Source organism: Thunnus thynnus, chromosome 6 (assembly GCF_963924715.1).
Source record: "Thunnus thynnus chromosome 6, fThuThy2.1, whole genome shotgun sequence".
Taxonomy (NCBI): Eukaryota; Metazoa; Chordata; class Actinopteri; order Scombriformes; family Scombridae; genus Thunnus; species Thunnus thynnus.
Window position 1 is genome coordinate 3,047,332 of NC_089522.1, and position 72,089 is coordinate 3,119,420.

The following is a 72,089-nucleotide window of genomic DNA, read 5'->3' on the forward strand; positions in this document are numbered from 1 at the left end:
CTGAATCTGAGGTTCCGCAATAGAGCGACATCTCCAGCACCCTGGCATGAGTTTTCACAGGAGAAGGCTATATATCACGTAGTGGTTCATCTTAGTTTTAACGTCTTGCAGCATTTTCGTCGGATGAACATTTGATTGAGTTTTGGAATGAAAAACATTCTCTGGAATTTTCTTTTGGATAAACTTTGGCAAACTGTGTGTAACTCTCCAGATTAGAACTCTAGATTAGAAATCGTGTTCATCAGTAGGTTGTTCAGTAACACCCTGTGGCACACATTCTAATTATCAAGTCATATTCCATATGTCCATTCACCCGGAGAAAGACTTCCACTGTTTGTTTTTCTTTTGCTGACCTGGATAATATGTGCTCAATCAGCACTGAGGCTTCTCCTCTTTGTTTTGTCCCACTCACTTTTTCTCTCTCTCCCTCTCATGTCTCCTCTCAGTTCCTCTACTGATAGTAAGTTTCTGAAGTAGAGGTCTGGTGAAGTGTGATAACATTGTATGTTTTTATAGACTTTCGACATGTTTTCACTGGGTAAGATGTCTCACCCCTGGTTTGCAGTTTTGGTATTTTCCTTCATCCAGGAAAGCGTTGTTGAATTCATTTCAGTTTCAGTTTTAGACTTTTTGTTTTGTAGAGGAACATGATGCTATGATTCATGATCCTGTCTTTGTCCCTCAACACCGTCACAGGATTACATTCCCTGTCATAAATATTTCTAATGTAATCCTGTCAGACTCCAGGTTAGTGTATACACAGCCAGGAAATTACAGATTAGTGATGATGGAAGGTATGACTAATGAATAAAATAATTTAAAAAACATTAGCATTCCTTTGAAAGATATTCCCCCATTTGGTGTTTTGATGATGATAGTGGAGAGCTCTGTCTGACAAGAGGCTCTAAAACCTTCCATGGGTTGAGATGTGGTGACTGCGAAGGCTACAGCAAATGATTTACATCTTTTTCATACTCATTAAAACATTCAGTGACCTGGTGCCCTGTATAGAAGCATCTGCATTTCTCATTTATTCAGGATTTTCTTTTAATGTGTCAATAGTAAGTAGTAATTGTATTAACTCTTTTCATCCCTTACCCAGATCAAAGAAACTAAGTTTCTCATTTATATGATGGGGAAAATCCTGAAAATCTTGTTACTATCTGACAATAATTCATTTGATTAAGCACATTGGTTGTGATACTGTTAGTCTAACCACACCCAAGGCAACAAGGAGGCCTCATTTAACCCCGTCCTTACTGTCTCAAAAACTTCAGCTAAAGTAAAAGTGACTTTTACAACTGACATGAATAGGAAACACTTTAAAAACCCATATAAGTTTGCACACTGGTGGAAGATGGAACTGAAGTACCTAGACATCTTAGTTAGACTCCAAACTAGCTGGTTTTCTCTGTTTCTCCTTGCTCTGTTAGTATTCTTGTGGGGTTGTTTTTAGCTCTGTTGTGTTGGTTGGTTACCGTGGCAGCGAAGTGTCGGTTTAGTCAATGCCCTGAAAGCTGTGAGCCTTCCTCCGTCTGTCAGGAAGGCCTCAGTTCCTGTGATGGATCACCTGTAGACACAATACCAGGGTCCCAACCCGTTGGCGTTCCCAGCAACACACTAATTAACTTAATACCAATTTATCTACAAAACTGTGCTCTCCTCTGTCACCTCTGTCTATTTTGTTAAGGGGCCTAAATCGCCCAGGGCCTCTAGCAAACGTGACAGGAATGAATCAGCTCCTATTCTACTTAATTGGTGCTAATGATTTTTCTCCCATAGACAACAGACAAACAGGGGAATGTTGGTTAGTCATTAGCTGTTCCAGATGTGCTCATCAGTTGTAGAGGTAGATGAGGTCAGAGCATCATGGCAACATATTGTGATCAGCCAAAGACTGCATTGATTGAGGTAATATGGCAGTTACCTTAAAGGAATCAACATAACAAATGATGAGAACAATAGCATTTTATCCACTCTTAAATTATAATTTGATATTAAAGAAACAAAGAAGTAAAGAGTACATTTTCTAAGATTTAATCCTGTGTCAGTTGTCAAATATGTTGCATTTTGAGTGTTTATACATCAAAATTCCTCTCTTAACTACTTTTGAGGACTCATCATGGAGTGTATATAAACCCCTGTTCCGAGGGGGCAACAGTTCATAGATGGAACAATATGGTTGATTCAATTACAAACACAACCCTGTGGAGATAGAGGACATGTACGGTTACTGCACACTTTGTCAGCTTGAAGTAAACTCTGCTGCAGGGCAGAACCCCAGGACATGTCAGAGTGTGTGTTTCTGAAGTGAATCCAACTAATCCACAGTTCTCAACACAGCCAGACACATGTTAGCACTCAGCAAACACACACACACACACACACACACACACACACACACACACACACACACACACACACACTCTCAAAACCCACCCTAGGAAAAGAAGCAGAATTTCTCTAAAGGAATGCCTTCATATCCTGGTATCCAATCAGATGACCTGAAGAGAGCCATAAGTGAAGGATGGAGCTGCCTAATGCTGTTGGAGCTCTATGAGACCAGTTAGATTTTACCTCCTTTAACATGTTGCAGTGTTCTTGCTTCATATCAAACCTCCCATGATGAAACACGTCATACTAGAAGATTACAGGAGTATGGACGTCCTCACTGATAGATACAGATTCTAATCTAGATACATATTTTGCTAATGGAGTGCAGTTACTCCAGGTCTCTGTGTATCTCTGTTTTTATAGTTAATAACTGTTTCATAAGACAAAAAAAGTAAATAAATACAATTACATAATTAGATGGGAAAAATAAGATTAGATTAGCCTGTTTATTGATTGAGTATGTGGGGATCCCTACTTCCAAACACTGAAATCAAAGTGTTCAATATTAAATAAACAAAGCCTCTAGTTGATTGATTCAGAATTACTTTGCCTTGTTGTTGCTCTAGCTAAGCTAATTACACAGAGAGGGCATGATTGGCTGCATGCACGATGTACTGTTAACCAACTTAATAGACCTCTGGAGCTCTCTTTATTATTTTAACTTAAAATGTACATTTTTAGGTTAAAATAATTGATTAGGAGTAAAATGAAGGATCTTTACTTAAATCTTTCACTTAACCAAAATTTTACTTGAGCAGTTTGATGAATACAGGCCCTGATCTTTTAGATGTTTTTTGAGTTAACTGAACTACCACTAAAATTGTTTGATTTATTCATTAGTTGAATAACTGTTTGCGCTAGTTAAGCTCGACTTATGTTGAACTTTTCACTAGTAAAACAGTTTCAAGTCTGATCCCTCCCGCACTATGTTTAATAATTACAGCTTCTGCTATAAAAGCTTTAATTATTAACGATCAATTATTGATCTTGGTTTTCAAGTGAAGCAGGGATGAGTTAAGGTGAAAACCGGGAGCAGTGATGTATAAAAAACTTGACAATGTTCCAAACAGACAGAAACTCAGCATGGGGTTTTGCACTTTTAAACATATTTATACCTTTGTTCTGAGAGGTCTCATTGAATTATTTGACACATAGAGATGCTTTGACTCACTTCTTGGATGTTAAATGCGCTATTTCTATTAAAAAATAAGTATTCAGTGTGATTTTCTCCATTGCGGCATAATTAACATTGACAGGCAGGAAAGATTTACTTTTTGACTTGCAAGTCACATCTCAAAGACTTGAGACTTGACTTGGACTTGATCCAAAAGACTTAATATCAGCTCTGCAATTCATCCATGTGATTGTTTTCATAGGGTTAAGGTTTCTATTTAAGCAATACGGAGAACTGTTTGGCTCAACATGGAAGTGATTCTTTTCTGCTTTCTCACAAATAACCTGTTAAACTTTCTTTGACCTCTGGTGATTTACTTGCCATGATGTCAACTTTACCAATTCTGCAAGTATTTTGTTAATTTTCGTTCGTGCTACTTCCTCCTGTCTCCTACATTCTTTTATCTTACTTCACACTCCCATTTTTTCCTATGGTGCAGACAACCTCGAAAATAACTTGCTCTATTTATATTGTACTCACCATGGCAAGATAAGAGGTAAGTTCAGTATCAGTATTCAGTAGTTTGTTCTGTGCAAAACATCTATAACACTTTTTAAATTGATATTGAGATCATTTTGATTTGACAATGATGACAGTGTATCATATCCCCATAACAGCATCTGATTCATCATCAGTAGACAGGGCTTCAAACATGGGACATTACAGTAAAGACTATCAAACCACAGATATTCAAATTATTTTACTTTTTTGCTGATAATGCTGAAGTGGGATTGTTGGGAAACACACTGAGATCACAATCGTGTCAAATCTAATGACGGCCTTGTTGGGATAATTCATGTCTTGCTCCTTTTTCTTGGTTGCACAATTTCCAGCACCAGCTAGCTTTATTATCTTCCTTTCATTATTCATTTCCATACGATCCATAATTCATATTTTGCTGAAGTACTTCTATATGCTTACAGCTGAGAGTCCGCAGGGGGTTGCATGCTGCTGCAGTCTGACTGGTGCCACACTCTGCATCATCTGTCCCAGATTATCAGGAATGAGGAGTTGGGGGGGTTAACATGAAGGAAAGAAGAGAAAGATGGGGTTGGGGGTGATGAGTGAGTGATGAGTGTGCTGATTTAGTGGTGGGAGGGGGTGATTTTGCAGAGCTGTGATACATAAAGAGACAGAACATTATTGATGAGGCAGAGACCAGCGGAAATTAGGCTGACAATGTCAACAGCAATGATTAGGAGCAACCGAGTAGTTGAATGGTTACTGCACATGTCACGTAACTGCCACGTCCCTGGTTTGAAGATAGATACCACTCTCATATGTGTTTGTTGAAAATTAAGCTACAGCCAGGAGCTGGTTAGCTTAAAGCCTGGAAGCATGGGGAAACACCTAGTTTGGCTCTGTCTAAAGGTAAAAATTCCTCTACCAGCACCTCTAAAGCTCACTAAGTAACACCTTATATGACTTATGTTTAATTCATACAAAAACCAAAGTGTAAAAATGACAAGTTGTAGTGTTACAGGGGTTATGTGCTGGATTGTTCAGATGAAGTCAAACCAGAAGTTCTGGGTTCTGCTCCCCAAGTAAGAAAACCTCATTCAAAATCCCACTGACATTTGTAATGATTCAAATAACTAAAAGTGCAGGCTTGGAACAGAGCCTTTCTCAATAATATGTTGCGTTGTTCAGTCCATTTGTTTAGATGTAGACGTTTTTAGACAGCGGAAATAAAAAGTTGGAAAGAATACATTAGAGGAAAGTGTCGGTTAACATTATGGATATCAATGACATAAGTATAGTTTTTTGTATGCTCATGAAGTAGAAGAAGTAGAAGTAGAATGTCTTTCCTTTACTGTCCCAAATGTCACAATTTTGATTCCTGCAATGTCTCCATCAACAGCCTCTCAAGTTCCCTTGAGCGTGACACCTCCCCTGCCCTCTTCTTTATAAACGATGCGTTGACAGTACTATGCTTTTATCAAACTATTAAATCCTCTTTCACTCCCACTATACAGCAATTTAATTTGTTATCTTTCTCCCAGAAGTATACATTTATGAGGCCATTTCTTTTTAATGTGCCAAACAGTAGCGTTATCCTAGTGCGGTGTTCTGGAAATTTCTGTAAGTGTTTTTACATTATTACCATTTGCTAATGGCAGCAGCGTGGCCCCATGTAGAAACAAAGTGAAGTTGTGTGACCTGCTTTTCTGTAATTGCATAAAATGTGTTTGAGGCAGCACTTTTCTAAAAAAAAAAAAAAAAAGCATACAACCTTAAAAGGGATAACGGAGAGGAGAGAGAAAGAGGAATATTTCAGGTGTATTTGGAGTGGGGGTATTTGGAGAAAGAAGGGCTGATGGTGTAGAGTGATTATGACTTATCTCCTGACATGGGCCTGTGTGTGTCAAGGGTGGAGAGGTTGGGGTCGGGAGTTTTTCTCTCCCCTGGGCTCTGACCCCAACTCTGCTGTTTAAACCCAAACCTTATATCATACATCTGTGGTTAAACCTCGTAATGAGTGTATGGGTGGGGGTCTGTTGGACTGGGACCCCCAAAGGCAGTTAGAGGGGGGTGGGTGTGTGACAGAGACCCCCAGAGCCCATTAGAAAACGTGTGTGCGTTCACGCCAAACGATGAGTGTGTGTTATAACAACAGCGGTGGTGGTGACGGAGGGGGATTCAACACAAAAGATCCCGGCACATGCAGGCCTGACCTACGACCCAAAGCGTCTAGTCGCGCCCATCCGCTCCCTCCCTCTATCCTGCCAGCCCTTCTTCCTCCACCTCTCATCTACCTCCATCCCCTCTTTTCCTCTCTGGGGATCATCCCCCGCTCAGATGGAGGTGTGGAGCAGCAGCTGGTTGTCTGCAAAGAAAGGAAGTGGAGTTGGTAAAGGCGTGGATGTAGGGAAGAGGGAGAGAAGCGTACAAAATGGAAAATTGATCTTATTTATGAGTTTTCTGTAACCTTTGGCACAGATTTCTATTGTCAGATGTCTTTGACTTCAGCGGTCTTTTTGGCAAATTAGTTGTAGATTTATTACCACTCTGTACACTCAACTGCTGGTGTGTGTTTTTAATATCATAGTGACAAATAGGCATTACAAAAGAAACATCAATTTGTTGTCATTTTCTTTTACTTTAAGGAATAATTTGACATTTTGAGAAATATTATTCGCTATTCGCTTTCTTTCAGAGAGTTAGGTGAGAAGATCACTACCACTCTCATGTCTGTCCGTTAAATATGAAGCTACAGCCAGTTAGCTAGCCAGTTAGCCAGTTAGCACAAAGACTAGAAAGAGGTGAAACTGCTAGCATGGCTCTGTATAAAATCCAAATCCAAAAGGCAACATATTCTTCCTACCTAGCACTTCTAAAGCTCAGTAATTAACATGTTATGTCTTGTTTGTCTATAGTAGAACTATTAAAAAGACTAAAGTAAGGAACTGGCTCAACTAAGACATGGTTCCAGTTCAACACTTCTGTTGTTTATATGGATTGGACAAACAAAATACTGGGTAACCTGGTACCTGGTACTGAGCTTTAGAGGTGCTAGTATCTGCATTTTTTTTAACCTTTGTACAGAGCCAGGCTAGCTGTTTCTGTCCAGTCTTTGTGCTAAGCTAAGCTAACCAGCTACTGGTTGTAGCTTCATATATAATGGACAGGCGTGAGTGTGGTATCGACCTACTCATCAATTGCGACACATACTTTCCTAAACATGACACGGTCAAATGCGACCATCACAAGCAGCCAATAGTAAAGAGTGCAATGATCAAAGTCTATCAATATCCCTGTCAACTCAAATGGGTCATATAAATGAGACATGCCAGCAAAAGAAAAAGAAGAGGAAAACCCTCCTCCTCCTCTTATTTAAAAAACAATTATCGACCCATCTTCTTAAATTGGTTTTTGTGTCATCTTGAGTTGTGTGTGATGTGTAATGTTCGTTTGTGTCTTCTTGAGGTACCCTGCTGCCTGTGTTTTGTTTTTGTTAACTTCAACTTATGGCATATGTTTTTATTGTATGTATGTTTTTATGATCTTAATTCTAACTTTTATTCCTGTGAAGCACTTTGTGAATTTTATTTCTGTGAAAGGTGCTATACTAGATAAACTCAGTATTTGCCACTCATTTTTTGGCTCCTATCTCTTCCTTATCTTCACAATTTTGCTCTTTTTCCCTCATGTCTTTATGCCCATTGACTTGCACCCGCCCCCCACCCAAGAGTGTCTGTGAAGTCCCTGAGGGAACCTGCTGCCAAACGGTGGTAAATCACCATCTGTCTCAACTGTGTGATCACCTGACCTGAAATTGTCAAACTTGACCTTTAGCCCTCCACCCCCACACGTGCCCGCTGGCCTGTTACCCTACACACACATACACAAACACACACACAGACAAATGCACAACATATTGAACACATAAGCCTATACATGAAGACTAATTGTATATATAATCATATGAACTTCAAAGCCCGTCTCTCTACCTCTCTACTGAGTGCTCTTGAGGACACAGGGTTTGTTTGTTTTTTTCATTAACAGCTTTGGCAGCTTGACATCTGCCACCAGTTACATTTCACTGCCTTTATATATCCTCCATATATATCCTTCCACTTTTCCACTAAGTTAAAATGTTTGGTTCACTCAAATTTCTTTAAGAAAAAAAAAAAACTGAAGAAAAGAAAAGAACTTAAGAAATGCTCTCCCTCACCACTAATGATATCTAGCCATGCAGAGGTTCAGAGATATTCACCACGAGACTTCTTCCAAAATCCTAATACAATGGAAGAAAATGGAGCTTATATCAGCAAATATATTTGCATTTGAAAATCTCAACAGCTATATTTCTCTCCATAAACAATGTGCTGGTCACTAGTTAGTCCTCAGAGCTTGCGTTCAACACCTTCCACTGAATATTGAAAATAGTGATAAATAATACATAAACAATAAAAAAGATTCATTTTATGTATTAACTGTAAGTATGTAAGGATTACTATTGAAACAAGAATTGAATTTGAAGTTAAGATAAAAAGGTTCTGCATGAGTTATGCAAAATTAGAGCACACTATTCCAAGACAACTCTCTTGCCAGTTATTACATTGTTTTCATTTACAAAGCCTCATAGAGCAGCCATTGTGGCTGTACACCCTTGGTCTTCAAATGTAAAATTTCAGGCTGTGCTGCTCAGTAGCATAACCATTCTGTTTGCCTCCATGGCACTGTACTGTATTTCAGAAGTGGTATCTCAAAACTAACTGCTATCTCTAGAGGAGTAAGAGAGAACATGTTTTTGGTGTGATTTGTGTGAAATGACCCTTTACAGGGCTTTTCCAAAAGAAACATTTTGGGAAGATGGGAAGTCAAAAGGGGCATAAACGCGTTGTGGGTTTCTGTCAATACTTTATATTTAATATGCAGTATATTCCATTGTAATCATGTCTTCAAATAAAATGTGTTTTATACCCAGTAAATAATAGGCACCATGTGAGCATGTCCAGAATGACCTTGGTGGTTGTTGCCACATGTGAGTAGAAACTTGTCGACTTTATCACGGGCTCACGGAGGAGCTGAATGTAGTTATTTAGCAACTGCCTTTTTATACGTGTGTGTCAGTTTTTCCGTTTTTCTCACATTCCAGGGAGTGGAGGTAACACAGCTGTACACTACCATTATAAAACCCAGAGGAACGCTGTGGTTGGCTTAGCTGGAAGTCACGTCTGCTGCCCGGGCAATTGCTCTGTCCGCAGCTCACGTTTTAACTGGAGTGCCAAGGCAAACCAGACTTATCCTGCTGCTGGAGACTTCACCCGATCCTGTTTCTGTGACTATTGCTCCCCTTTTGCTGTCATTATTTTGCAACAGGGGTTCATCACTTTCTCACTTTTCTTTTGGATCACTGGTTTGGTTTTGCCTTACAGTGTTTCCATTTTTAGTTTTGTGTGTAAATAATATAGTTGTAGTTGATTTATTATGTGTCAAATGAACAACAACAACAGACCAATATCCAGGAAAAATGGGGAATCTGTTTGAATAACATGATTACATGAATTCCAATAAGAAGTCAACAAAAGCAATGTGGTACTATTTTTGAACTTAGAACTTCCTAACAAGTTCCGTAAATAGGTCTGTGAAGGAAACTGCAGTGTTGATGAGGAGTGAGATGAGGACTTGGATGAATTAAGTGGAAGAGTGGAGCTGTCAGCTATGACAGACTACCTGTATCCATGCCAGGCTTTCTCCAACAACAGCTCCACTGCTTCTGAATAGCAGGAAACCAGCCATATAAACAGCTCTATGGTCTTATTCCTGATGGAGAGAGCTGATAAAAACAACACAAATCAACATATATGGTCAAGCCACAAAGAAAATGTTATATGTTGCCATAAAAGAAGCTGATTGGACATTTCCAACACATCAGCGGAACTTACTTTTTATTGTCTGAAGTGTACTGATATAAAAACAAATCAGCATCTGAGCAGCTTTATTTAGACTGCTGTGACACGGTGAGATATCATCTCTCACCTGACAAATACAAATGAAAGTGCTGTTCCTGCTTGTTAGGGCATCAATTGGCTGTCGGGAATCTCCTTAAGTGCTTCCAAGGAATTACCAGGGCAAGTTGTGTGTCATATGTAGTGATGGCGTTTTCCTCCCTCACAGTTCTAAGAATTGAACTCTCAGAGGGAAAAGCTTGTTTACTTCCTTGAGTTTCCACAAACCTTTGTCAATTTTTCCATTTGTATTCTAGAGAAGACCTCGATTTAAAGACTAAAAACAAGTTTGAACTGAAACTGGGATGAAGATGTGAAGATAAGAACTAATATGAATCAATATATATATATATAATATATATATAAATATCGTAATGCTCTACTTAAAGTCTTAGGTCATTTTGAGCTTTTAGCATGCTATTTTAAAGCTGCCCTAATCAATATTTTTATATTAACAATGGATCAAATGACTATGCATACTGTGAAAGGTGTTACTTGTAATGATAAACGCTAAGAGAATTATCAGCCAACTTTGCAGTTCCTCTCAGCTCTACAAAGTGTTTTAGTGTCTTTCAGCTCATTGTTTTGGTTTTCGGTTCACTCTCATAGCTCTTATCAGCTGTTAATATTGAAAAAGCTCTAAAAACCCACTGTCTACTACCTGCCCAGCACCGAACCGAACACAGACATGGTTAGTGACTAGCTGGTGAACATAGTGACACATTTAGCACTTAAAAAGTCAGATATTTTTCTCAGGAGTTGGTGGAAAGTAAACCAGAGCTAAAAAGAGAGAGAATATTGGATTTACAATCGTCAGGTGGCAAGAAACACAACTCCAAATGAATGATAATGTTGCTCCTTGTCTGCTTGAGATGTAAAAAAGGCAATTGTTGGCTAGTAAGTTTATACTGTATATAGCATATTTGGAAAGTGATAATATGTGATATATATGATAATATGTTGGTGTTGATAGATTAGAAAAATTAATTAAAGAATAAACTGTAAAAGCTTTCTCATCTGCTCTACTTCCTGCTTTACTGTGTGTTATACCCTGCGTAACCAAAACAACCTTAGCAAATAATGCCATTGTGTCTTCTAGGGGCTCCTTGAATGATTTCCTCTTCTCTGAAGTCCAGTGGTTAGAATGAAAGTCAGAGTCTGAACCATCATGAGCTTCCTCCTCCTTAACTGGAAGTCATTGAAAGGACAATCAAGTGGCACAGGTGCTGTAAACAAAGTCAGCCTTCTGTTTAACAGACTCTTTATTGAATGTGACGTTATGGAAAATATGTGACTCCAAAAAATTTTGTTGCGTTACATAAGAAGAGAAACAGCAATGTTTATGAAAGTAATTACTAGCCTTCTGGCAAATGCTCAAGCTGAACATTCATAGATAAGCCAAGTGCTCAGAGCTGTTTCACTTTCTAAATACATGCACTTTGAGAGTCTGTGTTTTTAAGGTGTGGTGTATGGGGGTGTATTTTGATGCCCAGGGCTCAGGTAGCAGATAAAAGAGATAAGGCAATTATGCAACCAGAGAAATGAGGACCTACCAGCCCCCACAGTGCACAAGTTAGAAGGAAGTACACAACCCTCCTCCGGACTTACTGAAAAAAGAATCCTGCAGTTAGACACCAGAGCTTTTGTTTTGTGAAAGAATTCATTTCTGAGGCTTTGTTTTTAGCACCATAGACTGTGTGTAAAGCAGAAATATAAAAGACTGCTTTATCTACCTTGTATTCATTTCACTTCTTTTTATGTCTGATATTTGGATTGAATGCTGGTTTTGTGTTTCCAGGCATCTGATAATAACTTTGGACTTTAGTGCTGAAAGTTTTTTTTTTCAAAATAACACAGCCAGCTATATGCAGAAAAGAAAGACAAAGCAGTATTGTTTTCAAATCATCTTTGTGTATGAGTGTCTAAGTCATTTATGGATAATACATCAGTCACAAGGCTTGGTCACACCAGCATTTAACATTGTGAATATGCAGCAAAGTAAATTGTCATGTAACCTTTGATGAACTTTGACCTGCAGATATGGGTTGTTGACCTATAGCAAGCCATCTTGACAGTGCTGACTTTTAAGTGGATGGAGAACAAAATGGAGGAAGCTATTGTAGCTTAGCCATGAATGTATTATAAGATAGGGCGCCATCGCTCAGCCTTGCAGCCAATATTTCCCAGTGGCCACTCGCAGTATTGCAACGAAAAATCCCCCTGCGGCCCAAAAAGCATTTTCCCCATAGACCACCATTGTAAAAGAGACATCTGTAAAACTGTTGACAGGACACCTCGAACTGTAAACAACATCAATTATGACTCTTTCCATTATGATTTTTTTATCCATGGAGGTTTTATATTTGTAAAACTTTCCTCAAGCTGAAAAAAGTCTGTGACGTCATCACAATGTAAAGCCTATGGGCCAAGCGGGAACTTGAGGGCGGGGCCAGTGGGGGAAACACTACTGTGCATATTCAGTGGGCTGCACAACGCGGAAGCAAACCCAGAAGCTAGAAACTTTTTTTGGTGTATGCGCCAGCTGAGCAACTCTTATAGGACTGAATGGGTGCCATTTTGAATCTGGTATCCAGCTTTTACAATATATCCATGAGCTTAGCTGTGTCGCACCATTCTTAACTTCCTCTGTCAGAGTAAAAACTGTTCCACAAAAGTGCAGGGAGTTTGCAATAGAGTAATATTGTACTAAACAGTCTGATGATGTATGCTAGAATAATGACTTCTCCATTTATAAAAAAGGTATATCAGTGTTTTATTGTTCGACTTTGCACATCCGCATGCTCAAAGTTGAACAAATGTGAACTCTGAACTGTGAGTCTGCCAGAGCCTCACACCAAAACAGGAAAAACATCGTCATTCTGCAGATTTCATTTGAAGTGAGTAGATGAAGCAAATATTCTCAGGTGTAATGTGACTGTACCTCAGACTGCGTTCAGAAACACAACAGCACTGCGAAAAACACTGAAAAAACATTGGCCCCTCATTAATTTCAAATGGACCATTGCGTTGGCTCAGTAGAGGTACTGACACAAAAAAAACACGGAACCAACTGGCAAAAATTGTAGAACTTGGCTCAGCTTTTGTTGATCAGTCATTTAAATATGTTGACAGTATGAACATCCACTCAATTAAACATTGTTGGCTGCATGTTGTTTCAGGTGCCATCCAAGAGGATGAAATCTGATCCAGAAAGTTTTTACTTCTCTGATAACAATAGAATTACACTGTTGTTGAAGAATGGTTATTTAAGTAGCGATACTACAATGTAAAAATGCTCCTCTACAAGTAGAAGCCCAAAGTGTTACTATTATTAGCTAAAAGTACTCATATCAAAAGTAAAATAACTTGTTATGAAGGCAGAATGGCCTCTGTGTTTGAGCTTTATAGGGAGCGCAGGTTGAGGGTGGGCAGGTGCTTTGAACTTTGCACCTTATTGTTCTACCTGCCTGTTCTTTACCATACACACAGTGGTGAGCAGAGTAAAGCAACTCTGAAAGTTGATTGAAATAAGTGATATTGATGTGTGCTAAATCCACTAGTACAAAAATGGATTCACAAAAAGATTTGTGTGTAAGAAGGACACATTTTTAATGGATCTGGTTTAATGTTCTTTCAATCTTAACAAGGAAAAGTGATACTGTACTACTGATACTACTTATCAACTGAGTCTGTCTCTCTCCTCTCATATATCTTTCCACCACTGTACATGCTTGTTTTCTCAAGATAATAACACAGGATAAAGGATAACAATTCACAGGTCAGAGGTTTTGTTTTCTTTTTACATATAGTGAACAAAATCCTTGTCACACTTGAACATATTTCCGTTCAATCCATGGAAACTAAACAACACTCGCAGTTATAATGTGATGGTGCTGTGACCGCCTCACACGCAGCTCTTGGCTGCTCTTTGATGTGTGGTAACTTTACTCATTTCATCACTCTCACTCTTATCGACAGTTATCCAGACGTTTAGGTTCTCTTCTTTGACTCAAAGGAGGATGTGCGGAGGGTTTTCTGAGAAGAAAACAATTATTGTCCTCCTGGGAACAGTGCATTAAGTGTTGCATCCTCCTCTGCACACACGTGGAGAAAGAGAGAAAAACACTCCTCTCTTCTTAGAGCTGAGGTCATCCTGAATTAGTTAATTAAAGCAGGTTGTTGCCAAAACATTAGATCATCCCCCAGCTTGTTTTGTCATTAGCTGAATCCAAGCCCCTCCACTGGCCCCCTCTTTTAGAGAAGGAGAACATGAAGGAGACAGATCATGCCTTCACTTAGGAATAACTGCAGGAGATCAGTAACCTTTCCTGCCCATCATTCAGCTCTAGATTTTTTGTTTTGATTTGTTTTATTATAGGTTGAAACATGTTTTATTCCTGCATACCCTAATGAGTTTTCACTCATCAAGGCTTACAGTAATATTATAATAAGTCAGTGTGCTTCCCTATTGGTATATTATGGGTATTAAACATATTATCCCTACAGGTATAACAATATTATGGTAGAAATTATGTAAGAGTACATTAGTAGCATTGAAGATTACAAAGGACTAATAGGATGAACAGACTTTACACTTACCAGATTCAGTTGATTGACTATTTCAGACTACATCCATGTATTCATCATGTCTATATTGTGGTAAGATGTGTGTGTGGTGTGATAAGACTCACTTCATTTTCAACATTCAGATTACAAAAGCAGTTTTGTTGTCGTACAAAATTTCTAACAAGCCATTTCTAACAAAGTGATTCTAAGCATCAAATCTCAGCATGAAATATCATGTTCATAAAAAACAGATAAAGTAACAATTGTAAATAAAAACTACATTTCATTTACCACAATGTTGTATCAATTTAGTATAATATAAATGTAAATAATAAATACATAAATACAAATAAAATAAATGAATAATTAAATAAATAAACAATATAAAGGGCTGTTTTGGGTTGTATTTAGTCAGTAAAGCACCCAGGTTTGAACTTGCGTTTAATGTTATTGGTCATATATTGATTATTTAGATATGAAATACTTAACCAATATAATTATATTAGTAACAATGCATTAATCATTTCTTAGTCCTTCACAATAATCCCAATTGAATATTTTGAAATGTAAAATATTCCACAATTATAAATATATATTGCCACAGTTATTTACATATGTTAAATCTGTGTCTTAATATATTCCAATGAGGGATAGAATATATTTCATACACATTTTTTGTAGGAAGTATATTTCTTTGCATTTAGTCATAATGGGAAATTATAAATATTTGGTCTCTATATGATCTGTTATTGTATAAAGCCCATTAAATTAAAGACTCTTCCTCTTGGGCCTGGAATACAATCATTTCTTACCAATTTTGGTCCAAAAAATGAATTCCCCCAATGTCCATGTGCTGTAATGTGGGTGACTGAGTTTTACTAATCCAATGACCTCTTGATAAATCATTTAGTGCTTTTGAATGTTTTTATTACAATATTAGATTTTGTAAATTATCAATTCAGATTTATCTGTCAATAAAATCCTTATACCTTAATATATTTCCATCATTGCCTAATAAATTAACTAATGAAATACCCTTTTTTTAGCAATTAATATGGATGTTATTTTCTTCCAAACTACTATAATACTATTAATATATTTTTTAAAAGGCCTAAAAACTTTCATCTTTTTTTGAGTCCAGATTTTATTGAACAATCTGCACATATGATGCAATATTACAGATTTGTATTTTTCTTTTAATATTCCTCCATCATATCCCCTTAGTCTCCCAACATTCCCCTCCCTGCTCATAAAAACAAAATACTAATAAGTAAATAAAATAGATAATAATAATAATACAAATCATCATCATCATCATCATCATCATCATAATAGTTAAGTGAGTTATATGATATAAAAAAAAGGAAATGTAAGGAATACACAACTGATGGTACATAAAGGCACATAACTTTATGCATATGCACACACACACAGACCCCCAAACAACACACAGTCATCTATGTCCAATCATATGATATGATTGGACATAGATGACTTTTTCATCTTAACATTTATTATTTTCTTTATGTTGTGTGTTCTATGTTATTAATACTGTAGCACTATGAATGAAAAGTGTGGTACAAGTGAAATGTATCACTATTATTATTATTATTATTATTATTATTATTATTATTATTATTATTATTATTATTATTGTTCAATAAAGAAAGATTAGGGGGACTGAGATTGTATTGGTACAACTCCACACTTCCTTTTAGAACATTACAAGCCCTGCTACAGAGGTAAAGGTCAGGGCTTCAATCTGCAGCATAAGTGAAGGTCTGACAAAAGAAAGTCCTGAGACTATTCACGTTGAACTTTATGTATTGTCATTTTGTTCAACGTACCCTGCCTTTATTCTCGCGAGAAGTAGTGGTTGCCAAGGAGCCGGGCACGCAGCGTCCTCCAAAAGTGTAAATGGGCCACACTGACCAATGAGGCCAACCGCGACCGTACCAAAGTAGGGGATAATTTTAGGGGTGCGCCAAATTTCTTTCTTAAAGAAACTACGTAACGTAAACGGATTCATCATTCCACAACCACTGAATCGACATTTACTCGAGAGTATTAATCTATTAACCATGCACGAGATTGTAACGCTTTTCATAAGTGTATGTTATAAAACCCTAATTGTTGCAGTGTTCTTGTAGTTCATTTATGGTATCAACCGCGCCAACATTGAACGTTTATGTGAAAGTGAATCCTGCTCATGTCTTAACGTTTGCTTGTATTCAGAAATACTGGCTTCAACACATCTTATACGACATTTAAACACACCTTCTTCGTTTGGCCGTGATAAACAGCTGTGGTTACAGGTAAGTAGTTTTTTTTAAACGAAATTGGTATCCTAAAACAATAAATGAACTAAACTTTTATCACGACGTTAGCATAATAAAAATGTAACGTTAGCTGAACAAAAAAATGAAAAGAAACGGGTCTGAACTCGCCAAGTGATCGTTTGCAGTTGGTTAGCTAACTGTTAAATGTTTCTTTGAAAGTAACAGTTCAGAGAAACTAGCAAGAATATTTTGTTTCTTTTGACACATGGCACATGACAAACATGGCTTCTTAATATTCTTCCCATTCAGCAGCAAATAATTTGGTTTTTGCGTTATTGCTCCAAGGTGTGCAACATGGCTACTGTTTTGTAGGTTAGTGACTCATAATTTAGGTGCTCTGTTCATTCATGTCCCATTCAGCCTGCAGTGAATCTATAATCTCTCTGAGATCATCTCAGTTCCTCTGTAATTCGCTGCAGATGATCCTACTGGGGAGGTGAGGTTGGGAAATCAGGCCTGGCTTAGCTGGACTCACAGAGGAGTGTAAAAAGGTGTGAGGTAACATTGTTATGCGTGTTGCATAAAATGAGGCAGACCACTTGAGTATCAGAGGATGTAAATCTAGTCTGGCTTAAAGGTCACATAAGGCTTCACCCTCTGTGGTTGTTGATATATTTACACTCAAGTTCTCGCCAGGGGGAGAGGAGAGCAGTTCCTTTCTCTCCATCGGAGGAGGAAGTTCAGGCCTGAAATGTACTGCTGTTGAACTGGAAGTCCCTTCCTGTATTGTTCAGGCTGCCTTGTCTTTGAATAAGCAGGTTGAGTCCATAGTCTGCTTAAAAATCAAGATCTTTGAGCATTTGACTGCACAGGTTGATGTATTTTTTTTAAATAACAGAATTCTGTAGTAAAGGTCTATAGTTTTTTTTTTTTTTTTATACAACTTAGGCATTGATGCATCAGTATTATAAAATCTAATAATTGCACGAGTATTTCTTTTAGTGATTGTTCTGGGTATCTCAGCAGAATGAGTATTTTTACTTAAATACTTTTTGGAAATAACACTTTCTTACTCTTACTTTAGTTGGATTTAAAATGTCTGGCTTTTACATGTTATGTACTTGTGTTCTTACTTCTCTCACCGCTGAGTAAAGCATGACAAAAAAGCAAACCAGCCACAATATATGGGTTTGATAATTGGCTCATTCTCACTAAAGAGTGAACTTGATGTGTAAAAGCTGTTCACCTTGGGCAACAGCAACAAAAACACCACCTTGTAATTTCCATTCTTAATCATTCCCAGTCCAGGAATGTGCATCCTCCAGCTTAGAAATGTTCAGTTTGCTTGTATGTGCAGAGTTTTTTTTTTTTTTTAATGGGCCCCTCAGTGAGCAAGCGTTCATCTTGGGAAAAACAAGAACAACAGTAGGCTCACACTGACAGGAACTCTGACTCTATTTCTTATATCTTAATGGAAAAAGCATAGCACTTTTCAAACGTTAATAACAGCCTGTGTCAGATTGCATATAGCAGTGTTGCAGAACTGCCTACTGCTATTCACATCTGTCTTTTGAAGAATCTGCAGAGACTTAGTTTCCTTCATTTAGACAAGGGGATCCATCAAATGGGAGGAAGAGCATGGGTTGGTGATGTCTGGAAAGAAGCTTATGGGGGTTTTAACTAAAGACAGAGGCCCACCACAACCCACTAGTGTCCTGTCCAGGGGGTGTACTTTTACATCAGTGCTATCGATGCTGAACTAGGCTTCTGCTTATGTAATGTCGGCTGATTATACTCCAGTGGTAACACAGCCAGTGGAGCTTAAATTGGCTTGATCAGCAGCTTTGCAGTGCCAGTGGGCAAAATATTAAAGTTACGTTAACTACTTCTGATTAATCTTACAGTGATTTGCCTGAGGGAGAACTATAGTCGGTTGAAACGTTGCTAACAAATAAAGAAAAAGGGAGAGCGCTGATTCAGTGTGTGGGTACTTTTTGTATCTAGTTGAACTGTTCTTTGTATCCAGCACTTACCCCACTTAGGTCTTGTGGATGTGCACATGACTACTTTGTTTTAATCTTACAGTGAAACAGGAATTGTAAGAGACTGATTGCTCATAAAATGTAATCTCTTCATTTTGAATTGATTTAATTTCTTTGCAGTTGATTGAGTAGTCATTCACTGATTGGCACATGGAAACAGCAGTTTTTTTGCCTCCACATCTTGAGACATGTTGACTTGTCATTTACAGCACAGCAGACTAGACAACACAGCTGAAACATAATGGATTATAATCTATCTGCAACTGTTTTGATCGATCAGTTGTTTAATCAATTTTTTCATGCAAATGCAAAATATTTTAATGTTGCATCTTCACTGGTGTGAGTGTTGCTGCTTTTCTTAGTTTTTATATCATTGTTGATTGAATATTTTTGGGTTTTGGACTGTTGATCTAACAAAACAATTTTAAAGGGGCCATATTATACCCATTTTCCACAAGTTAACACAGTTCCCTGTGGTCTTAATAAAATGTATCTGACATGCTTTGGTCAAAATACCACAAGGATCACAGCACATTTTTCACCCGTAGCTTTGCTTAGCCTAGCTTTGCCCCATGTGATGTAAGAAGGAGCATCAAATGTGAATGGCTTGTTGAATCAGAAGAGTACAGAGCAAGCCAGCCCTCACCAAACTGACTGTGTGGTCTTATTTCACAGTTTGTGTGTTAGTAGGCATATCAGATATCCAAATACATACGCACAAGTTTTTCATAATATGGCCCATTTAAGATGGACTCTGTGAAATGGTGATAGGCGTTCTTTGACATTTCATAGAAAAAACTATTAATCAATGAAGTAAGAAGATAACTGGCAGATTAATTGATAATGAAAATAATAATTAGTTGCAGCCCTACACTGAACACATGTTTCTGACTTTACCTTGTGGAATTTCTCTGATAGTTGACTTCTTGGCAACAACCAGGGTAGTGAGAGGTGACATTTATTACATGTTTGCGCTCAAAAATAAAAGTCAGAGATGAACAATTTTGTTGCAAACACACACTTAGCATTATGATATGTGTGTGCTTGTGCAGTGTATTGTATCGTAGACTATTTTCCAGTGTGTCCCCATGTCTGAGGTTTGGTTCATGAGGTTTGCTGTCTCGGAGGCTCTCAGAGTGTTTTTTTTTCCTATCCTGTTGTTTACTTTCTCAGTATTTTGGTCCTAGCGGTGGTGATGCCTCATTGTGAATTTAGCTGGCCTGGGAAAAAATGAGGGAATCCTTTCTAATTAAGGACTATGGTAGATGTCAGCGGGGGTAATATTACAGTTGGTGCCTAACATAGCTGCCACACAGACAGACACACTGGAACATTTAATCTCGACTGTTACATCAGCCTGCTGAGATGGCGTGATGGCATGCTTAATAGAGTAACTAACCGCTGTGGCTAATGGTGGTGATGTTCTCTGTCTTCTCCGGGCTCATCCAAAATGGCTACATGACAGCAAGGCTGTGATTAGCTAGAAAATATCATATTTTTCCTACCAAACCTACATACCATCCATCACAATGAATAGCCAGCAAATGATAGTGTAGCCCATGCTAGATTATGCTCCACTGGCTGTGGCCTATAATATTGTAGTCATTGTCGCAGAACAACATAGCAAAATGTGTTTGTGTTTGTAAATGTATCCCTTTTAGTATAGAATACAATGAGTGCTATTTCTTTTTTTTTTTTTTTTAAATTTTCTTTTTATTTGCCGTTTTCACATACATTCTGCTTACAACTGGTACACAATGTCGTATTCTTTTCTCCATTCCTAGTATTATAATATTATTCATTTAAACATAACAGTCTTCCTTAGTTTTTTACTTTGGATCCAGATAGAGAACAACTGTGCCTACTCATACCTATCAAGAGAAAAAGTAAAATAAAATAAAATATAGAATATATTATTCATATACCTCTGGCTATGTATCCATACATGGATACATATACACATGTCCAAAGCACAACAGTTATTCACAATCTTCCATACCTCATAGCCAGTTGAATTAACAGAGTTCTACCATGTGATCGATTATGCATATATTGTGAAATAGAATAAAATTTAAAAAAACAAAAAAAAAAACAAACGAACCATAAAAGAAAACAGAACCTTTCAACATCTGTAGCTATGAAATATGAACTAGGGGTCTTAGTTCCTATGATGTACATCTCAAATAAAGTCTGATCTAGTTGGTTTTATGTACTCTACAATGAGTGCTATTTCAGTGTTTCCAGTAGAGTGGCTGGTGTGTTGTGTTTGTAGGTGCCACACTGCCCTTGTTGCAGAAATAAGTAGAGTATTATTCATCATGTTGCAGGGACTGAGTCAGAAGCTGCATTGCTTCAGTTCTCACACTTGCTGTCTGGCTGCTGTCCAAGTGTTGCATTGTTTTGCTGACCGTGCCAAGTCTTGCTGTTGTCTGTCTCTGTGTTTCTCTTCCTGTCTCCCTTTCTCTGTTTCCCTGTCTATCTGTCTCTGTGGCTGTCGTCAGTTCTCCAGTGCCACCTGTATTCGGCCTTTATTTCAGCTCTGAAGGAGCTTTTTCTGTGGGTTTATCGGCGCTGCCATGTGATGATGAAGTCATCTTATGTTGCCAATCCTTTTTCAGACCAGGCAAAGTAATCTGCTCCACTTGGCCAGAGTATGCAACACAACCACGCACACACACATACAGTCTGGCATTATGCAACCCTGTTCTAAGCACCCATTTCAGTGTAACAGATTCCTCATGTATTGATTAAAATATCACAAGCATTAAAAAGATACACATTTGAATGCACATGTACATACATGAACAGTGGTGAAAAAAGTATTGAGATCTTCTTGTTCCTTTAGTTGGATGTTTTTTCAGTGTGCAGGATGATATATGTGCAGAGATTGACACTAGAAGGCTGTTTTCACATTCATTTGCTGAAAGTGGAAAGTTTCTCTGTACTCATTGAAAATCCAGTTTTACTGGGTGGGCCTATCAGCATGATTTGTGACATCACAACTGGTTTGGAGCCAATTGTGGTCCAGCATGCAACTTAAACAAGATGCTGTTTTAAGGATTTTAATGAGATAATTAAATACGTAGAGTATTTTATATACATCTTACAATATGTCTGGAGGGGATCTTTAAGTAAAAGTACTAATCCCACAATAAAAATATAGTTAAAAAAGGTTTACTTGTAATCACGTAAAAGCAGCAAAATGTACTTAAGTATCAAAAGTAAAAGTTAAAGTAAAAAGTAAAAAACTTGTGAAGTGGAGGAAGGGCCCCTGTTATTATTGGATCATTATTAATTATTACAGATGCATAAATGTGCAAGGATTATTTTAATATTGAAGCTGGTGGAGGTGGAGCTAACGTTTACTACAGTACATAGCTACTGGTGGATAGCCTCATATAAGTTTAAGGGGGACAAAATTAGCACCAGCCACCAAATTTGCTTCACTCACCAGCCAAAAAAACAATGGTAGTCTATTGAGTGGCCGGTAATAATAGCCATTTAGGCGGTGGACAAAAAAGTTAATGTTGCATCCTGGTTCTATATGTAAGAATTATGAAGCAAGTATCATTTTTGCACACTCCCAAGTGCCTTGTCTCTCTCCCGCTAACGTCAAGAAACGACCAGCATCTATCACGACGAAAAAAGTGCTATCCAACTAGAAACACCCTGCAAATATTAGCTCTCCAGCTAATGCGTCAGCTAGCTGCCTCCATCAACCACCACACATTTCACAACAAAACACCCATGCAATGACAAGTCAGCCACTCCCGCAGCTAACATCATTTCCTCAGCAAAGGAGCAGAAAACAAGCCACAGCGTGTTTCTCCCCAGCCACAGGGGGCTGACTGACTGAGAGTAAGAGATGCTTTGAAGAAACACGGTGCAAAACACAATGTTAGAGATCTTTTATGTTATTATGAGAAGTGTAAGCAAGGAAAAAGACATCACCTGCTTCTGCTCGCTCCGCACACAAGCAACAGGACGCTGACTGCAGTTCACTTAATGGCCACCAGTGTCACTAATGAGAAGGAATTTCTAATTTCCTACATATAGCACCTTTAAATGATCATGTTTTCTATGTCAAATCTTGATATTCAAAGTTACTTGTAACTACAGCTGTTAAATAAAAGTAGTAAAAAGTACCATACTTGTACTCTGTAGTAGAGTATAGTAGAAATATAAAGTAGCATAAAAGTGAAATGTTCAACTATGGGACACCTGCTGTCCCATAGTCTTAGGAAATGGAACAACAGAGATTACTTTCATGGATAATTTCACTCGAGTGTTTTATTTTGGCTTCTGCATAACAGTTTCTCCAAGATGTGATGTCTCACTTTTAAAGAGAGCACTTTGTAGAGTTGCCAGCACAGTCAGGTTAAGCCCTCTGTGGCCCGAATATCCTAGACAGTAGGAGTCATGTGGCTGGAGTTCACAGCAGTCATTGGGTCCTCCCAGTTTGTGCTAGTCTCCCCCCTGAGGAATGAGGTCAGTATGCCTCCTTGTCCTGGCAAGCTGTGTCTCTCTCTTTCTGCTGAACTCTGGAGGTCAGCGGCTCAGGGCTCACATGCAGATTCCTCACATGCAAACAGCTCGTCTTGTGTGACTGAGCGAAGGTGTGAGCCGGAGAAAAAACTGACAGCGCTTTGCTCGATGAGAAGTGACATAGAGACGTAGAGAGGAGGACCTTGTGTGATGTTGCTCATTTTTTTTCAGTGCAGTTGACAGCTGAGCTGACCTCCTTGTGATGAAAACTGAAGTAGATAAGTCTTGCACTGATCTACTTAAACGGGGTGTTTTTTCCGCCAGGTGAAGGCGCACAAGTGTTGTTTCTGTCTGCTGCTATTTTTATGCAAACAGCCCACACATAGAGTCATTAATCATAATTGGGACTGTGACTGGGAACCAGACACTTAAGGCTGAATCAACAATGACAACGCAAATAGAATTTCTGGTTTGATGAGCTTTTGTGTGTCTTTCATACATTGCTAGTGTGCTTATCAGTTTGTCTGTATGAATCCCTACACACCCTGTATGTTAGGAAGAGCATTTGTATGTTTATGTGAATACATGCGGGTGTGTTTGCTCATGTATTTTTAGAGGATCTCTCTTGTCATTCTTTGCCTCTCCCTTCCAAGACAAACGACGGTCTAGATGCCAGCCATCCTTTCATCATTCCCTCCTTTTTTTTCCCATTCCCAGAAGGCCATGTTTCCTCACAGCACGTGAGACAGACTCTGCCCTTTTGCCTGTTGTCAGCGCCTCTGGCTGTTTTGAGGTTGCTGTTTAGCAACATGCTTCTGGTTTAACCATTATTTGCCCTGCCCCCTCACTGACCTACTAACCAGAGAGCTCAAACAAACTGATTCTAACATGTCTGTGTGTTTATAGATCCCTGCTGCTGGGATCACGTCTACCATACTGTCTTTATGTAGCCGCAGACCTTCTACAGAATGACACGTGAGGGTATCGCAGTTCAAATGAACCGAGAGGAAAAGGTCAAAGGTTTGGTTGGCAATTGTGTTGTCGCAAAATCAGTTTCCTTTTCTTTGATTTATAACTGAAGGATCCTTAGTTAGTGAAAACTAAAGAAGGCAGCATTTGCTTTAGTTAAAATGTAAAACATAACTGATGATGATTGGGTGGTAATGCAGGTTTCCAGTAACCTATTGTAGCAGAGAGAATAATGTCCACTGGCCAAGCCGGCTGACTTCCTGTTGGCTCCCTGCACGCAAGAATGAGATAAAATAATTTAAACACACAGTTCCTCTAGACTTTCCAAATGTTATTGGACTGAATAGATCAAATTCTGTCAATGAAAAAGAACATTTTAGGGTGTTTGTGACACTCACAAAAAAGGCTTCACAGCCCAGCGCTGTTCCTGGGGGCTTGGCTTAATGAGAGCAACATGTTGCAGAAAACCTGAGCTTTTACAAGCTGGGAAAAGTTGAAACAGTTAAATCAGTCAGGTGGGGATGTGTGACCCAGTGTGTTTGTGAATCCACATCAGACGTGAGAAAGTTCTACTGAATGGTAAATGGACTATACTTTTGTAGCGCCTTTCTAGTCTTCCGACCTCTCAAAGCGTTTTTACACTACGAATCACATTCATCCATTCACACACATTGACAGCCATCAGAAGCAATTAGGGGTTAAGTATCTTGCCCAAGGACATATCGACATGTGGACTGGAGGAGCCGGGAATCGAACCACCCACTCTACCTCCTGAAGTCTCCATCCAATCATTTTACAGCAACTCCAACCTCCATTACAGCTTCAGTGTTCTCAGAACCAGCTGTCCCGTCACAGACGACAAGCGTACAAACCGTGTTCACCAGGCTGAAGAAGATCAGAAATTTTCTGTGGAGATTAGAGCTGCAACGATGAATCAATTAGTTGCCAACTATTAAATTAATCGCCAACTATTTTGAGAATTGTTTATTTGTTTTGAGTCTAAACGTCCAAATTCTCTCATTTCAGCCTGTCAGATGTGAATATTTCCTGCTTTCCCTTCGTGTTCTATGACAGTAAACTAAATATTATTGAGTTAAAGATGTCACCTTGTGCTCTGGGAAACAGTGACTGACATTTTTCACCATTTTATGACATCCTATGGACCAAACAACTAATCCATATATAATCATTTATCAATAATCATTTGTTGCAGCACTACTGGAGATTACTCTTCACCAAGAACGCCTGAGCATAAAACGATGTATGTTCAAGAGCATCTCTGAGTTGTTTAGGACTGTTACATTTGATGAAATAGAGACATATGGGTGATAGACACCAGAAAAAGCTGCTTGTGCGGATTGTTCTTGAGGAAAACCTAAAAGCTCGCTCACTAATGATTGGAACATGCTAGATATGATCATAATCAGCTGATCCTACAGGATGTGTTGCGGTTACAGCAGTTGAAGGTACGATGTCCCTCGGAGCACTCAACAGTTCATTGAGAGGGTCAGCAGGGACATTAATATGCCTTATTTTCATTCAATACAGAGTTTTCTGTGCTGCAGGGCTGTACGGTTTGTTTATCTACCATATTTGTTTGAAAAAGGGGTCACAGGCTTCGAAACAAGTCACATGTTGCCCTGAAGAACTCTTAATGTTTAAACAAGCCGAAAATATTTGCTGCCTGTTTGCAGCACGTTGGAGTATGTGACTGTCAACATGCATTGAATGTCAGCGCTCACAAGGCCTGAGAAGAAGACCCTCTAGAAATTTGAATTTCAACTGCCATCTCTTATCATCTGTAATTTATATGGCCAAATTCAAGACATGAATTACAGATGTGAGCAGATAAGTATTTGGAGCACAAGCATGTAACGTCTTGTGCTTGTGACATTACAAGCGTGCTCTCTGAGAAGTTTACTTCATTTTCTCAAGAGGATTTATTGTAGTTTGGTGCAGTTTGGTATCTTCACCAAACAAGGATGCTGGGTGACAGAGATGGGGCCTGCTTGGGCATGCCAGTGTGTAATGTGAGCAGTAATGCAAGACGTTAGACTGTTGAATTGCTGCATTTGTGGAATGTGTGTGTGCACTAGTCACGGAGCTCATGATTCTGGTATGAGAGGAAGGAGCTGCAGTAACTTTACTCTTGTAGCGGTCACTATAAAAAGACATTTCCAGCTGATGAGTCAAAAAAAGAGAATTGTGAATAGAGCGAATGGTGTGTGTTTAGTAAACATCCAGTGGTGCATCCGTAAAGACTCGTCATATTGTGGGTAAGTGAGTGTGTGTGTGTATCATGGATCACTGAGTATTTCACCAAATGAGAAGGCACCACACACTCACACTAATACTCTTAATCCACCTGCCTCCTCTATGTCTCACAGCAAAGGTGTGTGTTCTCATGGGGCTGCATTACTACTGCCACAGGGCCGGCTTGGATGCTCACAGGGTATTATGTTGAGATTATTTCCCCCTGGCACAAAGATTGTGTGGCTGAGAAAGAATGACAAGAGAGAAGGAGGAGGAGGACCGAAGAGAGGAATGAGACAAAAGGGGGAAAGAAGAACATGAAAGGGGAACTTGGAAGACGGGATGGATGGGGAAGTAGAGATTTGAGGGGAAAATGGATAAAGAGAGAAGTGGACGTGTGGTGAAAGATGATAATGGATAAGAGAAGAGATGATGAATTTGTGATTATCAGCCAGGATCAGTGTACGGAAGGAGTGGAGGAAGGAAGGGAGGAGAATGTGATTGATGGTGTTAATGGAGGTAGAGAAAGTGTCAAGATTTGTTGACACGGTATAAATATTTATTGTCCCATCCCGTCCACTCCCACTGTGTGTGTTTTTGACTCCAGAGCTGCCAGTAGCTTTCCTCTACAATGAGTGGAAGTCTGCTCCCTGCTGCTGCTGCCGCTGCCTCTGGAGAGTCACTGACCACTGCGTGTGTGTGCGTGTGTGTGTGTGTTTGCCTTCAGACTGTGGGTGTGAGTGCCTGAACCTGTGTGTCGGTTTGTATACATGTGTTTTAGTGTGTGTGTGTACCACAGGGAGGTTCGTCTGGTGCACCCCGCCCTGCTGACTCCTTTAAATAAGCACCACTGTGTGTGTGTGTGTGTGTGTGTTTGGACTGTAAGGAGCGAGGGCAGCTCAGCCACTGTGCTGTGTGCTGGAAGTAAAATAAACTACTGATAGGAATGAAGACAAATACATTTACTGATTTTATTTTTTTATTAACTTTTTTTTTTATTAAATCTTTATATAGAAACTCAAGAGGTATTCCAGTAGTTATGGCTTCTCCTCAACCACCGTTTTGCCGGCCCTAATGACAGGATATCCTTGACCACACCTCCTTCATAATGATATTCTTTTTTCTCTCAATTGCCTCCCGTCTATGTTATCATACTTCCCTTCCCTGACTTTTCTCACTTACTAGAAAGCATTGTTTATTACCTCTATTGGAAAGGAAAAAGGCTAATGTCATCTGATATTACTGGTAGAACATTACCGGTGTTTTATTTGGATGCTGTCAGAGATGTAATAGATACTTTCTTATGGAGCTGTAAGTGTTTTATAAGGTAATATGTCTGGTCTTATTCATGGGAAGTGTCAAACTTGTGAAGTGTACAAAGAGGTTTTATGAGTACTCTTCTGATTTTAGTATTGCACTCCTATAACATTGTCAGACTCGTGATGGACAGTTTTAAAAAAAAAAATCCGAATTGATGCAGCAGAACCAGAGATATGGTCTTTTTTATTCCATGCAATCTTGTTCCTTGTTAAAACGTGGTGCCTACATCACCCGCAGTGTAGCTTCATTCACTCGACTCTACAGATTCTGGTATGTTATGCTAGCAGCGGCCAATATAGATGAGGACTGGGTAGTAGTAGTCTTCTGCCCCAACCGTTGTGACTCAAGTGACATCACTTGAGGCTTTATCACACACAAAAGGCTTTTAAATTTTTTTTTACATATGCAGTAAAACTCTCCAACACCTGTAACACTCTGATGAGTGAAATTGATGGAGTTTCCCTTTAAAGTTGTGTCTATTCTGCTGCACCTGCTGCTGGGCCTTTCTCAGGAAAAACCTTCTTGAGAACAGGAAGGATGCATTGTATACTTTCAACAGTTTGTTTGGAATAAGCAGAAAAAGACAGTAGTTCTCATGAGAAGCGATTAAAATCATGGCTGTGAAATCACACAAAAGTGTGCATTACAGAAACTGTTAAAAAAAAACCTTCACAATACTATTCACACAGTGTACTTAACAGCTGATCTCTGATATGTGTCTCCACTCCTCTGCATCAAAAGGGTTAAAAAAGAAATGATTCACTCCATTTGCAATACATCATTACTTGTTCCAGTCCCCTAGGTAGTGGAAATGACACTTCAAAAGAAAAGACCAGGTGACTGAGAAAGTGTTGGGAAAATCATGTGGCTGCGAGGAAAAGCTCCTGCTTCCTTCTCTCCCAAACTCTCTTCCTGCTTCTAGACACAGGGGGTGGAGTCTGTCTGAGCAGTGGGAGGAGAAGGAAGAGAGTGTATATATTAGCCTAAGGAGACGTTCAGGTTACTGTTCATTTGGCTCACAACACGCAGGAACGCACTACACACACACATACCGGCACTCTGGCACTCGTAGCAGCTGAAGGCAGCTGTGTAGGTTCAGAGTTGCTACCTGCTTCTTTCACTACAACTCGTGACTGTGGTGTTTTTAAAGTTGATGCAGTCTGGTTTTTTTCCTGTGTTGCAGGGACCAAAGACATAATGTAAGTAAACTTTACCTTCTGTCCTGTTTGAGCACATCGGAATGCTTGCAGTGTGTAGACGCAGGGTTGTGTGTATGTTAAAAGAGCCTGTTGCTCTGCCAGGTATTAACAGCAACACTCATACTTTGCATGGGTTTTTTTTTTTTTTCAACATAATTTAGTGACTTATGCTTTTGGCTTGCTCATGAAAAGACATGTAATCATTTGTCGCTAATAGTATCTTAAACATAGGATATTAACAAGAGGATCTTTATTGTGTCAGTTTGGAAAAGTGTTGAGAAGAAGTGAAAACCTCCGTTATAAGAGAAGCAGCTATTGTCTCTTTCTGTGTCCCTGCTTGTGCTTCCTTGTCCTTGAGATAGAATGCCAAATCTAAAAATACTGATCTTGATTATAACATTTGGCAGCTCTGCTCTGGGACTATTTTCATTCTCTCAGCCCTCTCGTCTGTAACAGGGTGAGAAGCTGTGCGACAGGCTGGCAGAGTGGATGTACTGTACCTCGAACTAGTTTGATGTTGACGTTTGATTTCAAGCAGAAAGGGAAAGTGTTTCCAGAGCGTTATCGCGCCAGAGGTGCTTCAGTTTATCTGTGTTGATAAAGATCAAAGATCAGAGTCTGATTAGCTCTTCTCTCTGAGATGTATGATTTGTTATTAAGGTCATATGTATTTGGTTGAGATAGAAGCACAGACAGCATGTCATTGTCAGGCTGTGAGCTAAAACAAACAGAAACTCACTTTTTCCTGAGCACCTCTCTCTGTCAGTGGAAAGCTTCTAAAGGGTTAACATTTGGAGAATGAGTCCTGTGTGCGAGTGTGTTTGTACATGTGAGTCCAACCAACGATGTGTGTCTGTGTGTGTGTGTGTAAAACACTCCCTGTAGCCAAGCCAACAGTGAGGCCTAGCCATCGAGGCGACTCCACAGTGACCACTCTCCCTCCCACCCTGCGTGGTGGCTCTATAGCTGACTGAGGACAGCAGTATGTTATTGCGTCCACGCCTGCGTGACTCTGGAATGTGTTTATCACCGTGCTGAAGGGGGATATATTTTTCTCTCTCTCCTTGTATTTTTCATTTCTCCTCAGGCTTTACTGTTGCAGCATGGAGCTGTGTATGTGTGCATGTGACAGTTCAGTTGTATGTCTTTAAGTATGCAGTTGGTAGTTGTGTGTGCATGTGTATGTGCCCATATGTCCCTAGGTGTGTGTTACCTAACCGAGAAGCTGTAGCTGAGATGCCTCCAGCCGCCAATCCAAACACACACACTTATACTGATTTCTTCAGATCTGCAGATCAGTTTGGGCTGTTTAATAGTAGTTTTCATGATCAGCAGAAATGATTCGCTGTATCAGTTATTTCACCCTCTAGAGGATCAGCAGTGCCAGGATCTCTACAGGCATTGTAAATCTGAGGGGTTCTAATCTTGCATGCTAGTTATCCAGTGAAGGGAAAAAAAATCAACCAACATCTTATCATTATTATATCTGGAATAGAATGGACCTTTTGTACCTCAAACACGACATAAAGTTGCCTGTCGTCATTCGAAATGTACAAGAATCGGTTGAATTTTGTGTTGTTAATCATTTTGTAAAAGTGTTGCTTTTACAGTGTTGATTTAATTTGGAAAAGAAACTTTCCGTTAAACATCTTGAACTTGATAGATGTACATATTAGTATCATGATAAACCAGTGCATTGGTGGTTGTAAACGTGGTCTTCAATCCTGCAATCGTTCCAGTTTCCAGTGTCAGAATTGGGAATTGGGGGAGCTGTGTCTGTCAATCTCAGTAACTTTCCAAAACTGACATAAATCTAACTGAACTTATTACTGAACTAACCTGTCTGTGGAAGATTAAAATCCCTGTCTTCCTCCAAGATACATAAGTGTGAGGCAGTGTAAAAACATAAATATTGATCATTTTATTCTAGATGTTGCTGTAATAGATTGGGATAGGTTTCAGCTGATACCTTATGTTGAAGTCACATGGAATCTTCTTTTGAGTGAATTTATTAAAGTTGGTGATGAACATGTCTCATGGAAAACGATGAAAGTTAAAGGTAGAATATCACCATGTATTTCCCATGGATTAGTTCTGATTTGATAAGGAAATTTCTGTAAGACTATTTGTCTATCTATTTGGTCACTCCCTTTCATAAAGGAGGAGACTAGATCTTAATAATTACAGACTGATTTCTATTATTTGCACTATAGCTAAAACATTTAAGAAGTTTCAATATTTTATCCCCATTTCAGTCTGATGTTCATTCTATTTTTTCTACTACTCCTGCCCTTGTAAAATTTTCCGATGATATGTTCTCATCCCGAGACAAAAGTCAATTTACAGGTGAAATTTGTATTGATTCAACCAAAGCTTTCGATCAGGTTGACTATTATCATCTTCTTGATAAACTTGATGCTATTGGTATTGGTGTTAATTCTTACCTCTATAACTGTTGTGTGTGTGTTTCTTTTCATTACAATCAATCTGATTATTTAACTGATGAAAAGGGTGTACCTCAAGGATCTTGTTTGGTACTACTTATATTCTTAATAATTCATCTGCTGAGTTGGCTGTTATTTTACTGATGGGTAATAGTTGATACATTTAAATATATTGGACTTTGGATTGATTCTGAATTTTCTTTAAAGTCTCTCATTGATTTAAAATGCTGGTCTCAGAACACTATATCGGTCAATTTTCTTACTCTCTGAGTTGACTTTTGATTGTTTTGTGTGGTTGGATTGTTTAATCTACTATCATTATTATTATATATTTATTTTATGTTTAAATATTTGTTAACTGTCATGCTTTGAAGAAAAATAAAATAAAATCATACAACAGGACATTCATGCACAATTCAGCAGCGTTTGGCCAGCTGTGTGTATGTGAGCATGTTGTCAGGATGAGCCCTCTTTTTTTTCTGTCTTTACGCAATTATATTTGTCACTTCTCATATTTACAGCCTAGTCCTCCTAAGTTCCTATGTTGTGGACACATTATTGAATCACTTTTTTTTCCCTACTTGGCTAATGTGGGCACATGGCAGCAGATGTTCTAATATGTTTGTCTTCGCTGCCAGGTTTAGTTTTCCTGAGGGAAGACTCAGCCACCTGCTCTCCACTGATTACCTACTCAGTCAAAACTCTCTCCCCGACACACTCACACAGAAAATGAGGATGCTGACATTCACGCATGCACATATACCCCTCCCCATCCCACCCTTGGGTGTAATCATGCATGGATGTGTGTGTTTCCTGGGGCCACAGACGCAGACAGTGATGGGGCAGAGGTGGAGGGTGGGGAGCAATGGATGGAGAGAGAGGGGAAGGGCCATACAAAGATGGGGCTAGATGCTATAATAACTGTCTGCTTATGGTTCAGTGGTTGTTTTTGCAGTTGACTAGACCCTAGTGCATATAACAGTTGCATAACCCTGTAGTCCAGACACTTCAGTCATGCATGCCAGTTGAGTTCTCGACCCAGCCGAGAGCTGTTTTCTGTAGGAAGTGAGCAGCGTGATCAGAACTGATCGCTGCAGAGCTCTGTGTGGTGAAGGCAGGGCGTTGAGGGTCGAATCCTCTGAGCTCTGTCTTCATTATCTGTCTTAGGAGCTCCCTAAATCACTCCTGAGGGGGAGTGGCTGATAACCTTTTGAACTCTTCTTTAAAGCTTTTTATTGACTTAAAAACTGAAACTGAAGTGTCCCTCGGGCTAATGGGCTGAGCTTGTGTTGCACACTCACAACCTGATCGGTTTAAACCCAGGTTGTGCCCCATTTCTCATCAGGTTAGACTATCAATCAACCAGAAGACACTAGCAGGATGCTTAACTGAGTTCATTAAGCCTACAGTGTGTAAATGGTAGCCATGATAAGAGTTGGTCAAATTTTGGAAAGGTCTTTCAGTACTTCCTCTCTAGGTTAGTTCCTGTCCAACATCCTGTTCCACAGTTCCTCATTCTAGCAATAACACGTTTCAGTCCAGTTTCTGTGATTGTCTTTGCATTCTTGACATATTTTCTTGACTTAATGATGTTTTCTGCCAGCGTAAAGTGGTAATGAAAGGTAACGGTACATTATTGTTGGTCAGGAGGTCAATTTGAGTGAAATGTCTCAACGACTGTTGGATGGATTGTAATGAAATTCGGCACAGACCTTATTGTTCCTCAGAATGAATTGTAATAACTTTGGTGATCCCTGACTGATCTAGTGCCATCATCAGGTCAGACTTTTCATTTTGTCCAACTGTGATGCAGTTGAAAGCTCCGGGAAAAATTTGTAAGTGGACCTTAAGTTGGGAATGTCTTTTCAAACAACTATTTCCAAGGTGAAGAATGAACTTTGATGCATGTCTCTTGTCTAGTAAAGACGCAACTGATAATAATATAAACTCCCTGTACCCAGACAATGGAGCAAGAGACTGAAAATTGTGCCTCCTATTCTATTTATTCAATTGAGAATCAATTCAGACATTGAAGAATCAGAATTGAATCAAATGGTGAGATTCCCAAAGATTCCCGCTCCTAGTTGATGCTGAGTGTATCCCTATTATATATATATATATATATATATATATATATATATATATATATATATATATATATATATATATATATATATATATATATATATATATATATATATATATATATATAATGTTTGTGTTGATGGTCAGTGCTGCAGCTCACCTCATCGTGTGATTCCTCTACAGTGGTTACCAGTGCATTGTGTGCAGGCTTCATGGCAAAGTCCAAGTGTGCAGAAATAGAAGGACTAAGAGCACCGTATAACAGGCTCAACCTGCGGGTCACGCCGGACACACACTCACTGACTCACACACACAGTCAGAAGCGCATGTTTGTTTGTTTTTTCTGTCTTTCTCACACATTCCCTGTTGTGAAATGCGTCATTGTTTCCTGCTCGTCCCTCCAGTGGGCGACAAACCTGAGAAATCACTGCTGACTAGCTCACCCCCTTCTCTCTCACTCTCTCTCTCTCTCTCTCGGGGTGAAGGTGACTCTTCCAAATGTATGATGAAGGTCGTTGTTTAGCGTCACCAGCTTCAACATTTCAGCGGCTTTCATCTCTTACTTCACAACTTCACTTAACTGACACTTGAATCGACACTTACATTTCTTTCTGCACTTCTATTTCAACACATACCTTTACAAGACTCATAAAAGATGTGTTTGCTCTCTTTTTCTGAGTTGGAAGAAAGGGGATTTTGGGTGACACCTCTTTAGATGAGGTCCCTGTTGTGTTATTTGTACAATCCGGGGTCAATGTCCGCTGGGACCAAGGCCACTGTGACATGACAAGCCAGCTGGCATCCCAGAACACACACACATGAACACGCCTTATTCCTGTCCCACAATGTTTGGAGCCTGGGAGTGCTGCATCTTCCTGTGTTTTTGTCATGTTTCAGGACGTTTTCTAGGAAGAAAACGTATGAAAACTATCAGATATTGTTTCTCTTTCCCTTTCCTCTCTTCCTGAAAGCCATTTCCTCACGTGTTGCTGTTTGCTGTCGATTCAGTCACTCCGTAACTAAGTGTTTAAAAATATTGGTGAGGCAAATCGTTCCCAGTCACAGGCTTTCCCTATAATTAGTCTCATGCCAGCTGGTTGGTAGGTGACCATAGTCAGCTGTGGTAAAGTGCTGCTCATCTCTCCCTCCTCAGCTGGAGGAGGCTGCAACAATTCTGTTCATAGAGATCCCGACTTCTATCTTTCCTTTTTTTCTGTCTGTCCAAACATATTCACCTGCACATAATGAAACACACTCACACACACACACACACACAGCAGACTTCATAAGCTGTACCATTACCTGCTAATAAGGTGGTTGGAAAGCCAAATGTAAAAGCAGTCAGATTCATAACAACATAGCAGTTAGCATAGTTTTATGATCATGGAACAGTTCAACAGTTTCCATTGTGAAACAGAAATCTCATTCCTGGGTCTGTCGCTGTGGTCGGTCGCCTGCGGTGCGCTTGTCTCTTTTGGAGACATCAGCTGTTTGTGTAACTGCAGAACAGAACATGAATGGAGAGCAAAAGACTGGGCTGAGGGATGTTTTTGTTTCCTTAGGAAGTTATTCCTAACTCACACTTTCTCTGTCGCTCTTTCTCACGCACACACACACACACACACACACACGCACGCACACACACACAGATCCGTAGACTTGTGGTGGCGCTTGATTAATTCACACCTTGGTCAGTGGCAGGTAGAAGTACAAGCAGGGATTCAGGCCAGAATCAGCCCTGCATTAAAACGGCACAGGAGGCTGCGTTGGTGGGGGCGTGTTGTTTGACGTACAGCTGGGATGATGAAATATGATCCTGGAAGTCCAGTTGGAGTAACAGATTTAGGGTTGCTAACTAGAGCTGTACCTGACTCACAATGTTGTCAGTCGAATCAGATTTGGCTGTTCAATATGAAAATTTGACTATTTGTTCCTTTTTTCTTTTTTTTTCCATTTTTTTTCATATAGACTGTCTGGCAATCAGAAAATCCATTAGCATGAGTTTCAGTGATGAGTTAATTAAGAGCTATTTTGTCTCTCAATTGATTAGTGAGGATCATGTGAGGAAATGAGGATCACTTGTACATTATATGTGTGGCAACAAGCAATGTTTTATTGAACTGTGAGGTTTTTGAAGTAGGTTTGGTGGGACGTTCAAGGTGACGTATAGTAAACAAGTTAGCCCTCGGAGTGAATGCGTGTTAACTACGCTAACGACGGATCACAAATGGGCAACAACATTTTTTGACAACACTACATATCAAACAAAAGCCAGAGACTATGTTGTATTAAGCTCTAAGCAGAAGGCAGAAGATAACATTATCTTGGAGCCTGACAAGCTCAGGCAAGACCTCTCTTCCTTCTGGTTGAGATGATGTCCATCATGACCTCCTGGAAGGTGGCTGTCTCCTCGGCCTGCTGCTGGGTGTGCAGCCCTGTCTTCTCACTAAACTCTCAGGTCCGCAGCCGCCCGTACCCATCGCAGACATCTTCCTTGATTTGACAGAACGACTGACCACATCAGTCCACAACCCAAAGACATTCAGTTTGCTGTCATAAAAGATTAAAGAAACCAGAAAATATTCAAATTTGAGAAGCTGGAATCAGGAAATCTGGACATTTCTTTACTTCATTTCATAGTTAGCAACTAATTGTTGCAGCTCTAAACAGATTTATGTGTTTGAAGGCTCATCAGAGGCCACAACAAATTTGTTTATAATATTCACAGATAGGATTTTGCAACTGCAAAGTTGGAAAGTTATCACCGTGACAACTACTTCATTCTTTTGTCACAAAGTAAACAGCAGAAACACAGTGTTCAAAAACAGCAAAAGTTCAGCCTGACGACCTTGTGTTGTCTTGTCTTTGCCTCTTTACCTGAGTCAACGGTTTCTCCCTATTCAAGTGAATGAGAGGCCTGAACGTGGCTTAACGGCACTGTTTACACACACTTTTGTCCCATGATAGAGTGAAGAATACAGTGATATGACTGATAGAGTGAGGAAATGAATGACAATAGCTGCTGTCTTTAGGACTATGTAGAGTGAGAATATTTGCATGTAGACGACTGTTCTCAGTACCGAGCTTTAAAGAAGGAAGGTAACTGGCTTTACATTTACACACTTACACATCTGATGTTGTGGCATGAATTCATTTAACAGTTTTTATTTGGCCCTTTAAGTCCAGATTTCTGGAGCCCTGCATTGACAATAGTTACTGTTAGTAATTCAAAATCTTTCATTTCTCCATCTCCAAACTGCATCCATGGCTAACTTTTAGGTCCAGAAAGGTAACAAAGGGAGTGAATGATGACTGGATCATGGGATTATCAGCTGAAATGGGTTTACGTGGGTGTGAGAGGGATCTTTGTGTGTGTGTGTGTGTGTGTGTGTGTGTGTGTGTGTGTGTGTGTTTGCAGGCACAGAGCTAGTGTGTGTGGTTGTTTAAAACCTTGTGTTTTGTGGTGTTGAACTAGGAGATATCCCATGATTCCCTGAAACAATTATTTCCCTTTGTGTTGGTGTGATTTGTCCACAATAGCGCTCATGTTTAAAGTGTGTGTCAGAGGCCTGTTGTACACCAGCGGGGATGAACCCTTTAAATGACATGATGGTATGTTTGGAGGGTGGTATGTGTACACTTTTTAGATCTTTATAACCCATTTAGGATTCTGTCAAAGTATTTGTCATTTACTCAATGGAAAACTGCAGCCAAAGGTTGGTCGTTCCTAAAGAAATAAAGCTTTTGTGGACATGAAAAGGCTCCAAATCTGAAGTGAAAGGATGTTTCTTTCAGTCCAGGTCTATTTAAGAGTAATGAAAAGGCCGCAGCATACTAAACCTGAGCTGATTGAGCTTTCTGTGACCCGACGTTTGTCTTCACTGTAACTGTGAACAGATTTCTAGGAATGGACATATATATACATACAGCCATTTCTATAATTACCTATAGCTATTGGAGTGCAACTGTTGTTTTCAGTGTATAGATGGTGAGGCAGGAGGCTTTATGCTGGAGATCTAAGGAGATTTTCAGGAAAGCCTTTAAGTGTTTTGGAACAAGAAATATTAGCCAAATGTACTTGTAACTGACATATACTGAGAGTCAGAACAGTCTTTAATGTCTTCTTCTGATGAATGTGTGTTTTGTGTATTCAGATACTCTCCACTGACCTTCAGGGCTGGATACTGTAAGCACAAAGTGTCAGTGTCAGGCTCCAGTTTCTACTGTGGTGTAAACATTTTCTCTAGCAGGTGGAGCGCGGCTGTTGTGTTGTCTTGTGTTGTGTGTGTGTGTGTACGGGCTTGTTGACAGACAGACATTCATTTTTTGTGTTATCTAATCATTAAAAGTTCAAGAATCTGGAGACAGGTGTGTGTCTTTGATAGGCTAAAAATCCAAACCGGGGTGATGTCATCATCTCCTGTGCGTCTTCATCTAATGGGTTTCTGTCTCCTTCTAAGTGAAACTAGCTGAACAATCCCGCCTTTATTTGTTCATCATCATCCTCTGTGATGCAAATCTTTTAATTTAAGCCCGACTATTTTGGTAAAACCCTCCTTTGGATTGTCAGAGGGTCAAGATGAAAGCAAAGCGTGTGACTGTGTGTGTGTTGAAGTACTCGCACCTGAAAACAAGTGTGTGTGTGTCCAAGTGTAAGCTGTCACAGTTGCTTTTGCTGTCTCCCTGACTAGTCTGCTGTTCAGGGATGAGAGAGGGAGACGGAGATGTGGGGGGAAAACAAGGTCACATGTTGAGGGAGAGAAGAAGGAAGATAGCTATAAAAAGACTAATTAAAAATATGCGGATGGATATGTTGGAGGTAGAGGTGAGGAGGAGGAGGAGGAGGAGGAGGAGGGGGAGAAACGATTGTGATGTAACCCGGGAGTGTACTGTTGTAAATGATAAGGAGGGGGGTTGGGGGATGGAGAGAATTGTTTTTCTGAGAAAGCTTGTGGAGAAAGAGGGCAAAGAAAGATGAACACTGTGTGTGTCATCAGTGCTTTAAACTCCTAAAACTAAGAAATAATACAGAAGTTAATTGGCTGTTATAGAAACACGGGGACAAACTTGCAGTCTGTCTTTGATCAGATGTCTTTGTCTCTGAACTAGTGTTGCATTTATTAGGCCACATATAGTTTGTAGACACTGTAAACATTGAGCGCATTGCGCTACAAGCATCAAGCCAAATGGTTAAAACACAAATTGAAGCATAATTCGATTTTAAATCTGTTAATCCTCTATTGTTAGCCGTGTTGTTCACACACCATCCGCACTTTGTTTCTACTTGTGCGGTGATGAAGACAAAGAGCAAGAGGAACAGTTGTGTAGGCTTTCACAATGTTTTTTTCACAATGTTTTCATAGCGCCCTGCTGAGCTTGATGCAAGTCAATGTAAAAAATTGCAGCTGTTTTGCCCATTGCCCTCCTCTCTTTCTCCCCCCCCCCCCACTTTCTCCCTTTCAAAGAATTTTCATTTGAATGAAAACCCTGCCTCAGTGTTTTGTTGTGCTCCGAGGGGGGAGGGGTCCAATTGGTCAGAATCCCTTTCGAGGTGGACCAATGCGAGCTCGACTCCCGCCTCTCACCCCGCCCCCCGTGCCCCACTGAGGCTCCCGACCTGACATGCGATTGGCCGGCTGGGAGGAGCCAGACGCAGTATTAAAGCCTGTCCCGTCTGCTCCACTTCAGTGTTGAAGAGAATCCCGTCTGTCTGCCGGAGTGTGTGTGTGAGTGTGTGTGTGTGTATCAGTGTGTGTGGATGCTTTTTATTAATGAGAGACGGACAGAAGAAGAAGAGAGCGCTACTGTTATCTGACTTGGATTTTGTTTCCTTTTGCTTTAACCCTCTCCAGGACTGTGGGGCTCTCCAGCTGAGTTTTGTGAGGGATCACAGCTGGACAGACCAGGCGGGCAGAGATCGTGACGGGGATCATAAAGGCTGTTGTGTCGGCTGTATTGTTGCCGGCAGACCTACCAGACCTGCATTTTGGTTAAAGAGCTCCCATCAGCTGCACTGTGGCTGACCAGTGACCCCGATCCCCAGCCTAACCCCATCTGGGTCACCACTGAGCTAATAGAGGTGGGTCTGGCCGGGCCTGATGTGGAATTTGACCCCGACTGACCCTGTCCCACAAGAAGCCTTTCACTGAGCCCAGACTGGGAAAAGGAAGGATAAAAGAGCAAGAGGGGTGACAGAGTAGAAAGGAGGAAGAAAAGGAGAGGCGAGAGCAGCAGCACAGCGACCGGTAAGGAAGTTGAAGGAGCTCTGGGACCGAGGGTGTGAGGGAGGAGGGTGGAGGAGGAGGAGAGTGGGAAGAAAAGAGAGACTACAAAAGAGCTATTTTCTCAAGCTTAGAGAGGACATGTGAGAGCTCCAAAAGGATGTTCGCTGACCATTAAAGTCCCACTCTCAGCCACCTCCCCTTCTGTCAGTCTTTCTGCTTGTCTCTACCCTGTTTAGCTTCATGTCCGTGACATTCCAGTTCTCACATTAACACTATAAATCTTTTTTATATTTATCATAATGAATACAGAAGTGAGTCATTCTCTTGTTCCCTCTCTCACCTCTTGCTCATTCGCTTTGTTTTTCATTTGTCCATAATTCTGTTTCAAAAACATTGTGACTGACAGAAAATCTTTCTCCCTCTCCGTCAGCTTCTTCAGCATGCCGGTGGAGACCCTGCGGCCCTCAGACGGCCGTCTGGCCGGGGTCCCCTTCACCTCTGCCATGCCCTTCAGGATACTTAACAAGGGTCCAGATTACTTCCGTCGCCAGGCTGAGCCCGGGGCCCGTAAATTGAGTGCTGTAGAACGTCTGGAGGCTGACAAGGCCAAGTACGTAAAGAGCCAGCAGGTGGCTCTCACTCGCCAGGCGCCTGTCAAGCCGCCAATCATCCGGAAGCCTCTTGTTCCACCAGGGATGATGCTCCAGTGCCAGATCAGCACTCCTCCAGCCCGAAAAGTTCCCCGCTGCCCAGCTGATGTGGAGAATGGAGGAGGGAGAGAGGGGCCAGGAGGGAGACGAGGACCTGCTCTTAACTTGGATATTCTGAATAACCTTATCAATGATGTATGTGATGGACCAATGCCCTGTTCCCAGTCCTCTTCCTCCACCTCCCCCTCATCCTCATCTCCTTCATCAGGGGCTAAGAGCATCGGCAGCAGTCTGTCAGCAGAACAGGAGAGGAGCAACCGACTTCTCAACAACCTCAAACCATTACATCATGGCACCAACAACTCCTCATCCACCTCTTCTTGCACTTCCTCTCCACTTAACAACAACCTCGGGACCCCCGCAGCTGAACCCACCCGTCGTCCACCCCCTATCCCTGCACGAGCACCCCGCATTGTGGTTCCGGCACCCTACAGCTCTCCTAACTCGGTGACAGTTCGCAGGGTGGATGTTCGGCCTCACGCTGAGATAAGGAAACATCAGAGGCCTCAGCTGCAGCCCCAGCTCAGGCCTAGACAGACTGCCCAGGGCCAGGTAGCACACCCCCAGGTCCCACCACCGCCTCCTCCAGCCCCTCAGAACCAACCCCAACCTCACCCTCAGCTCACCACCCCCGCACAAAACCTGCCCTCCCCTCCAGCCTACCTGCCGCCCAGTCCAATGCTGATCCGAGCAGGTGTGATCCCACCAGCCTCCCCCGCTTTCACCCGTCTATCCAACGCCAGCTCCAAGGGCTCTGCCCGTAAGCACCCGTCCTTGCACCGCTCCAAGTCGGACCTGAGCGACCGCTACTCGCGCGCCACAGCCGACTTGGAGCGCTTCTTCAACTACTGTGGGCTGGACCCGGAGGAGGTGGACGGGATGGGCGGAGTGGAGCGCTTCACGAGAGCCAACTCGGACATAGTTTCCATCTCCAAGCTCCGCAGCGTCAGCACGCCCAGCTCGGAGTGCGGGGACGAAGCCGAGCGGGCGATGGAGGACGGAGGCGACGAGGACGACGAGGACGGGCCCACCAGAGCCAACGAGCGGGTCCCCTACGGCATCTCTGTCATCGAGAGGAACGCTCGAGTCATCAAGTGGTTATACGGCATCCGTCAGGCGCGAGATGCCAACAGTGCTGTCTCTAACGTATAAGACTAATGACAGCAAAGGACTTGAAAGACAAAAACAGGGAAGCAGTACTTTTTGTATGTCTGAAGAAGGGAAGCCCATCTGTTCATGCTCTGCTGCCTTACATCACCTTTATGGATATTCCAGTAGTTTCTGTTTCCTGTGAAGACTCACTTGTTTTGGAAATTACTCATCAGTGATTTTTATCTGGGCCGCAAGTCAGAGCTGCTTCCCTTGGAGACGAAACGGACAATACATTTCCCTTTTACTTCACTTGTATAATAATATTGGTATTTGAAAGCAATAATAGACTGGTATAAATGATGATGGTGAGGATGAAGGCAAGAGGATGCTTGTGATGTGGTTTCTCATGCTAAGGTACTCAGTGTGTGTGTGTGTGTGTGTGTGTGTGTGTGTGTGTGTGTGTGTGTGTGTGTGCGTGTGCGTGTGTGTGTGTACCAGAAAGCTACGCAGCACAAAGCCAGACTGGAACTTGGCTAGAGACTCTTACGCTACACAGTACAGTGACTGTCGAGCAAGCCAGGAAGAGAATCATGTCGATACTGTGAAACTTCACACACACACACACACACACAACACACACACACACAAAAGCTTCCATTTGTATTTTCAAAAACCTTTTCGGCTGCAAGACTGTTATACAAATCTCTGTCTGCATGTGAGTGAAACAGTTGTACACATTTCTTTTACAGTATGTCATCTCAACAAAGCACATGCATTAATCTCACAGATAATCACTTCACAGCACAGACGTACATTCAGGTCAGTTACAGTGAACACGGTAGCAGCTGCAGTTAGCGCCTGTCTGCGTATCCCACTGTAACATCGTTTATTGCGTTTGCATCTGAAACACGGTCTCATGTCTTGGATTATGCTGCACTGGTGCGGTGAAAGAAATCTGTTTACTATGTATGTCTTGGCACGGATGAGAGAGCAGGTCATATGATGAGGGATGATCTCATAAGTGGATGGTTGAAGTAAGTGTAGCATGACAAAGTTATTTGGTCTCCAGAGTAATGGAGAGAAAATGAAAGGATGGGTAAAATGAAAGGCTGAAGAGAGTATACTGGTGGATAATAAAAGATATCTATGGTATATAAATATGTCTGTGGATCTGAAAGTGTCTCAGGAAGATGGCATACTAATGAAAATGGACCAATATTTATTTGGAAAATGTAATTTAATGTATTTTTTAATATTGGACAACTTTGTGTACAGAATTCAATCTTTGCTCTGAAGTGCAATCTGATCATATCTACACATCTACATATCTACAGTATATGTAGGGTCACGGTTAAATTCATACACATATGTACCGATAAATACAGGCACCAGTCACATGATCAGTGTGAATGTTGTAAACAGGGGAATGCTACGAGTGATCACTGCTCTGTGGGGAGCTTTAAAGAAAGCGATACTGTTGTGTATTTATTTGAGAGGAGATCTGTCTCCTCTGTACAAGTTCTCCACACTCTGCATCTACTTCCTTTAGCTCTTCAGGATATTCAGTATGAGCACCAGTCAGGTTTTTCCTCTTCGTGCCTATCCTGTCGCAGGTAGAAGAAGAGCAGCGTACAGTGGCAGTCAGATCAGAGGGCTGGAGAACACGACAGAACAAAGTGTGCTGTTGTATCCGGCGCTGGATGCCCAAAGAGTCTTCAAGTGAGAGATCCAAAATGCTTTACCATGGTGTATTCTGAACTAGTAATAAAAAAAAAAATGTTAAAGTACGTCCCTGTTTACTGTTCTTTCTTATTTTTGTGGAAATTCTGACATTTGAGTTGACTGTAAATATGGGGATGGACCCACCTGGTACCAGCATATGGCTGCAAACAAGCACTCCTCTGATTTCTTCAGTGTTTTGGGAGTTTATGAAGCGCTGCTGCCAAGTCCTTGCTTTCTAATCTGAAATCTGGTGCGGGTCCAGTTCAGCAGAGGCAGGTGTTTGGCCCATCAAATCTCATTTTAGCATCAACAACTGACACACAGCACTTTCACTGAGCTCCCCTGGATGATTTTTGTTTTCTTTGATGGTCGTTCTTATGAGAGTCTGACTACTGCATTATTTCAGTCTCTCATTCAGTCGCTCACACAACATTGCATGAGTTGTATTATGATGGTGTGCCCACTGACTGCAGTCTGGAAGTCCTGTTGTGATGACCTCTCCTCCCTCTTCTCCCCAGTACCACACCCAGACCCTCTTAAGACAGCAACTGCTCAATAAAACACTGTTGGAGGGCAGGGAGTGTAAAATGAACGGGTATGAAAGAGGTACTTTGGCTAGCTATTCCACTGAAACTGTCCACACTAAAATGTATTTATAGCACTGTAAGTTTAGGTAAAAACAGAAAAATACTAAGACCAAAACAACAAAGGGATACTTTACTGAAAATCTGTGTTTTACAGACCTGTAGTTTCCAATTTACAGATACAGATTAAAGCATACAAGAAGAAAAGGTTTGATGATGGAGAATTAAGTAGATTATGCTGCAGGAGTGGTTTTAGAAGTTTCTTGGTTGTTCTGACACTTTTTTTTGCCTTGACTGTGGATAACGAGTCACAAGGCACAATTTTTTTCAAAGCCACTTGTTTTCAAACCTGTTTTCAGTGGAATATTCCTTTAAAGAGCTACTCTAGTAATTTTGGAGTCTATCGCGTAAATAGTAGGATACTTATAAGACATCCTTATAACCTTTAGTCTCTATTATGGGCCAAGTTACGAAATCACTGGATCCTACATTTCCCATAATGCAACTGTGTAGTGTTTTGTTATATATTTTTGCTGTCCAATCTCAATCTCTCATCAGGGTTATTTTTTCAGACTTTGGAAAGAAGATATTATGTAACTTTCTTCACAGGCTGAGTAGTATTCTAAATGACATGTAAGCTGACTTCAGTGTGTAAAATTGGTGGAGTGCCCCTTTAAGTTGAATTTAAACTGAACAGTACCCAACCACCCTGGGTCTCTGAACAGTCTGGGATCAGAGAGATAAAACTCACAGTAAAAACTTTCATCGTGTGCTTGATTTCCCTGCACCGACTAGCTCCAAGGGTCAAGTGCCACTTCTGATGAGCACTTTTCATATTTGACGTTTTCCACCTGAGTGTGAAATCACAGCGTTTTCAGACAGCTGGACTACGGTTCACTGCCTCCTTCAGAAATCACTGTCCCTTCGCATCATGACATCATCGCATGCATAATCCCCTCCAGAACGTGGCCTTGATTTGCTGCCCTCATAATTTACTGGTTTTGAGGATGTGGGTAGCTTGAGGATTGGAGAAGTGTGGTGGAGTGGAGCGCACTGTTTAAAATGATAAATATTACTGCCTGGAGCCTGGGGCTGGGCATCATGACAGCAGCCGCCTGATGTCCCAGGCAGCTCTGATTAACAGCCAGCAACACTGAGGGGAGAGGGAGAAGAGGAGATTTAAAAGCCAACAGATCTCTCCAGTTTAAATACTCACAAAAAGAAGATGAGAGGAGAAGTTGGTGGGAGGGAGGTGAAGATGGGAGAGAGAAGGAGAGGAGTGAAATGAGAGGGATGCTGGGAGAGTGAAAGGGCGTTTTTGCATATCGATAAGTAAGGTGTGTTTTTAATAGAGGCTCAAATAACCTCAGTGTTGGAGCAGCTGTGTATCTCTGTGGCTTTAATATCTAGTAAGTGAGATCAGCAGTGCATATGGCAGGATGGACCCGGTTCAATTAATTTGCATTAAAAATTAAATCAGGAGGTCATTTTTCCTCTGAGCAGAATCAGAGCCAGTGATGTAGTGTTAAATTCGGCGCCTGATTTTCATTCATAGTTTTTGTTGGTCATGAGTGGCTCATAAAATTGAAATTTCAACTGCCCGGGTTTAGCTTTGAGACAAGTAGCTAAAACATTACATAATACCTAAAACAACTAGAATTAGATTTAGATAGTTGACAGCATTCATTTAACCTGCACTCATTCCTATAAACATAAGCCTAACCTTAATGTTACCAGCACATCCACAGCTCTCCATAACTGGCAGAGACATCTGTGCAAAAAGAGAAGCAGCTAAATTACCAGGATTCTGTTTTAACTGTCAAGAGCATTTCAAAATTGTCTTTCACATTATTGTTTTGTTTTTAATCATTGATGAAAACTATGAAATAATTTGCGATGGCTTGTTTTCATAGGTTACAATTTCTTTCTTTAGTTTTAGTCTCTCTTTTTGCTGAGAAAACATCTACGGATATTTCTCAGCATAGTTTTTGCAGTAGCAAAAAGCTCATATTTTTAGCATTCCAAACAGAGATGGTCACATATCAATGAAATTTCAGTATGTCCTTGGAAAAGAAAATGCTAAGGTTTTGTGTGTGTGTGTGTGTGTGTGTGTGTGTGGGGGGAGGGGGGGGGGGGGGGGGGGGACATTTTTCCTTTATTGCACAGTTGACAGTGTAGTTACAGACAGGAAACATGGGGTGAGAAAGAGGTAAAAGGTCCACAGACAGAGTTGAACCTGGTATGTTGCAGGTATGAGTCTAAACCACCAAGCCACTGGTGCCCTGAGAAGATGCTAACACTTTACCAGACTGGATTCTCCATCGTGCTGAGATACTGAAAACAAAACTTTGGATTTTGACACAGATATTAAAAAAAAAGACAGAAATCACAGATTGACTATAGCTGCCAGGTTTTATTCCAAGCTGTCACCGTTTTTTATTTTGACCATCTCACCACATGACATACACATTTTGCATCGCTTCTTCTAACTGCTCTCTACAACTTACATAACTAACTAGTCAGTTTGGCACGACAATACCCTCGTTTTCATCCCATAACAGTCATGATCATTACATAACCAAGAGTGGACACCTCTGACCCGTTCCCCGGGGTGATGTGAAGAGTCAAAAAGACTAAACAGTTCAGCTTTGGGAAAGGAACACATGTCCTGGGAGGATAAGATGTCTCTGCCTGCTGCGGTCTCCCTGTGGACAGATGAGTAAAACATGCCAAGAACCATCTCTGTGTCGTTCTCATACTCTCTCTCTCTGTCTCTCCCCACAGAGGCTGACCATATGTCCATATTTACTGAGAGATCAGCTGGGCTTTGGCATCCGGTCAGAATCCACACAGACACAGAGTTTCTGTTTGCCTGTGCATGTTCTGTTGCGTGGCTCCGTTTTGTGTTTTTTTTTAATTTTTTAAGCAGTAAGTCTTCTCTGAGTGTGTGTGTGTGCGTTTTTAATGATTTTTATTGTGCTTACATGCAGAGGATGTTCCCAATCTTTTTGGGATGAAAGTGTGTGTGTGTGTTTACATTGCATACATGCATACTTAAATCCAGATTTGTACATGTATTGTCAGCCTCAGGATGTTGGACATATGTGAGTGTGTGTGTGTGAGGGGTGAGGGGGGGTGGGGTGCTCGGTTAGGAACTCTATATTCCTTGATCTCAGTAGTACCACTAATGTATGTCAAAGCTTGATATAGCCTTTCTGAACGGCCACAGTGCAGGCAGTGATAAGCTGATTAAGGCGCTGGGGCAGATGGGATCTCTGTTTTTGACTATATTTGTGTGTGTATGTGTGTGTGCGTGTGTGTGTGTGTGTGTGTGTCACTGGGACCTACTGTATATCCCGTGGGAAAACAAAACTGGGTTGTCTGTGTTAGTTTAACATGTTGTTGCAGAGCCCTGCATTGCTTTCCTTATCTCTCGACATCCATCTTTCTCTCTCTATCTGTTCATCTAATTCATATCAGCCTTGCTGTCTGCCTGCTGCCTAAACACACAGAGAACTCTGCTTTGTTCACACTCCTCTATACATTTGGACCCAGCGCAGCTTTAATCTTTCATCCAGCCAGCTTCAGACAGGATCAAACAGCAAATACCCTCAATCTTATTCCAAGCTTTTACATTTGACTGGTGAGAGTGAAAATAGTTACATAGTCTCATGTGTAAAAAAACAAAAATCCAGTGGTAGCCATTAAAAATGCATTGTGAAATGCCAAAAGTCATCACACCATTTAAAACTGACATAATGATAGGTTTGTCGTCCTGTAAAGATGACTCTTTGCAGATTTTTGAGCTGCAGTATTGGTCCAAATGTGTGGTGCAGTGAAATGAAGAGCTTATTGTCTTTGTCTTCAGTCTTCTAGCCAACTCTGCAGCCTGCAGCGAGACAGTATTTTGTCCTTTTCAAAGTAAACTGATGTATTTCTGTTGGAGTGAAAATGATACTCAAATTATTTTTTTCCATCTTCTCTCTAAAGCATGCTTTTGCTTATGCTAACAAGTCGCTGCTGTGGTTCAGATTATCCTGCATGTTGAACAGACAGCAGTGTGTTGGAAAAGAAGCAAACTGCCAAAACTCTGGTGGAACCAATGTTCAAATGTCATTTAGTTACTGCTTTTTTTTTGACTCTGAACAAATCTACTGCTTGTTTTGTAGTTTCTGAACCAAACAGCAATGTGTGAATCCAGTTTTATCTTCACTTATTAAAAGTACAAATGAAACGTTCAGGTAGAGAACTTGTATTCCTGCAGGTGATTGACACAAGAACAATCACTGGCTCATTCACCAGCTGTGTGGTTATCAGTTGACAAGTAACGTCCAGTGATATTCATGCAATGGCACTACTTACTATTTGGTGCAGACACACCAAATCTGGCAACAATGCATCTGGACGCACCAGACCACTGAATGCTCCAGCCAATTAAGTTATGGGTGACATACTGTGAGTTGGGTGGCATGGCAGCCGCGTCAACTTTCTCATTTTTACTGCTAAACATAATAGTAATTATATAGGCAGTGCAGTAACAGAGTCTTGATTGATATTTGATCAGCACTGCCTAGTTTGACAGTTTGATCTGAGTTTTGCAAGCCAGTGTTGTGCTGGATGGTCCATCAACTCGCTGTGCCGTATCCATCATGCACGGTACGGCCGGACCTCCTGCTCTTCTTAGAAAATAAATGAGATCCATCGACTTGACATTCGTCAACAGATCCAGTGTGTCTGCACCATCACTCTGCTGCCAACACCGTTTGCTGCTGCAGGTTCTCCGCGACGCCAACCTCCTCCCCATGTGCTATATTTTTGGTATTTTCTCTTGTAAAACCAAAAACACTGCAAAACACCTCTGATAAAGCATAGTGTTTTCAAACTTAATCAAGTCTTGATGAAGACTAATTGGTTAATTTGGCAAATATTCTTCTAGGTTAACTTGCCCACCTAAAGATATTTCATACAGCTGCTTTTCTATGGGAACCAAACAGGGATTGTGTCTGACTTAACTTTAACTTTAACATTATGACACAACTCATAGCAAGAAAACCTTTCTTGTTGACAGCTGGTATCTTAAGGATGACTGGACGCCCTGCAAAACAAACCAAATTCCCATCAGTCTCACCTGCACTTTGTGTTTAGTGCTAATTAGCAAGTATGCTAACATTGTAAACTGAGATAGCATACACAGTAAACATATGTTAGCATCAGCATGTTAACTTGTCATGGTGAGAATGTTAGCATGATGACGTTAGCATTTAGGTCAACTTGAAAATAGAGAACATTAGTGTTAATCACATGTGTAAAATATATCTCCAGTGATTTATCATACACCTGATCCTTTCATAAAAGTGGACTGAGCAGGAGATACTAAGTGAAAACTGTGTCAAAAAAGACAAACAACAGCAAACTACTTTCTCCAGTCGGAATATTATACTATTACCACAGCAGATGAAAGAAATAACTGCATTGTGCAAGGTGGGATTCCTAATGTTTGGTACACTGATTGTCTACCAGCTGACAGATGAGAAGTCCTGTGTTTCCCAAGATGAGAAGATGTGGGATGATGAACAGGAAAGCATGAGATGGTGTTGTGATTAAGAGTCTTACATTTAGATGTGTGTGTGTGTGTGAGTTGAGTTTTAGTAAGTGGGACTGTGGATGTTTCGCAACACAGACATACTCACAGACCACAGCAAAGAGTAATATTTCTGAACACACTCACACATCAAACACACAGGACAGCACCAAGCTGCTGAACTATAACACACACTCTCTCAAACATACACACACACACACACACACACACACACACGTCCTCACAGGAACCACATTAATACTCTTTAAGGAATGAACGCAAAGAGACATTATCAATAATTTATCTTGCTTATAAAGTGGTGTGTGAAAGCCACTCGGGAGACACTCAGCATCACAGAAGTTATGTGTAACCTTGCCAATGGAAATGAATTTTTACTATCAGGAACTTTACTATAACAAGTATTAAAGGAAAATTCCAGTATTCTTGAACCTTGGTCATGTTCTCATAATTGTGGCCATTTTCAATTTTACATCTAGCATACAAATGAGATGGAGAATTAGCCAATTTGCATTCTCATCCCTTGACATTTTCTTCCTCAGTCAGCTTTGCAGTGACTGCAGAAACACCACCGGTTTCTTAAGTTATGTTATGTTATGTTATGTTATGTTATGTTATGTTATGTTATGTTATGTTATGTTATGTTATGGTTCTCTTGCTGTCTTTCGGTATCTGCCTCCATTCTTCATATTTCCTCTTCCATGAGCTCCTTGTTGGTGTACTTTGGTTTGAATAATTTCGAAATGGAATGACTACTGTTTTTTAGCACATGCTAAATCAACAGCGACATACAGTCCCACATATGTAAACTAACCAGTGTGCAGCTGGTCTGGTTAGCCAGCAAGTTGCTCTGGAAGTGCAGTTAGCTAATAGCTAATACAAGTCATTTCAGTTGGACTCAAAGACAAGTTTGAAATAATTTATTTGCAGTGTATTTGGAGAGCTTGAAGAAGATTGCGCTACTGTCCCCAATATGTTGTTTTGGAGTCTGTGTTTTCTGAATCTCTACAACAGAGGTGAAGTACAAAATTAGCATGACCCACAGTCAGAATTGAAAAATACCAACATTCTCCTTTAAGTTTGTCAGTTCATGTCACTTAACTTGAGCAGTATGACCAAACTGTGTGCTCATGTAAATGCACTGTGTGTGTTCCTTTTTAAAAAAAAATTAAAAAAAATTACATATAATCTTTTTCTTTTGCAAATCTCATTCATTTGTCTGGACATTTTATGACTAAGTGATGACTCCCGAATTTATGTGAGGACTTTCCGACTGGGGGCGGACTGACCTGTGAGTTCAAAGACGTCAGACTCAGCCAAGTAATCTGGGAACAGATTTGCTGGACTTTGACACGTCAACAGTCCCACGTGCAAACACCACTATGAAATACCCTGCAGGCCATGTTTTGGATCTTGCACAATCCTTTCCTGTCATGTAAATTCCTTCTCATTCAGTAGCCAGTGCCTGTGAGGGAGCACCGGAGGTGGGATAAAGGGTCAAAACAACTGAGCTCTCTTGACAGGACAGGGCAATCAACAAGGGAAAAACGCAGAGTATAAGCAAGGAAAGTTTTATTCCATTATACGTCATCTCAGAGCTTAAAAGCAGCGTGAAGGATTTTTGTTTTCAATGTTTGGAAGGGAATTCACACCGTCCATCTGCAGCCAAAACAAAATCTCTGGCCAGCAGCTCCACAGCAGCAATCAGCGGAAACATGGAGTTTACCCGCCTATGAAGGCTGCCAAACACACATAAAATGTGACTGGCAAATGTGTGGAGAAAAAGAGAGTTGGGTTCCAGAGCTTAGTGTTTACCTAACCTCTGACTGAATGAAAAATCCCCATCTCTGTCTGACCGGCATCATAACCACGATATAGGAAGTTTCCCACCCTCCTGTTATTTCCAACTTCCAGGTGTCCTGCCGCTTCTTAACCAATCTGGACTTTGAACAGAATTTGGTGTTTGGTGGAAATTTGTTTGGTGTTTAAGTCAATAAGATACTGATGGATACTAATTATTAAGGCATTCTGAGTGTATGAAAATGTGGTAATGACAGTAAACAGATGTGTAAATCCAATTTATAACCTCTAGTTTGTTATTATGGAAAGAAGAGAGTAATTGAAATGTTATTTTGACTTCAAACTGAACTTTTGAGGTTGTATTTTTGGTTTGGAAAGTTGAGTACATGCATATTCTTGATACCACATTTCATGAACTTATCAGAAGCTATCAGAAACTTTCCCTTTATGAAAATGTGAACATAACATCAGTGGGTCTTTCAAAATGACTCCTCTTTTGAACATAACGTTGTCATTTGTCACAAGTTGTCATTTTCGTCATATTGATTTCGTCATATTGATTGGTTTCCCTCAAGATCTATCTATTTCTAATTTCTAATACAGTATGAACCTGTCAGAGGGGAGACGACAAAAAAGGAGAGAAAAGAGTGAGACGAGGAGGAAGGAGACACAAACTCAATAAATCTGGGTTGTTGCAGGTAGTGAGACTGTGATGGACAATGACTTTTAAACCTCATCCCTGAAGTATTTTGGTTTCTGTCTATGTTAATATGTTAACCCAGATGAACTGAAACCAGTACTGAGCCCAGTTTAACAACAGGCCTGGTCTCTACCATGCAGTCCAGTGAGTCAACACTGTGGTAGACAAGAGAAGCAGCTGTGGAAAGGATCACATAGGCCCATGTCCTTTCTTGTTTGTTGGTAAGCAAAGCACTCAATATCTGTTGTGGCCTGTTCGTAACCGGTATAGCCGCAAAGCTTAGTGTTAATTAATTCCCCTAGATGTAGCAACAAATCATTTTCTTAGTACTACCTGTGCCATGGCAGTGTGTTCAGCCTGATTACAGAGCGAATTTTAGAGGCAACACAATTGAATACCAAGTACCCAAGAATTAACCTTGGAGTGGCACAAACTGATCCGAAGAACGAGCGAAAAAAAGGCTTATTTTTGAACTTAGGAGTGAGCCAGGCTATCTGTTTCCGACCGCTTCCAGTCTTTATGCTAAGCTAAGCTAAGCTAATTGCCTCCTCGATGTAGTTCATTAGTGTTCAGACTCGAGAGTGGCATCAATCATCTCATCTCACTGTAGGCAAGATAATGAATAAGCATATTTCCCAAAATGTCAAACTATTCCTTTAATATTTTTTGCTAACCATTTATATGTGTTGGCTATACAGTTATATTTTTCCATCAGGTCTAGACAGCCATTAGTTTACATTCAGTTTCTACTACATCACAGTGAAGTAAAGTAATGCATATTTGTCAAAGTTACTTTGTTGTTGTGAGCTAAGTTGAGTTGTGAGTTGAGTTAGTTATGGTGTAACTTGTAAGTGATTTGTAGTTAAAGGGCATGTTGACATCCTGTGTCCTTCAGCAGCTCTAATGAGGCAGAAGGCTGGAGGCCAGACCGGACACATCGATGGAGTTGATGCGACTGACAGTGGGGTCATTACAGCAGAACATATGACCTGTAAACTTATGACCCATTAACTAGCTCTCCAGTTCTCCAGTGTAAAAGCACCACAACACTGGCTCAGTGTTGACTGAAACTTCTCTGTTCATTTGGCAGCCTTTTGTTTTGGACTGGGCTTAATCAGAACAAAAATATCTCTTCATTTTCTGCCAGTCACCAAACCCTCAGTCACAATGTCCAAAACAGACACAAATCAAATCAAAAAACAAATCAATACACACAAATTGAATGGATTGTTGAGTCACACGATAGAAAATAAGATAAAAAAAGAAAATTGGGATTAAAGTTGAGATAAAAATGCCTTTTTAACCCTTTTAGATCACATCCCTGGTCATATTGTACACTTATTTAACAATATATGCTCCCCCACCCCCCAGCCCCCCCAAAAAATCACTTTCTATATTCTATATTCTTATATCAAAATCCAATTATGTTTTCTTCCAGTAAAACAAAAAATGAAAATATGACGTGTGCTTATGTAGGCTTGAAGCAACCAGTTTCAACCAATAATATCATGACAACCACCCATCATCTTCAACTTTTATTCATTATGACATGCCGCTTTTATATGTTCCAGTCAAAATCCTTCCAACGTTATGTCAAGCCTGTCTTTCCTGTTTCACTCAGAAATACGTCACTATACAGAAGTTAGATACTCTCGAAATGGTGTTTCATCTGAACTTTAATGCACGTTTCCATACGGTACTGTTAGGTGAATATTTGAAATGAGGTTGTTGAGATGATGCTAATTTTCCAGTCGCCATTGAAGAAGAAGCAGAAACGCAATAAGATGACGCCAGTCAAACCTCAAACGGTGACAAACAATGTGGAAAAACATGATGGAAATTTACTGTCATTCATGCATGTTTCAAGTATTAATTTGAGGAGTATTACAGTGTAATCATCAGTCCACACAGATCTGATGTTATCATCTGCCAATGTTCTTGGTCTCTTCTGTGGATGATTAAGTCACATGCTTCATGTGTGTCATGATTTCCATTGCATTTCCTTTTATTGATACGCCAACTTTTCTCTTCAGCAAACACAGTGTAAAAACATTTGTCAATATTGCGTATTTTTTTTAATTTTCTGCATTTCCACTCAGGTTTCTTTATGTGCAAATTGAAAATTTGAATACAAACAGGCGGATGGAAACATACCTACATAGGCAGCACATTCCTCTCTCTCCCTGTCCTCTCCCGTCACAACATCCACCTCATGTGTATCTGATCACCTCTGACCTATTTTGGTGTGCTCATCAGGCAAGCATGACGTTTTTCTACAGATTAGTGTGTGTGTTTGATAAGATAGCAGGAGTTGTTGCCCTTTGTTACATAGTTGCAGCACTGAAACAGACATGCATCCCTACACTGAGAGAGATTTCTGAGTGCATGGAGGGTTTAAAGAGCAAAAAAAGTCACTACTCTGCAGATGTGATGATGAAGATCTCTTTCTAAAATGAGATTATCTACAGCCTAAACAACGTGACATCAAAATGTCTCCTAAAGTTAAAGGGAAACTCATTTTTGGAGGCACGTAGAGTTGTCAGCCCTTTTTAAAACCTTCTCATACTAGCTTTTCAAGGGATGTGGAGATTAATTGCATATTGTCGTATGTACAGGATTAGTCCTGAATGCTTGTCTAGTTGATCACCAGAAACAGCATAAAAGTCCATTTAAATGTTTTAGGGAGGTCAGCTGGTTAGTTACAGTCATCTTTCCAAGTACAGATTTGTGTAGTTGGATAAGCTATTTCGGGCATGTAAGTACCATCCTTCATTTGATTTTTCCCATAGAAAATATTACGTGACTCACAGTTCTTCAAAGTTTGGATGGGCAGGATATCCTCCTGGTTTAAGCATCTGTACAAAAGATGAACAACTGTGTTAGAAAATAGCTGGTTCTTAAAAATTCAAAGGTACGTCTGTGTACATTAGAGAAGTGAAGTACAACTCCCAAGGTGAATTTTGGCAATAAACATCCAATCACAGAGCTGAAACTTCTGTTATGTGCGCTGCTATTGGCAGGTGGAAGCTAAAGATTACGCTGTTGTGAAAAATAATAATACAATCTGTGGTTTAAATCAGTTCATTTTCAGATTATGGGTTCATTTTTGAGTAATTCAGTAATTCTATGGTGCCATGTTTTGCTCACAAAATCAGTTACAGTGTGTCTGGCTTCTTCTCCACACTAATGGTGGCGAGGCTCATGGGTATTGTAGTATTTAGAAGCGTCCACCATGCCAACATGATTTTGCTTGTGTCTCAAGTTGAAATGATTAAAACTGATGGTCAGAACATAAACCTATAGGACTGTTATATTATCTGAGTCTCATTTTCTATGTTAAGCAAAATTGAGGTCATCGTTAAAAGGAAAATTTGTGCAAAATTGTGCTTGGGAAATCTGTAGTGGTGATGTTTTCAACACGTGCCTCAATTGCGTCCTCATGTGCCACTAGGGTCATTATGCCAGTTGGTCATGGTGCCTCATGTGCAAAGAGAATGTATGTGTATGTGTGTGTGTGTGTGTGTGCACCAGTTGTCTCTCAGAGTGGACCGTTGGACCACAGCTGGTACTCAGCGATACAGTAAATCCGTCAGGAGCAGCTGTCATTCCAACTGAACTGTGGGAAAGTATCTAATAGAAAGCAACCAGCCAAGTACAGTGTGTTTATGCCAGTTATGATGTAGCGGACAAGAAAACTATACTGGAAAAACATACATACACATATACAGCATCTGCATATGTTTCATCTGACAACTTGATTTGTACATGTGAATCCAATTTAAACCTTTAAAGCGTTTTAGTGAACAAAACAGCAGCACAGCTGGAAAAAAACTTGCTTGATGGCTTCATCTGTACTTTAAGTGTGGTCTTCTCAGTGGAGCATTTCCCAGAGGAAAAAGAGAAGCCTGATGCTTTCACAATTGAAGCCGAATTCAAGTTGATTCAGACGCTGCTTCCCTGCTGACATGGTAAAGTGAATGAAAAGCTCCCAGGGCAGAACCTCGATTTCACAAATTGACCAGAATTTGTAATGAATTCAACCCAAATCTCTTCTGTCTGCAACAAAGACAGACACAAACAAATATACACAGAGACAGTTACACACTAAGGGTGCTCAGACCATGTAAATAATACACACAGTTGCAACAAAAACATTTTCACAATGACAACCCTTTATGTTTTTCTTTCAGCTCTTCTTTCATCCTCTGAGCTGGGGAGTAAAAATCCTGCTCTAATTACAAATGCACGATGTAGCCCACTTTTGGCTACAGCTAAAACTGCCTCCATAAGGCTGTAAAGCTTATACTCGACTGCACAATGAGGCTGCACGTTGCTCAATCTCTTTTGTTTCAGTTAAACGTGCAATATGTCACACAGGCAGAAACACACAAAATATCCTCTCCTCTTGCATGCTGATATGTCGTGTCATGTTGAACGCACATAGATGCAGGTCTAATACCGTACCATATACCCTTCAGTGCCATAGTATGGTAAATAAACCTCGTCTCTGATGGTGCAGATAGTGAAAAACACACTCTGATGATGGCTGAGCTTTTGAAGAAGAAAAACACATCCAATACACAGAGAAGGAAAGACGCCCTGATGAATTTAACACTGCTTGAGCTGCATCCACATACAGACTATGTAAACGTTATGTCACATTCAATCTGTGCGCGACGAGATAGCGCTGCTGCTACACAGACTCAGATCATAAACAGATTCAGAGGGCTGTCGTGGCAGTTTGTCACACAGATTTATTCTATTTTAACACACTGCCTTCTTTTCATCTTCCATGCAGGGCTGCACAGCCAGAAGCCTGTTACAGAATTATAATTGTGCATTGCAAGACTGTAAAATAAGTGGAGCGATTTTAATGTGAAAAAACCTGGTGATCCAGCATGAAACCTTCTGAAATGTAGGTTACTGTTGGGTGTTGTGTCCCATCTCGCTGGCCCAACTCACCACTCAACTTGCTGAGGATGAGTCCGGCTGTGTGCCTGGATTAATATTTCACTATTGTTGTACAAGGGATTTTAGTGTGTATGTGTGTGTGTGTGTGTGTGTTTGCAGATTCATCAGTGCAGCATGGTTGCATCTACTGTACTGCATGTCTGCCTGATTGCTTCTGCGAATGCATTCGCATACTCATTTGAGTGTGTGTGCTCAAGTGTGTTTGCATGCACACTTATGTGTTATTTTACAAAGCCATCATTACTTTATCGGGTCAAAGATCACTGTCTTGTTCTTGATGCTGGATAATGGGCTCTGCAGACCTGCCTCGCTGCAACAGGACATAAACTGTACAAAACAAACAACAAACCACAAGGACAGTTATCTTCAAATCTTGTATTATACAGTGGCTTCCAGTAAAGGTATTCAGATCCCTTCACTTTTTGCACATATGTCCATAAATGGACTTAGTTAATTTTATTGGGAATTAATTCCCAGGAGCATAGTTGGCTCCATCACTGTGAAATGGAAGAAGTTTAGAACCAAAGGACTCTTCTTAGAGAAAGCTCAGTAACCAAGTTAGAGTGGCCTTAGTCAGGGAGTTGAAGAACCCAATGTCCACTGTGAGTCTGTGACAGTCAGTCCTCTGCAGAGATGGAAGAACCTGCTGGAAGTACAACCATCTCAGAAGCACTCTGTCAGTCAGACCTTTAGGGTAGAGGAAGCTACTGCTGACTAAAAGGCATATGACAGCATGCCTGGAGTTTGTCAAAAGGCACTAAAAGGACTCAGAGAGCTTGGCAAATAGGATTCTCTCATCTAACAAGATAAACATTTAACTGTTTGACCTGAACTCCAAGAGCTAATATCTGGTGAAAACCAGGTACAGCTCATCACCTGGGTAATACCATCCCTACAGTGAAGCATGGTGATGGCAGCATTGTGCTCATAGGGCTGCTTGGTAAAGATGAATGCACTGAAATACCAAAAGGTTCTTAAAGAAAACCTGCACCAGAGTGCATACAACCTCAAACTGGGGCAAAGGTACACCTTTCAGCACTACAACAATCAGAAACACCAGCCACATAGCGATGGAGTTGATTTGGGGGTAAATCTCTGAATGTCCTCGAACGGCCGGACTTGAACCCCAGAGAACATCTGTGGAGAGACCTGGAGATGTTCACAGACGTTCCTCATCTAATCAGACTGAGCCTGAGAGGATCTGCCAGGAAGAATAGGAGAAACAGCCTAAATACTGGTTGCCAAACCAGCTGCCCAGTCACAACAATTCATTCTGATGGAATCACTGCAATAACACTGATTCCCTCATGGGGGCAAAATGAATCTGTGCAAAATGGTAAATTTTGACACGTGAATTTGCACCTTGTACCAATAGCAACTGTCTTGACATACAGAACAGAGAGATGGACATTAGAAAATGGAGAAAAGACAGTTATGAGACAGGAGTCGATGGTATAAATACGTTTTTTGAGTTGACTGTGTGGGCTTATTTTCCCATTAGCAACTGAGCAAACTAGCTTGCCCAACTACAATACTGAGAGCAAAATGCAAGGGGGGATTACATGGCACAATGCAGAGAAAACAGAAAGAAGCTATTGTGAATGACTAGAACTAGCATGTTACTGGCTCGCTAGTATGTTAGCAGTTAGCTCTCCGGCTACAATAGTATACCAACTAGCCCTGGGAGTCATTCTCCAAGCTTCTAGAATCACGTATTTCACAAAGACACATGGATGAATTTTACCGTAACCCAAGAAGACTTGAGCCTGTATTTGCTGTCAACAGCTACGAAGTGCTGAATCAAGTCTGAATAATGGGAATAACGATTTGTGTTTTTGACTTCGTCATTTTGGGATTTAAAAGAATTAATTGCTAAAAGTCAAAGTCAAAAATCAAATCTACACAAATCTAACACAATAAATAATTTAAAATGTCTGAATACTTTTTCAATCCAATGTTTATGTGTTGACACTGACAGTTCACCATTACTTAATGCACAGTAGTCTGTGGTTTTCTCTGTCGCTCCTCTACTTACCGTGGGCCAGGAAACATTGTGTTAAGGTACAACAGTGTGTAGGAGTGTTTATGAGCACAGTGACATATGATCGCTGATACACAAATGTAATAAAAAGTAACTATTACAATTATGCTACCTAGGTCTGGCACAAGAAGCAACCATCTGTCTGTCACATGGTCATGTCAACAAAACTAGATTACATATTAAAGAAAATATATCAATATAACTCTTACTCTTAGATTATTGTGTGAAATATAACAGTTGAGAATATTTATTACTGAGTCATAAAAAAAATGATATTGTTAAGTGAATAGTGCACGTTGCCTTTCCCTCAAGAATTGCCAGTTGGTAATTTAGCGATTTCTCCTCCTCCGGCTCTATAATGGGCTTGTCATGCTGTGCTGCTCAATGCATCTTCAAAAGGAACCAACTCTCTGTGGCTCAGAGGCGAGGGCTGTAAACTAGGTCGCCAGAATGAGCCAAGGAATTTTGCAAGACAGGAAAGAAAGTTTGTGTGTATGTGTATGTGTGTGTGTGTGTGTGTGTGTGCGTGTGTGTGGGGGGGGGTTAAAATAGTGCATTATTAAGGTGTAATCGCTCGGGCCTGAGTGAATGCTTCTGGTTGGATTTATTTGGGTCTGGGGAAACACTTCAAAATGTTGCTTTTTTGCTTTAAAAATGCCATAAAGGCATTAATTTATTTAAGAGGCACGTTTGTATTGTTTGTTTAGAGAGTTACTGTATGTAAAACTAAGGCAGAGTTGAAGGTAAGATGAGGGTGAAATCACGAGGGGTACGGCGAGAGAAGAGGACAGAATGTTCCTCTGCCAGCATTGTCGACAAATTCAGACAACAACTATCTCAGATAAGGGCATGTTTTAACCTCTGAGGCCTTGTGCATGAGCATTCAAATGCACCACTGCCTCCCGTGTGGAAGAGGTGGAAGATAATGATGATGGTATTCCCCCTGTCTCCATCCGTTTTTGTCTGATTGACATCGTCCCATCTGCAAGAGGTGTCACACCATTAAAGGTCCCCTCCCTTTCTCTTTCGGCCCTAATGCTGGTGGTTAGGGGGGGTATGAGTGTATGTGTGTGTGGCTAATGGTTTGAGATAGGGGGGTTCTTGCATGTGAGGATAATAGCCTAGTTGAGTGCCAGACCCAGGAAGCTTTTACATTTGACGAGGTGAGATCCCGTGGGCCTTTTCAACATCTTACTGTCAAACAGAGAACACAAACTGCAGCTGAGTGTGTGTGTGTGTGTGTGTGTGTGTGTGTGCATGTGAGAGAGAGAGAGATAGAGAGAGAGAGAGAGAGAGATAAAGATTCAAGAAGAAAGAGGGTAAAGAGGTATTGGTGTTGGTGTGAATGTGTGTGAGCAAGTGTGCCACAGTAGTATCTTTGTTAAGCTCGTGTATGCATGTGACCAGTAAAAAAATGGCACCCTGGGGGCTTATAATTCAACTGCATTTCTCCTTTAAAACTCAGAGCTGCATGTCTAAGTCATGAAATATGTAAACAGAGACTCTGTAAACAATTTTGTCATAAGCCTAGCCCTTTGTGTGCGTGTGTGAGTGTGTGAGTTGACAGTTGTGGATGTGTGCCTGCAAGCATGCATGGGCGTGTATGTGTGTGTCTGCTGTACGAGTGTGTAGAAAGGTTGTAGATGAATTATAGAGAGGCACTGGCTTTCTGAGATCAGGCTATCAGAGAAGGGTAGCAGCTGTAGTTGCAGCTGATGAACATGGTTCTGGTCCAGCATGCATATAATCTTTACATTCTTTGACCTGCCTTTGCACGCAGCCTGACACACTGATATAGTTAATAATACACTTAGCAGATCCTGCTAACTTGCTAGTGGTGCTACAGCTAACTGCCATGCCTCTTAGCTTTGAAAAGTTAGCAGTTTTGCTAAGTTTCTTTAAAGCCTAGAAAAAAATGTAAAATTCAAGACATCACTCATGACTAAAAAAACAAAAAGTAGCTTCTAGTTCAGATTTGGCTCATCTGCGATGTAAATGCATGTGGTTTTTATGTGTAATTTACTGGTGGAGGGACAAGTATGTACCCTATTAGCGTGGTTTTCCCACATAGCCCTGCCTGTGGTTGTGGGATCAAAAGAAGCAGAAAAAGGCAAATTCTGGTGGTTGTTCATGCGAGAATTCTCATGTGAGAAGTAGAAGCCTCAAATAAGGACTGGTTAATAAAATGGCCTGGAAGTGAGCAGACATTACAGCTCATATTTCAGCTGTATAGCTGATGCATGAAAGTGGTGGAAAATGAAGGCACTGCTTCTAAAAAAGGAGTGAATATAAGTGAGAATAAGTTAGTTGAAGGCAGTAACATATTTTATTTCTTTGCTTTTCACACTGGGTGGATGCAGCTTTTCTGGAGAGACTTTACACTAAATACATGCAGTAAAAGAACGAGCTTCCTAGATTACTCATTTAACAAGACTAAGAGTCTACATCGATGCTAGCGGCTCTGTGAGGCTGTACTGAAGCTGCTGCTGTACTCCATCATAAACGCATGTCGAATGGTCGAATAGCTACAGAAACCCCCTGCTCCCACACCTTTCTGACATTGGAATTGGGTGGCTGTGTCTGACAATTTCTGTTACTTTCCAAAATCAGCAGTCCAACATTCACACCTGCCTCGTGCAGCAACTGGCCAGCTGTGTGGAGGTGAGAAAGGTGGTGGGCATGGTTTGAGCCTTTTTTCTCATTCTTTACACAAAATTTTTATTGCATTTACAACCAAGTTCCAGATAAGACTGTTGAATGAGGAATGTAAGCCGTTATCCCCATATTTAAATGTGATTTATCATGTTTCCCTCTGTTCTATGACGGCTAGCTTTTCACCCCTCCTTTGAATGTGACCCTTCAGAAATGCTATAAACAAACATTTTCCTCGTGACGGGGTCGGACAACATCTTGTACAAACTAGTTCTTTGCTAGCCTAACTGAGCCCTTAAGGGGCCGGTATACTCCTTCGGCAGTTTTTTTTTACTCCACTACATTTATTTGACAGCTTTAGTTACTTTTCAGATGAAGATTTGACACAATGGATAATATAACAAGTTTAAAATTACAACACATTGTTAAAGATGAAACCAGAGGTTTCCAACCTTTTTGGCTTTTGATGTCTTTGATGTCGACTTCTCACATGGTTTAATTTCAATAAATGTTCAAATGATCCAATATTTGAGCAAAAATCACTGGTTTTTAGATTAGATTAGAGGATATGATTAGAGGAAAAGTCCAAAAAGAACTTTGTTTTTTCTTCTTTCCTCTCTCATTAATCATCTCACAACGCCTTAGATTTATCATTGTAAGAATCAGTTCTGCTTGACCATAATTTATAGGCATGCTAACATACTTATAAAGACAATGCTAACATGCTAATGTTTAGCAGGTATAATGTTTACCATGTTCACCATCTTAGTGCAGCTGAAGCTGATGAAAATGTCAGTTGTTGACACAATTAAATTTTGACATGATTCAATTCATCCTGTGGGAAAATGAACGTGTGGACCAAATTCAATGGCCATCCGTCTAATGACAGATTTTGCTCAAAACCACAAAAGTCATCTCATTGTAGGGCTGGAGGAAAAGTCAGGGAATAAACAAATGTAGGATACATTGTGTGGTCACCATGAATGTCTGTAAATAATTTCAAGGCAAAACATCTAACACTTGTTGAGGTATTTCAGTCTGGACCAAAGTGGTGGACTAACCTACTGACATGACTTTTTAAAATGATGCAAAACATGCATAGAAAACATAACAGACATAGAAAATCAATTTTTAAATCTCAGGCTAGAGATAACAAGTGGAAGAAACAAAAAGATTGACATAATATGTGTTCACTGCCTGGTGATTGAACCAAGGTTACAAGAATGGGAATCTTGTATGATACCACTGGACTAGTAATGATAAGCAATGATGGAGATCAAGCTGAGAGATGAGAAAACAGCAGTGGAGACAAAGATGAGGGTGAAAAGGAGGACATTAACATGGAAAAGAAATGGAAGGGAGGGGGTGGGGGGGGGATCAGAGGCAAATAGGGTCAGGAAGAGAGGATTAGAGAGAGAAAATAAAGAATAGGAAAAAGACATGGTTCCCATATGGAAAGATTTTACAAGAATTCCGATTTGACTTGTCTTTGGAAATGGAAAGTCAAACCTTTGGTGAATTGTGGAGTGGTCATATCACGAAGGATTTAGCCAAAACACTTTTCCATAAAGCGATGGTTGTGAAAATGAAAAGAGAAGCAGAAGAAATCTGTCTGCTCATGCAGAACATGTGAGGCAGGGGGGAGGGGGTAATGTAGTATGTACAGTATGTCTGATATGTGTGTGTGTGGGTGTGTGTGTAGCTCACATGAGCAGTGAAAGAAAGAGGCCAGGTAAATATAGAGTTGAAATCCTGAGTGTGAGGCCAGATGAAGAGCTGATTCAAAAGATCTGCAGCTTCTAATGTCAACACACACACACAGCTTCAGTCTGCAGGGAGAGCAGCATGGCTGTAACTGAAACACAACAATCATATATCTACATATCTGCTTTTAACTTGAAATATTTTCCTCAGACTGACTTGTAGATGAGTGCTTTGCTTTGTGGGAGAGATGAGACCCACTCTGATCTACTGGCTGTCACTTCAAATGTTTATCTGCCAATTATAATATAATATTTTAAAAGGGCTGAATTTGAACAGCACATTTTATGTTAAAGGAATACATTTTGGGAAATACTCTTTGTTTTCTTGCAGAGAGTTACGTGATAAGATCAATACCACTCTCATTTCTGTGTGTTAAATATGAAACTGGAGCCTGGAGGCGATTAGCCTAGCTTAGCACAAAGACTGGACAACTATTCCTGTAAGTATACAGTTTACAATAAATAATGTCAGAGTTCTCCTGAAAAAATATTCATGAACCACAATCAAAAGCCCAGGCATATTATGTGTGTTACAATCAAGTCCTCAGGAACAGCGCCTAGTGGCCAAACCGTGTAATTACAACTTCCAGGTCCATCGCGTGATGCAAACCGGCCCAAAAAGCATTTTTCCCACACAAGGACCAGAAAAGGAGCAGCTGTAAAATGGTGAATACAGTTTTTGAACTTCTTAATCCCAATGAAATGACTTGGTTTATTTCCAGAATTTGATTCATTCGTTCCAATGACATTTGGAAAGTCTAGAAGAGTCGTATGATTAAATAATTTTATCCCATTCAAGTGAGCGGAGAGCTGACCAGAAGTTAGCTGACTTGGTCAGCCGAAGTCTTGGACGAACTTGAGAAGGACTCTTCTGAGTATGTTCCATGGGCCCAAAAAACACAGAGGTGTGAGGAACATTCACGTAATTACTCTCAGCTGGAAGCCGATTCTTTGGCGTCATGCTCCACTGAGCAACTTTCATAGGAATGAACGGGGTGCCATCTTTGAACCTGGTATCCACCTCTCCTTCACATTTTTTTTCACTTGTTTTAGTTATGATAGAATCATGCTCATGACTGCTGTTCATTTTTTTCATGATATATATTTTTATTATAATTTTATTTAAACATAGCTCTAACTGTTAATGTAATATCTCATAAAGTCAATAGTACCATTGACGTGATATAATTAAATATGTAATAAAATAACATAAAAGCATAAAATAACAGGTTTTTAGTCCATTTTGAGGATTTGACAGATTATCCAGTGCAGTGAATTTCCCTTTTAAATTCCTCTTGGCATAAGGATGAAAACTATTGAATAAACAGAACAGACAGATATTCTGATCGTTACAGTTCGAGTCAAATGATGTAATATCTTCATTCTGAAACATCAGCAGTGTAATCTCTGTTATGGCTTTGACTGGGGTGCTTCTTTATGTGAACGTCTGTTTTGATTGGTTCAGCTCACAGAGGCCTCTGCCTGATGACCTACAATTTCCCTCATTATACGGAGAAGAAACAGGGGTACTCAGAGGGGAAAGGGTGATTAGAGTAATGATTATAGTAAACCTCTTTCATATTGTCTGCTGGGTACATACTGTAAATGAAAGGGGGATAAAAAGAGGATGAGAAGAGGAGTCGCAAAGAGAGAGTAGGGGGTGATAACGGAGGCAGGAGATGAAAAAAGACTACAGAGGTTAGAGAGCAAATAAAAATAGATCAGACAGTAAACAGTGAATACATGGGGACCTGTGAATGCATGAATAAGATTCAATAGACAGAGCTTTTGGGTTGAATTTAAGGAGAAGGTAGCATATAAAAAACGAGATAGATGGGGCCAGAAAGGAGATGAGGGCAGATTATGGTATATTGTAGTTGACTCCAGGCTTACAGCTGGTTGATTGTTCATCTGTCTGTTTTCCCCACAGACTATTGGATATACGACCAATCCTCTTACATATACCCCGACCTGCGGCCATCTAATCCTCAACCTCTTATTCCCAGTCAGCTCCACACAGTTACAGAGCACTGCAGTGTTTTACCCAACCTGCTTCAGTCATTGATTGGAATGGCCTTTCATTGGAAGCGTTTGCTGTTGCCTGCAGTGACGCCAGGAGAGTTGTAAAAAAATGCTTTTGTACTTTTTAGCTCCTTTGGTTCCATTTTGCTTAAGTCTATTATCAATGCTAGAACAGAAACAGTCTTTTAACGTCTGGCCCTCAATCTGCTATAATACAATCCCACAAACACATGTCAAGGGTTTGATTTGCTAATTGGATCCAGAGACAACATTAAGTAAAACTGCCGTATGTGGGGTTATGAACTTTATCAGTCTTCTCATCTAACTCTCTGCAAGAAAGGGAATAAGCTTATTTCCCAAAATGTCAAACTACTTCTTGAAGGTGGGTGGACGTGAAGGTTTGGATGACTTAAGAATGGAAGTTGACTGAAGCTGGATTTACCGCCATTTATTGAAACCGTAAACACATCTTTGCCATATTAAGTTGATATGGCAAACCTGTTAGCACATAATTCCTTATTTACATATCCTGTGGACACAGAGCAATGTTATCATTCATTTGGAGTCATTTTTGTGCCCACCTACTGAGTGTAAGTCCAATATTCACTCTCCTTTTTGCTCTGTTTTTGGTCTCCAGTAACTCCTGAAGAAAATATCTGGCTTTTTAGCTGCTAAATGTTCCACTGTTTTAGCTCCTTTCAGACATGCACCCTGTCACATTCATCTGATGGCAATTTAACATATCGGTCTCATGTCTGAATAGACGCCCATGTCACTTTTATGTCATAGTCACACCAGCAATCTTATTAGGTTGGACCTAGTGACATTTTCCTAACACTTTGAACATGGCACAAGTCTGAACTGAATGCTGCCACTTTAATATATTTATTATCTCAATCAGCATTTATTATTCACAAATAAAATCAAATCAGTTAAATAAACTTTGAAAAAAATATATATATATGAAGGGAAATCACAACTTAACGTCTTGTCATTCAATGCATGTGCATGTTGGACTTTATAAAACAGGCAGCAAAATTTGATGTCTAACGATTTTAAATGATAAAATTTAACGTGAAAATGTATCAGCAGGTTCACTGTGAGATGTGGGGGAGAGTGTCCCTCATGCTCACAGTAAAATAAGTTTTATAATCTATCAGTGATACAGCCTGAGAGAACAGAAAACACTCTTCCTTCGTTATATACTCTTCACTGCTCTCTCTCCATAGATGTCCTGTTATGTCTGAACCAGGCTGTAAGGAACTTTCATTTATCAGATAGATGAAGCCAGCAATCTTATGTGCTCCATGGCTGAAAATGTATAGTTTTTTTTGCTGAAAACATCTGCCTGCTGCAGCTGAGCAGGAGTCAAGCTACCCAGATTTGGAGAACATTTTGTTATTATCTGTGCATCATCAGACTGTTGTTCCAGGTTTGCAAAGTGTAAACAAAGTGTTTTTTCAGGCAGCAGCCCTCATGGAAGGACTGAAGCTTGGCAAACAACATTCATCACATGTCTGTTATTCACACATTGACTCCTTAACATTCTGGCTTTATGTTATGCAACACTGTCCATTGACTCATTGAGGCATTTCAGCATACAGTGAATCATCAATGGTACTTTTCCCACATTTTTCTCTCTCAGAGTTCTTTTTAACATGTCCAAGGTTATAGAAAGGACAGTAAAGATCAATAACCAAGGTGTGAGTATCAGTTTCTGTACAAACGATTTAACATCAGTGCCTTCATGAATAGTCTGCATTCTTATCCAGCTGACCTCATCTGGCAAAACACACTTCTACTTTCAAAATAGATTTAGTAGACAAAACTGTATTTTTGGTTCTAATGGTATGTTGGAAAGTACAGCTGGTATTGTAAGCATGTAGAAGGAATGATAAAAACATAACTGAAAATAATTCAACACCCCTCATGAGTATAATGTTGTATTATCTGTAGTAAACAAATATGAAATGCTGTCACTTAGGAGAATTGGACGGGGCATAAAGGATAGAAATATTGATGGTATAGAAAAAAGCCCCACTAATTTAAATAAACCTATCTCCCTCTCAATACTCACTGATGCAATCTGTTACATCCCCACAATGCAGAAATGATTGGCTCAAGTGTTTATTATTGAGATCGGAAGCCTTCAGTGCAACAGTGCAAAGTCAGATCAGATTGGTAAGTGTGGGCTGAGAGAGGAACAACTGGTGTTCGTGGGTGTGTTGAAACATTTGAAATAGTTGAAATTGTGAGAGAATTTATAAATGGAAGTGCTGAAAGAAAGTTAGAGTGAGTGATGTTGAAGCGTTCATTTAGTGCCAAGTGAAGTTATCAGTTGAACTGAAAGTGCTGAAAAGAGTAGAAAATATAGGTTGTAGCTAGAAGAGTCAGTTGAAGTGTAAGTCGTGAAAGAAAGAAATACCAGTTGAAGTGTATAAAGCAAGTGTGAGTTGATAGTGTATGAGAGTGGAAGTTGTGGGACTTAGCTTAAGGCTTTTTTTCCAGGTGAAGACCGGAGACTTGAAAGGGTGGTAGTGTTAACTGTGATAGTGTAAACTGTGAAAGGAGTTGATGTGTTAGTTTAAGTGTAATCACTGGAAGTAGATGAACTTACAGCTAAAGAATAAGAGATGAAATCAGTGGAGTTCTGAAAGCAGTTGAATTGTCATTTGAAGAGTAAGAGATGAAAGCAGATGAAATGTCAGTTTAAGAATAAGCAGGCATTCAGCCCTGTGTTAAAACAATGCAAGGTGCTTTGTTGGTGGGGGCGTGTTGAAAGATGAGGCTTTGTTTTTTCATGTGGGAGTCAAATCAGTCTGAATGCCACCTAAGAGATAAAACAGTTCATGTCAGTTGACATGTCAGTGGTAAAAGCATTTAAAATTCCAATGCAAGTAATTGCAAAGTTGGAATAAAAGCACAGATGTCCTAAATGAGCCCAACATTTTGAATGAAGTCAGTAGGAAAATGTATGAAGTGTCCAGAAAAATAAAAATAAAGCTATGAATCTGAGTTTAAAAGTGTGTCCAAACAGAGAGCGAAGCATATTTTCACTTCACGTGATATTGCACAAATTTAACCACTGGACCATTTGTGCAATCCCCATTAATTCACCCCAAACAACCACTTTACTGTCTGTGAAGACATTAGACGTAAACAAGCTAGAAATGGATGCATTGACAGTGTGTGTGGGAGTTTGTCTGTGTGTGTTGACACTGAAATTAGATTGCACCACCTCTACAATTTGCCTTGAGCTTTGTCTTAACACAGCAAGTTTGTGCCGTTCTGAAGGAAACACACAAATAGACTTCATCCTCCAATTAAAGCATTTGTCTTTTTCTCTTCTTGTCAAGAATTTCCCATTTGAAAAAGTTCTCAGTAGTATGCTCACTTGTTTTCTCTAATTCAGTCCTATCACTGGAGCTGCTGTTCGTACACCACAATGTAACCTGAGGCAGAACAGAGCAACAGTGTGGAATTTCACTGGAGAGAGTGTGTATGTCTGTATGTGCACGTGTGTGACTGACTGCTAGACAGTGTTTGCTATATCTTTCTATCTCTGTGTTGGTGTATATGTGTATAAATATAAATAAATATATATAATATATAATATATATGTGTGTGTGTGTGTGTGTGTGTGTGTGTGTGTGTGTGTGTGTGTGTGTGTGGAGACATGGTTGTACTTCTTTTATGGTCACCTTGAGGCGAAGGACAGCTAATACCACACTGTTGTTGATTTCTTTTCCTGATCCGGGCTTAATACATGTTATTATAGTGTGCAATGTTGTCATCGTCTCCACACTGCAGGGCCTTGTCCTCTGTTGTATTCTCATGTCACTAAAACCAGGTAAGAGACCTGATCCAGCTGCTGATTGTGTCAGAGCTAAACATTACCGCTCCGAGACACACACAACCCATTTTCCACTCTGTCGTTTTTCTAATTCCCTTTCAAGAATGACTCAATGTTTCTCTGCCACTGATCGACCACTAAATGTTTTTCTCATAGGAAAAAAGGTTTTATCATATCCCTCTCCACAGGGAGGTCATAGGTCAGGTTCAGCCTCAGAGGTCCTGGAGCTTGAAGGGATTCTTGTTCAATGATATATCAGCATTGCAGCAACAGTTGGGATCAAACTCTTATCACACAGTCTGCAGTCTGTGTGTTTAGACGGCATACAAAGCAAATTTTAGAGTGTGCGATTGCATACAAAGTGAATGGGAAGACAAGACTGGACGCAAATTTACCCGGGACGGTGCAAACTGATGTGAAGATGTGTCCAGACAAGTTGAAAATATTTAAACTCGAGCAACAAATTTGTTTGTTTTCTGGGGCTTTCTGAATCTACTTCATACACATACAGAGACAAAAGTAAAAACAAACTCAAATTCCAGTAAATGCAAGAAAAAATTTCACTTGGCTTTCCGTCTGAACACACCTTTATGAGTGCTAAATGTACAGAGAAGAAAGGAAAAAGGAGAAAGACTGGAAGGAAATAACAGAAAGAACTGGAGTTTGTGGTGACTTTTGAGATCCGTCCGAGGCTGAGCTGAGCACAAACACACACAGATGAACTGCCACACACATGGTCCGCGTGTGCATTGCTAGCTAGCTTACAGCTAACATCTGTACATTTGGTGCATTGGCTGTTTGGGGCGACACCGTCACAGAAAAATCTTTGTTCATTCTTTCTGTCCCTCTTTCTATTATTTCTTCAAAGATCTTTTCTCTCTTAATGCAAATACGGAATATTTTTTATATTTTAAACCTAAAAATTTTCCCTGAAACAAGTGCACATGAGATTGAAATGAGATCATTTCACAACGCTGCACATTTGAGGATTTTTCTTTATTCATTTAACTTGACACCACTGGAATGATATGCCTAATTCTGTGTGTTCTCAATGCACAGCTAATGATTTACAAGAATATTTCTGGTACAGTAATAAAAGAGAAACTGCCTCTGCAATGTATTCCTATATATAGTTCTTATACATAGAAACCCTCTTAAGATGCATTTTGGTCAGAAATTGTTCATACACTGAAAAAAGACTTCAGGTTTTGATTGCATGGCGTAACTTACGTATTACAAATAAGTGAGGTGGCAAAAAAATGAAAGTTTGCTACAGAATATATGGCTAAACAGGTTCTTGAGGTGGATGCTTTTGCAGTGGTTGTCTCCTTCATCTTTCACTTTTTATCTTGTCATCCTAACTGAGCTGTCAACTACTTTAAATCCTCTCCACTTCCAACTCTCCCCCTTTTAAAAGGTTATATCAAAATCACACATCACGCTCCAACACACACAAGCAAGCACACACACACACACACACACACATACACTCCCACATGACTTACAGAGACTGAATCACCTGTGGCCGTCACTGTGACGTCAGTCTAGTTGAGAGGAATTGACTCTGACCTAGACACACGCACACAAACATGCTCTTACATGCACACCACAGGAACACAAGCACACTCTCACATGCACCCGCGCACAAACAGTTCCCCCAGGTAACAGGGAGTGTTCCTGAGGCTGTGCGTGGTGTCTTATCAGCCCTAAATCATTTGCTGTCTGTACTCTCAGACAGGAAACACACAACAAACGCAACGCTTGTGCAACTTCTGAAAACAACTTCCTATTTTTCCATTTCTGTTTTAAGTTCCTCCCTATTCTTTTCTCTGTGCTTGCTCTTTTACTTCTTATTTTCAAATGTCACCCAGTCCTGATTAACCTGCACAGATGTCATTGTGTCTGGCTGCTCTGTCTTCCTCTTTATGTTTCTGCTCATGCTAAATAGGCTTGTTAAAGTTTGTGGCACAATCAGTGTGAACTGTGGGCTGCATAGCTCACACAGTTGTGATGTTACAGTGTTTGAGTTTGAAGTATCTGTGTTTCAAAGTTAGTATTGAGTAGGAAATCATTGATTATGCTAACCTCACTGACACTATTTGGTCATTTAGTTAGTCTGGTACTATTAGCATAATGTTTTCTAAGTTGAGGTATATTTTTGTCAATTATAATACAAAAACTTCCCAGTTTACATTGTTGTTATATAGCATTTTAATCAGGTCGAAGTGTCACATCAGTTCTGTCAATCATAGAACCTTCTTTATTTGTCTCTTTAAACAGGACATAGCAAGCTAATATTAGCTTTGTTAGTCAGCTCATTTAGCTAAGTATCAGTTACACCTGGCAGTTACTGTGTGTAGATATTTAGTAACAATATTGAACATCTATTTTATTTCAGTGATGCCTAAATCTCCACTTAATGAACACTTATGTTAAAACTATGCCAAGTCTGAACCGCAACCAGCTGCTGTTGGCCTCACTGCATCTGCACTCCTGCATGTTTTATGTAATAATATTCTTCACCATCATTAAAAAGATGTTGCTACAAGCTGATGTGGAGCTGAATGCATTATGGCAGAAACATCTAATTTTGTATCCCAACGACAATGCTTGATGCAGCTGAAATGCATGATGTAATTACAACTGTTAATGCATGCACACGTAATTATAGCCATGCACACACAAATCAGA

The 72,089-nt window shown here is 40.2% G+C and overlaps 1 protein-coding gene across 4 annotated transcripts; it reads left to right on the plus strand.

Annotated features, from left to right (window-relative positions):
• The first annotated feature begins 16,748 nt into the window (after positions 1-16,748).
• On the plus strand, positions 16,749-43,479 carry wu:fa11c10 (protein FAM110A). 4 transcript variants are annotated; one of them, XM_067591308.1, is made up of 3 exons: positions 16,749-16,904; positions 39,518-39,910; positions 40,320-43,479. In XM_067591308.1, exon 3 carries the CDS (start codon positions 40,330-40,332, stop codon positions 41,749-41,751), a length of 1,422 nt encoding a protein of 473 aa, XP_067447409.1. In that variant the 5' UTR covers positions 16,749-16,904; positions 39,518-39,910; positions 40,320-40,329; the 3' UTR covers positions 41,752-43,479. The 4 variants fall into 4 exon arrangements, with proteins under 4 accessions (XP_067447409.1, XP_067447411.1, XP_067447410.1 ...); XM_067591310.1 differs by lacking the exon at positions 16,749-16,904 and adding an exon at positions 22,723-22,768; XM_067591309.1 differs by lacking the exon at positions 16,749-16,904 and adding an exon at positions 28,932-29,136.
• The last annotated feature ends 28,610 nt before the right edge of the window (positions 43,480-72,089 follow it).

Bases quoted from the DNA above. Each gene is read 5' to 3' on its own strand.
- wu:fa11c10 (XM_067591308.1), top strand. From the start codon at position 40,330: ATGCCGGTGGAGACCCTGCGGCCCTCAGACGGCCGTCTGGCCGGGGTC.